This window comes from Ceratotherium simum, chromosome 13 (assembly GCF_057802395.1).
Source record: "Ceratotherium simum simum isolate JZ-2026a chromosome 13, ASM5780239v1, whole genome shotgun sequence".
Taxonomy (NCBI): Eukaryota; Metazoa; Chordata; class Mammalia; order Perissodactyla; family Rhinocerotidae; genus Ceratotherium; species Ceratotherium simum.
Genome location: NC_141912.1, coordinates 50,980,535 through 51,052,623, shown reverse-complemented (window position 1 = coordinate 51,052,623; position 72,089 = coordinate 50,980,535).

Sequence of the window (72,089 nt, the reverse complement as noted above, 5' to 3'; positions counted from 1 at the left end):
ACATATAGTTACTGTTTTTCAAATATATGTAGACACTATGATTAAAAAATGTAAATTTATTTAACTTATTACTTCATTCATAGAACTGTAGTTTTTAAAATTATGTTTTCCCAATCAATAGATACACTTCAAATATAATTACTGTCAGTTAAGAATCCACAATAATTTTTAACATTACAACTAGGTCTTCAATTTTTAGAAGATTGGGAATGTGGGGAACCTAACTTACTTTTTGAGTGTTGAGATTTTTAAGAGGGAAGGAATGTATTCATGTTGGTAATGATGAGGTTATATAACAAGCCACCAATTTGTCAAGCAGATAATGCCTCTCTCTTTGCAAATATTCATCCACACAGTCACACATTCATGAATAAGATGGGTACATTGGTTCAAGTTTATGCTGGAAAAAAACGTAATTATTATTTTTAAAAGCTTAGATAAGAGGCTTAGCTTGTCTTTCTGACTGCTGCAGAAAACTCTGTATGTGTGTTTGTATGCATGTATGCGTATACACTAATAAAGTAGAAATATACATAAAGCAAATTGAAGATATGTCAAATGAAGAGAAATCACTGCATTAAAGTATTGTCAGTATGCTTGTTTTCTTCTCCTTTCGGTGGGATGAAAATTGGTCTGATGCGGAGACTAGGTAAAAGAGTAATATTTCCTCTGTTTTTAATGACAACTCTGAAGTCTTAATTAAGCACAGTGTATAAGGAGATCATGAACAGATTTCAAAGTCTCTTTTCCTCTAGGCTTCAAAACACATGTATGCTATTGTAATTCCCCAAGAAGGCAGCTTTTTGCTCCATAAAAAAACAGCCAAATCACTCTGCTATTTTTCCTTCCCATAGATTGAGCACTGTTTCATAAACAGCATTGAATTAATCTTCAGATGTCTTCATCACATTTCTACCTATATCTAGTATAGTGCCTGGTATTAAATAGGTGCTAATTTTTAAAAAATAAATGAAAGACTATATTCTCAATTTCCAGATAAATTTCCCTGATTACCCCCTTCCATGGAACATGATGGAGGTACATTTTCCAATTTTCAATTTAACAAATTACAAGACACCTTGAATCAGTTAATGGGGTGCCATAGATAGAGACATGAAAACACCTCCAGATTGTTATGAAAATGATTACTGCCATAATAAACCAAATAACCAAGAAACGATAAAGTTAATAATTTATTAAATGTATGCATCAGCCACCACTTTTATTTCCTTAGTTTTGCCTTCATATTGTCTGGAGTTATTTCAACTGATTTGGATTTATTTGATCTAAAATTTTTGAGATGGAAATTAAAAAGGAAAAAGGACTCTCTCCCTACTTCGGCATTGAAAAATAATGTGATTTGGTATTTCTTTTCATATCTATAATTGTACATATATCTCTTCAGATGTGTCTCTATGCACATTTATGTAGACTTTCAATATTAATAAGCACCTGCTACACGTAATTTTGATGTGAGCTCTAGAGGCACAGAGCTTAATAAGACAAACTGCTTTCAGAATACTCACTATTATAAGAATGTACAAGAATGCTAGCATACAAATTTAAAATCATGGTTTCATTTGAAGTATGGTGTAGGCCAGTGATTCCCAACCGGGGGCAAGGGGGTGAGGGGGTTTTTGCCACCCAAGGGACATGGCAATGCCTGGAGACATTTTTGGCTGTTACAAGTCAGAGGTGGGGGGACAGGGTGCTCCTGGTATCTAGTGGGTTGAGGCCAGAGAGGCAGCTAAACATCCTACAGCTCACAGGATAGATCCCACAACAAAGAAATATGCAGTCCAAAATGTCAATGGCATAGAAGTTGAGAAACTCTAGACTAAGGGAAAGAGTACTAGACGCCCTAGATTAGAACTCAGATCATTTGACTCAGGTATGACAGTAAGATAAATTACATCATTGAGTCCATCTCCTTGCAGAACTCATGACAAGCCCATTTTGCCAAAATAGAGAAAATTATACCTACTTTAAAGAGTTCGCACAAGGATTAGATGAGATATATGGGGATATCCTAAAATATCCTGTTACTCTGCTACTCCAACAGGAGCTCCAGCCCTCTGTCACATTAAGGACGTACTCGCTGTGTTTTCTCATTTTTTCCAGTAATACAGGTAAGACACCTGGCTCCCTTTTTTAAGTTGCATTGTCTCTCAAGGATCTCCTCCACATGTCCTATAAATTGGTTTTCCAGAAATTCCTAAACTTACCTTAGCCCCAGCAGTGGATGTATCTTGGACTCAGTTTAAAAGTCTACTACAAGCGAACAAGTTTTTTAAAGTATAAAATAAATAAATTATCATTAACTTTTATGTCAGTTTAAGAAATAATAATAATATAAACACTATATACCCACCACTCAGCTTAAGAAATAAAATGTTGCCAGGCTGCTATGTGTCCCACCACAACCACCTTCTCCTCCCTAACCACGCGTGGACCTTCCCCAGGTAATGACAATACTGATTTGGGGTTAATCATTTACATTTTTGTAATTTACGTTTTTTACTATATTTATATGTATTCTTTGATAATCTATTATTTGGTTCTTTCTGCTTTGATCTTTATATAAACAGCATTATATGGTCTATATTTTTCTGTGACTTATTATTTTCTCACAACATCATATTTTTGTGACTTCTCCATGTTGAAACTTGTAATTGACGTCAATCATTTTCATTAATATATCATTTTATGAATAAGATTTTTATTGATATTACTTTTTGTGAATAAATATACCACAACGAACTTACTCATTTTACATTAACCATTATTTGGATTGTTTACAGTTTTTTGCTATCACAAATAATGTTGCCATAAACATTCACTCTATGCTTTTCTGGGTATACACCTAGAAGTACAGTTGCTAGGTGTCAGAAAGTATATTTATTCAACTTGATTAATTAATGTCACCAGCAGAAGATGAGAATTTTTATTGCATTAATCTTTGCTAAGGCATTCCTATGCTTTTTTATTTTTTTTCTAATTTAAAGGATATGAAATGCTAGTGCCTTTGGGCTTTAATTTGCACTTTATTTACAACTAATGAGATTGACCTTTCTTTGTGTTTATTGTTCAATTGTATTTCCTTATAAGTGAAATGTCTGCTCCTGGATATTATCCATTTTTTCTTATGATTTATAGGAATTCTTTATATATTCTGTATACTAATCCTTTTCTTATATGTATCCCAAGTATTTTGTTGCCTTCATGGTATCTTTTGTTAAACAGTAAATCTTAAATTTAATGAGACTAAATGTCTTTAATCCATCTGGAATTGATTTTTGTGATAAATGTGAGCTAGGGATTTAATTTAATTTTTTCCCAATGAATAATTGTTTTCTTCCCCACACCTTGTTTTAAATATCCCATCCCTTACCCACTGATATGCAACGCGAGCTTTGTCATATGGCAAGATCCCATAAGTGCATGAGCTTGTTTCGTGGCTCAAATTCTATTCCCTTGGTCCCTGTATTAGCTATCCAATACTACAATAGCTTTAGAATAAGTAGTCTCTAACTGTTAGTGCATGTCATGTACCCCTCACACCATACATTAGTTCTTTTTATTCTTCTTCAGGAATGTTTGGTGGTTTTTTTTTTTGATGCTTTGCTCTTCCGTTTAAGTTTTAGAATCATCTAATCTATTTTAATTTTTTTAAGAAAACCTCTAACATTTTCACTGAAATGTTATTGAATTTGTACATCAATTTGGGAAAATTTGACCTCATGGTATTGAGGCTTTGTATTCACCAACACAGTATGTGTCTCCATTTATTTAGTTTTAAAAATGTTTTTAAATAAAGCTTATAATATTGTCCCTAAAAATCTCACATATATTTTTATAGATTTGTTCCTAGACATGTTCTTTTTGTAATACCATTACAAATGATATCATTTTTAATTAATTTTTCCAACTGTTACTGATCTAGAGAAATGTAATCACTATGTGACATTTTCTATTTTGTGTGTGATAAAAATCAATGCATGGTTTATGATCTCTTGATTATAGAGAAGGTAACCAGCTTTCAACTTGTCGTAATTTTATATATTTATTATCTACCTTAAAATAATATTGAGTTTATTAGATTCTCTCCCATTCCATGGGCGATATTTATTGGGCTGATCATACTACTAATACTAGGTATCAGAATTTTGTTTTTTACCCAGAGTACGTTTCACCAATGCAACCCTTCACAAAGTATTCTCTTTTCATTTTGTGGGAACAATATCCCTACTTAGCACCAAATTCTTATATGTAGTAACATATAGGAACTCTTACTGATATATTTAAACAGCTATAGTGAATTAACTCATTGGAGTCATGTTTATAGTTTTATTGTAACCTATGTAACAACTTGTTTGTCAGTGTCTCATTTAATTACTTATTTAATTAATTATTTAATTAAATCATAGCCTTTCTTTAAGAGGCAGTATACTTGAATTTCACAAGAGTGTGATTTTTCTGGTTTAACTTTTTTATTGTACAGAATGAGTACAGACATAGAGGAACATGGTCATTTCCTTAAAATATTAAGCTCTTCCTTAACCTAAAATTTTTATGTTCCTCACGTTTTAAAAGAAGATTTTTCAAAGGATCCAACTAGTAAACTTTCTAGAGAATGTCAGCTGTTCTGTCTTAATTTACCATTTCCACTTTTACTTCCTGTTCTTCCCACCATACACTAGGAAAAGGAACCAGCTATCCTGGAAACTTTGTGTTGTCCCAACAAATATAGTTTTAGAAATAATATTTGGGGGAAATCTTGATGGTTTAGAGTCAAAGAATGTGTCCAAACTATCTTCTATTACTTATCGGCAGGCAACAAAAAAATCAAATAACCAATAAACCTGTCTTTTCCCAGAGCTGCAGGCATTTGACTTGCATTTGGGTCCAGAAGCTTTTCTTTAACTAATTCTGTTTTTATTGGCCAATTCTTCTTTCATTATTTTTATATAAACTAATCAATGTAAGCCCTAGTCTAGACAGCAAAATCAGCAAGAGTCCCTTCTATGCTCCTCTGTCTGACATCCATGAGTCTGTCATCGTGCAAGGATACACATTAAAACTTCCTATTACATTTATTAGAAATAGGAGTATGGATTAGTGAAATACTATATAGTTTCTGCATTTTCATACCATATTTATTTGCATCTATTATTATTTCTAGTTACTATTTTTATTTCTTGTTTCAAGCCTCCTTCATGTAACCTGTATAGTACAGTTGTAAACTGGAGGACTAATGATAGTTACATAATGACATTTAACTCATATTCTCAATCCATCAGAGGAAAAAAAAGTGCATCTGATATCCTCTCTCTGCCACCTAATGAAGTCTTTGTTAATACTCTCCTTGATCTGTGAAGACCTAATCCAGCAAAGGTAGAAGAACTCCAACATGTTTCCCTCTTTGCCACCCTTCTGGGTTTTATATCCCATTTCATCAGGCAGAGCAGGAGCGAGGGGAAGTGTTACTTACGCTATTTCTCCCAGGCCAGATGAAATAAACCTGGCAGGAGCAGATGTTAAATTGAAGCCTATGAAAAGTTAACACTGTCTTCCGTAATTGAAACCTTAGGGAGGCAGACTTGAGACAATTGCCAATGGACATGGAATACCAATGCAAAAGTTTATTCCCAGGGTCATTTCTTGCACCTTCTCATGCTTGACAGCAAAGTAACCAATAGCTGGGCAGTGGGAATGGGCAGGAAGTGATGGGCCCTAAGGAATAGAAAGCCTCAAAAGACACTCCAGCCTCAGTTCTAGTTCTATAGAACCCCACAGGCAGCCTTTCTCAATACACCTTTCCTAGGCATTTCAGGCAGGAAAACCACTGCTAACTTGCGTTCTTCTTTATAAAGTGGATTCCCTTCCAATTTTCCAATTCCAGGAATTTTGGGAGTGTGTCCTCCATTCCAATGTTTGCCTACACAATGAACACCCACAGCATCCATCCAGATCAGAGCTGCTGAAAATAACGTGATCTTTGACCCTTTTTGGTAGTTCTTTTTAGTCCCATTGTCACTGCTTTAGCACTCAGCTTCTCCAGACTCTTTATTATTATGTCCCTCGTGATTATATACATTGGGTTTGCTTTCTGTGACCCTTTCACTTGGACACACAATGTCATTGTGCTTAAATCAAAGTGCTGTGTATTTGTTGCCTGTGAGTTTGCGGTGTGTAAGCAAATATATCCCACTTATGATTTTTTGTTGAAAAAAATGCATTTGAAGTTATTAGGATTTAAGGACTATGAACTCAGGGGTTAGAATTATTGCTTCACGTCTTTCTAGTTGTGAAATCTTAGGGCAAACCACTTAACTGCTTTATGATTCAATCTTCACATCTGTAAAATGAGGATAATTATCACATCTACCTCCTAGCTTCATTTTGAACATTAAATGTGTTAACACATGAAAAGCACCTATAACAGTACCTGGCTCATAGTAAGATCTAAAAAAAATTACCTATTGTTTTTATAATCGTTTTACTTGACTTTCATAATATATACATAATATAATAATGATTCTAGTATTTTCAGATTCAGGATATAATGACTTACTATTGCAAGTCTCTCACCTACATGATGTCACACAGGGAACATGGGAGCAAGCTCAAGAGTTTGTCTTGTCTTTTAATTCAAGAAGACGTGGTCTACTTGGAGCGGAAAAGAAGACCCAGGTTCACTTTAAATGTGTAGGTCAACAAAGTAGTGGAAAGAAGTTCAGGAAAAAATCTGGGGACAGGATTATTCTTAACATGTCCCGTATTTGTGGGCAACGTGTTTCAATAAAAGGTATGATGATGTCCAACCACTAACAAGAATTGATAATTATGTAATGTGATAGAGGTGCTAACAATGCATTCATATTACACTATATAAATGTATCAAATTAACAGGTTGTACAACTTCAGTTTAGACAATGCCATGTGTTAAATGTATATCAATAAAAAAAAATGTATAGAGTATGATGGTGAACACTCTCCAGAGCATGAAAAACAACTGTGCAGAACTTTTCCTGGGAGAGTAATTGCTCTCACCATTTCCAGTACTGCGGATGCGAATTACATTCCGAAGTTTTGCAAATCTGTCTCAGGTCTTAAGCGTATATGAGAGAAGAAAGAGCAGCAGAAGGTGAGACTGGATCTACAGTGGGAGATGCAGAAGGCAACGATGTTGCCATGAAGGTCCCCATACCTTCTGGTGCAGGGAAATTGGCATGAGAAGCTGTTTCTTCATCTGCGTTTTTTGTATCTCCCTCAGGTGTGTTTCACCAGTGACTAAGAATCTCCTGACTCTCCCACTTCCTTCCCACCCACCCTCATTCTTACCAAGTCCGACTTCTTTAGTACCTTCAGTTACTGCCCGTTCTCATTCTTTGCTTCATTTTACCTCTTTCTTTAAACTTGAATTTTTGGCCTCTAGTTTTATAACAGGCCCCTTTGACTTCTTCTGTGTTCTCATGCTTCATGTTGATAGGAGAAAAAAGTTGTACAGAAATATTCTTAAAGATGTAAGCTAAGCCCCACTCCCTCATACATATTTTTCCCACAGGATCATAAACCTTATTGGAACTTAACTATGCAAGGTCAATTTTTAATTATGGTCCTATTAGTTTAGAACACAGAGCATTCTCCAGGCTTAAATATTGCATTCTGTTCTGTTCTTTCAGTCTCTTGCAGTCATGTTCTTTCTCTTTTCCTCCTTCATTTACTTAGATCTTGCTTTCCCCCCCGCAGAGAAAGCCTTCACAGAATTCACAGGGACCAGATCTCTCAAACAGCATGGTGTACTTTCACCTGGATCTGCCGGTGCCATCCCTCTGCCTGACAGGTAATTGTGAATTAAATGTACTCTAACTCCCCTGCTGCCACCACTGGGGCACCGGAAGCAAAGGGGTCGCTGCTCAGGCGGAGTTTGGCCTCGGCAGATCAAGGCAGCTGTAGGAATCCACGTGTTATTGCACACGCAGAGTAGGGAATGAATACACGGGGCCATGTTGTCCTGCAGTCAACTTTTCAGCTTGTTTCTCTCCGTCATGAAGCAGTGAACTAAGACTTTTTGCTTTAGGGGTCAGAACAGGCTTTCCCACTCTTTGTTTTCACTCGTGAAAGAGAGAAAATGCGTTTGAGCAAGAAGGACTCGGAACATTTATCAGCTTCCTTGAATTATAAATAGAAAACAAAGAATCAGTTGGACACTGTGGCAATTGTAGGAGCAGGAGAAATTATTTTTGTAATTCTCACAAAACTCCTGGTTTCTCTGGGGCTGGCACAGTACTTAGGAAAGGTGATTTTGAGGGATTTTTCACCTTTGGGATCTGTTTTTAAGATTGTAGGTGCTCTGTAAGGCCATCTCCATCCCAAGAACTCAGAGAGGTGTGTAACCTCAAAACTAGCCAATACTTTATTAGTGTAATTGCATTATTTATAACTAAATATTTATAACTAAATGAGTAATACTTATTACTCATTTTTTAAGAATTGGAAAAGGTCTAGGGATCTTGGCTAGGCATTCAAGAGCTCTTTAAATTATCTTTCCGGCTTCTTTTCCAAATACTTCTCAATATTAGCCAAACCAGTTGGCTTTCTTTTCCCATCAGCATTTTTTAATGCTACATCCTTATCTTTTCATTGTCTTCCCACCACTGCCAAAGTACTGCTCATTATTCAAAACCAACTCATGTCCTCAGTCACCCTTCCTGATCATCTCAACTAGATATAATCTCTCCTTTCCACTGCTTGCTTAGAGAATTCTAGTCTTTCATATTTTCTGGTAGTTTCATGTAATGCAAAAATTCACAAACCTTGAGGTGCCTGTCAAATGCAGCTTTCTAGGCCATATTCCCATGAATTTCTGACTCAGCAAATCTGGGATGGGACCTAGGCATATGCATTTCAACAAGCATACTAAATGTATTTGGTACAGAGCATGTGTAGACCATATTTTGAGAAGTTGCAACTTAATATTTTATATATTTGTTACTTTTACAAGTAACATGTTAGTGTATGTTTTATTTCCTCTGTTCGATTATACGCTATTAAAGGTCTTATACTGCTATTTATTTTACACAATGTCTTTTTTTTTCTTTTGCTGAGGAAGACTGGCCCTGGTCTAACATCCATGCCCATCTTCCTCCACTTTATATGGGATGCTGCCACAGCGTGGCTTGCCAAGTGGTGCGTCGGTGCACGCCCGAGATCTGAACCGGCAAACCCCGGGCCGCCGCAGTGGACTGCCCGCATTTAACCTCTGGCGCCAGCGGGCCGGCCCCCTTACACAATGTCTTAAATTTAAACAATATTTGTCTCACTAATTTATGTAGTTCTCCTTGGATGCACCGAAATCAATGTTCTTACACTAAGTACAATATTAGGAAGAAGGTTGATCTGTAAAGTTATTCAAAAGAGAAAAATAGAAGAGCAATATTGGGGGTCTTTTATCATAGAAAGTGGGCAAGAAGAAGGTTCAAACCAATGGTGATAATTAAATATTGATTTACTTGGGGTCAAATACTCTCCAAATATTTTGGTACACTTCTTTTTAGGGGACACCTAGGATTCTTTATTTTCTAAATGTCATCCCTTGTGGTAAAAGTGAGTACTGAAAACTGAAACCTAAAAATTATAAGGATGCCGTAGGACATCTTGTTGAACGGAAACCAATTTTCTTGGTGAGAAACTTGGTTTCATTTTTTGTTTTATAAATGTTGGCTTAATACTGATTATGTGTCATGGAAAAGCCCCACAACGTTCGCTACATCAAATGCTGTGGAAATTATCCAGCTCATATTATACCTCTAAGCACTTCACCAAAATGTAATAATTTCCTGAAACATAAAGAAACTTTTCCCCATCTTTATTTTTTGTCAAGTGAGAGTACTGTGTTTGTACTCACATCCAAAACTAGAGGCAATGAATCCACCTGATTTCGTTTCACTGGCAGTGAAGTTGGCAGGCTGGTGACGTGAAGCAGGAGCTCTGAAATTTCTGCCCGGCATCACTGGTTCCAGCCTCCTGGGTGTCAATGGAGGCAAACCATCTCCGTGATTCTCAGACAAGACGAGAATCCAAATCACTGACTTCAAGAACCAGAAAATCCAATTTCGGAAAGGTTCAGTGAATATATTTCTCTGATCTGGAAAGAATTGTGTGGATGCTCTGTAAAAATAGATGTAAACTCCCTTCCAAGAAAGATGGCTCCACAGCCTCCCGGAAGCCAGTGGAGAAGGCTTTTATGTCTATTCCAGGACCCAGACTCTTTCTCCCAGTGATTGCCACACGTGTAGTGCTTTCCTATTTAAACTTATCACAGTGCACTCCAGAGATATGGGCTAGTGGAAGGATTTGAAACAGATTATCATCCCCTCTGCAAATACGCTGCCACAAGAGGCATTTTACGAACCACATACTTGCCCAGGTCACTGATGTCCCATCTCTGGAGGTTAGCTGCTTTGACTTGATGTTCCTTGAGTTTTTTTTTTTTTTTTTAAGTTTAAGTCTCTAGAGTGATGATGCTCTTTGTTGAGAGGTCTGGCTGACTGCTACACCTTCCTGGTTTCCTGTCTCTTATCACTGCTGAGTTCACATTGCATCTTAAAAGAGTGGAGGTCCACCTACTATACTTTGTGTCAGATTAGACTTTGTATTGCCTTCCTTGGAGAGGGCCTCACTTTGGTTTTGTCATACTTTTTAGGCTTCACAGGAAAGTTCTAAGCTTTGCAGCCACCTTCCTAGCAGATTGCCTGAGCCCTTATATCCCTGATACCATCTATAGGTTGAAAGTATGGTGATAAAAGTCTTTGTTTTACATAGAAGGGGTTAGATACCAGGATTTCCTTTCCTAAGATTGATGCTCTGTAGAAGTGACTTTCTCTCTTTTTTTATTCTCATTCCTTTCTTTCTTCATCTCATTTTCTTTCATCTTTTCTCTCCTTTCTCCCTGCCTCCTTCTCATCCTCTTTCTGCTTCCCACCCTCTCTCTCTTTCTGTCTTTCTTTTTCCTTCCTTCCTTCCCTCCCTCCTTCCTTCCTTCCTTCCATCTTCCTTTCTTTTTTACTTCTTTCTTTCTTTCATTTGGGACAAAGATTATTTTTGGTATCTCACTTAAGAAAATAGAGTTATTCTCTTAATTCTTCAATTTTCTAAATATATGTAATTTCTATTTACCTTCTTATATACCATATCCCTTTCCCTTACCCCACATGTCTAGTATCTATTTCTCCCCTAAGAGTATCATTTGTTGGTCCTCATTCCTTTACACTCTTTAGTATTGCCTGATATCCACTGTCCAAAATGGTTGTTCTAAGTCAATCATGGTTATCCCCTTTTTCTTGCCAATGATTGGTTTAGAAATGAGCATGTGACCCAGTACTGGCCTATGAGATTCGAGAAGTCTAATGGGAGCTTCTGGGAAAGCACAACTTTGAGGAATTTGTTTTCACTTAGTTGTCTATCAAACAATTTCACATTGTTAAAGCCTTCATAATTTTTACTCACAAAAGAGTTTATTTGTGCAAGAAGAGTAGCTGATTTGCTTAATTATTAAATGTGGAGCAATAAGCTGCACCATGTAATTATTCCTACGTTTTCACTATTATTCATATTTTTAGAAATATAGTCACTTCCTTCTTTTAAAATATTATTTAAATTGTATTCCCAGAAATGGAATTACTAGGTAAAAACTAGACAACTTTTGTTTGTGTGTGCGTGAGGAGATCAGCCCTGAGCTGACATCTGTTGCCAATCTTCCTCTTTTTGCTGAGGAAGATTGACTCTGGGCTGACATCCGTGCCCATCTTCCTCTATTTAACATGTGAGACGCCGCCACAGCACGGCTTGATAAGCGGTGCACAGGTCTGTGCCCGGGACCCGAACCTGTGAACCCCAGGCCACCGAAGTGGAGCGTGTGAACCTAACCACTACGCCACCGGGCCGGCCCCGTAGACGACTTTTACGTTTCTTCATTTCCAAAAAGTTTATACTAACTTCAACTGCCATTAGCAGTTTGGAAATTCTCAGCCTGTCCACACCTTTGAAGCACTAGGCATTATCCATTTGTACTAATTTGTTCGAATTTGCTTTTCGTGGATTCTTGGCAAGTTTGAACATTTTTTTCCCCTCACACTTGTTAATTGTATTTCTCTTTGGACACTTCTCATCTATTTCCTTTCTGTCAATTATCTATGGGGTCTTATTTTTCTTAAATAAATATTTGGGAGCTTTTCATATAACATAATTATTGGCCCTTGCCTTATTGGCTGAAAACATTATTTGCTTTCCCATTTGGGACTACCTTAATTTGACTGCAGAAGTTTATAACTTTAATGTCATCAAATTTGTTTATTCTTCCTTTATGAGTTCTTTTACTGTTTTTCAGTGTAGAGAGTCTTCTCAAATCCTCCAAATCCAGTGAATATTAAATTCCTCATCTGGTTTTCCTGACATTTTATTTTCATATTTAATTATTTTATCCATCTAGAATTACTTCTGACCAATATTCGGAGTTACAAGTCTTGATTTATTTTTCTTTCCAAAATGCTAACCAGCCATTCAACTACCATTTACTGAATAATCCTTTGCTTCCCTGCTGCTTTGATAAAATAAATCTTATATATGATAAAGTCTATTTCAGAGGACTTTCTTCTGCTCCATTTAGCTTTGCTTTGTAGTTCGCAAGACCCTTTAACATACATTACCTCATTTCATCCTTCCCACTCCACACTGATTGCCTGGTTCACCCCCTGCTGCTCCTCCTGCAATGCAAACATCAAACAATCTGACTTGTCCCATCTCCCTCTTATGGATGGAAAACAAAACCCTGAAAGGTGAAGCCACTTATTAACCAGCCCTCCCAGCCATTTAGTACTGGGGAGAAATGGAAAAATTCAGTCCCTATGCCCTGGGACCGCTTATCCCCGCACTGGGGGAAACACTGGTTACCATTTGTTTTGGCTTCGGGGTCACCTGTGAGCCTCCTTTTGGGTTCCACCAAAGGATGAATCATTTCGTACAAACACATTCACCTTTCGGGATGCTTCAGGAGCTTCAGCTCCAGAAGCAGAAGGGAAACAAGCAGTGGGTGCAGAAGCAGCTGTCTGCATCTCTGCTCCCCAGCCTGCGTCTATTTGGCACTGACTGAGGACTCTGCTTTCTGTCAGTGCATTTGTGCGGTGACACATATTCTCCGGTGATTAGATTAACGCTGGCAAAGCCAATATGAAAAACCCACACAGATTACCACTGTCACCCGCAGTAATTACATTTATTCATTTCCATTTAGCCAAGTTTTTACAAGCCGTGCAAGGGGCCAAATAAGCAATAAACACAGAGGCAAGAAATTAAAATGCTGATCTGTTTGCCGTGAAAACAATCAAACTATCATCTTTCTTTAGGCACCTCATTCATCATCGGATAGGGCCACACTGGTGAAATGGAGGTGGGGAGCCTAATGTTATTACATGTAAATTCACTAACATGAAATTACTGCCCCTGATGTGATTTTACTAATAAATTAGTTCATTTCTACCTTTTCGCTAGAGACTTTAGGGACCGTGGAGAATTGTACATGTGTCTCGTAATCCTGCCTGCTTTGTTTCAGGCTGGCTAGCTGTTAAATTTCTATTTCTTTTCACTCCCTCCCATCTGATTCTTTGGTTTCCTTGCTATGCCTTATTGGATAAACATGCCATATAATTTGTTGTCTTCACATGTAGTTTGAAAATAAGTAGCTTAAGGACGAATTCTCTTTCGCAGGCTGCGAGAACAGCATCGGGCAGCGTTGTGAATATAATGGCTCTCGCAGCTAGTTGGCGGCTATTATTAATTCATTGTTGGTTGTGGTGGTTTTTCTCATTTCCGTATAAATTTTCAATTTGAAAACAGAATGGAGCCAAACTTTGCCATGTCAAGTAGCTACCGAAGCAAGGAAATCAATCTGCAAGCAGCTTCCTCGACTTGCTCACCCCTCTGCTGTGTCTTCAGACTAGCAAAAAGAACATATCGGAAGGGCAGCCAATGGCTCACAGAAGACGGATGCGTAGTCTCCTTGGATCCGCTCTCTCCTTGGGACTTGCACAGAGCTGCCCTTGCTTATTGTTAATGGCCCATATCTGGATGTAAAATATTTCATTTATTTTTTAAAATTTCATCTGCTCTGCTGTTTATCCCCAACCCAATATCACAATCCATTTTTGCAAGGTTACAAATGGTTTCTATGAAAATGACTTTGATGCCACCCATGAAGGAGTGGAGATGCTAAGAGAACTGGAGAGGAAGGGAGACAAGTGCTTGGCGGGAACGCTTCCCCCTCCCAATGCTCCTCCTTCTGCCCCCAAACGGAGATTCTGTGAGATATGGCTTGATTTCAAGCCTTAGGGAAGCATAAAATATGCACAATAGTATATTCATGCTTTGTACAGCAAAAATGTGTTAAAAAGAGTTTTTTTGATACGGTGCTTCAGTGAAAATCCAAGCCATGGAAATGGTAGACCTTACACATTACACCCACTTCACACGTGATCATTGAATAGAATTCCCTCATTCCTTCCATAAAAATCACATTAATTCAATTGACTTGATGCATTAAGGAATAAACCAACATAAACAGGAGCTTCCATACTCCTTGATATGAGTTTAACTTTACACCATGCAAAGTTATGTAAGGAGAGGAATTGTGCACCTAATTTATTTCTCTTTTTTTCAGAAAAAATAAGTGAGAGTAAGTACTTGTTTATCTGGAATTATTAGGTAATAGGGTATTCTGGCTAATTGGCTATTTTCATTAATAAGTGAAATATTTGAACTTTCAACTTGAAAATAACTCCATTCCATAAATATCCATTGATCAATTACTGTTTACAGGACCCTAAGCTAAATGTTACGCCAAAAGACAAATGTAAATAAATCTCACCTTTCAGGATTTAAGGTAATTCAGATTCTTTTAGTTTCTGGGATGGCTCACATCTCATGATTCACCCACAGAACCTTGTGCTTTTCTTGCAGATTTCTTACCACAGCTTGCCATTATATTTTATTTGCTTGATTGTTTCCTTAATATCTCTATTCCTAATTAGACTATATTCTCCATTGGAGCACGAACTGTTTCAGATTTTCTCACCCTTGTATCCTCATTGAGCATATACCAAGTGTTAAATAAATATCAGATAAACAATGAAAAATTAAATTATACAGTGCTGTAGAAACAGAGATAGTGTAGAAGATTGCTTTAAGTCAGCATTGTTACAAGACAAATCATTTAACCACTATGGTCAATTGATCATCTACTATGTGTTAGATATTCTTCTATGTGCTGAGGACACTGCGGTGAACAAGACAGATAAAAACTCTGACCCTTGCAGAGCTTACATTTTTAGTGAATGGAAACAATAAGAAAGATGTTTCAAATCCTGAGCAATATTGTTCATTAAATTTTTTATATATACCCCTCTGTTAGATGTCGATCTTGTATTTTGGAGCCAATAATTTTTTCCATTTCAGTTTTCTTAGCACAGCACTAGGTATAAGAAGTTATATATATGCTTATACATGAAATATATGCTTATATATAAACATATATAATAATATATTCTCCTTATTAACAAAAGGCCTTCAACTGTCACTACAGTATTGTCGTTGTCACTACAGTAAGTATTGTAGCACTATCTCCTTCCTTTACCCCCTCCCATTTTACCCTCCCACTCCATTTGATCCTGATTCTTATGTAGTGATGTTGAGAGTCCCTTCCTTTCTATTCTAGTTGACCCTATTTGTTCTCATGAGCTAATCATCTGAGATGTGGACAATTCCTGTGGTCTGCCTATGCATCTCCCTGAGGTCCACCCTGGCTAGAGAGGTGACTTTGCTGCCCACTGGACATCCTGCATCCATTCTCATCTCCTTACCTTAGTTCGTGCTCCTCCCTTCGCTGTTCCTCTTCTCATCTCGAAATTCACTCACATGTTGACACTCACCGTGTACACTGCCTTCTTTACAAAGCTGTCTCTGATCTGAGCACCAAATAACCTCTCATTGCTCTAGGTTTGTAGCTCATCTGACAAATAATCATGTTCTGCTTGGGACAAACCTACATTGCCATTTATATCATTAACTCATTTTTTTTCACACTTGTACTTGGTGTTTTCTCTCTTCAATCAGAATCTGATCTCCTCAGGTAAAATATGTTTTTGTTATCCACGGCGCCTGCTCTAGGACTATGCCCGGGATAACTACTCCATAATTTGTTATTAAATGAATGAACAGATGAATGAATGCAGTCCTGAAGTTTGGGTCCTCCTTCTGGAAATTTCTGCTGGAAACTATTGATTGAATTGACATCATTCTATCTGCACCAAGAATCTCTTAGCCCTGCCTTAACTTCTCTTTTCTACTTCAGAACCAAAAATGAAAGGAAGAATCAAGATACTTGCTAAGTTCTCTGAAGTACCCAAGATTGATGGAATAGGTGAATGGACACAGATATAACCACCTGAATTTTAAGCCTTCTCCAAGTAACAGGATTTTTTTTCATAAATTTTCTGCCCACGTTAAATTTCTAATCATTGAATGTTAATATATCAAAACTATTATATTAATGTAAAAGGCAAACATTGCTTTAGAAAGTATTACTTTCATATTGATGCAAAATGCACATAAGATAAAATTTACCATTTTAACCATTTTTAAATGTACAGTTCAGTGGCATTAAGTACATTCATATTGTGCAACCATCAACACTATTTTGGGAACTTTTTCATTCTCAAAATCTGAAATCCTGTACCTATTAAATAGTTAACTTCCCATTCCCCTCTCCCATTGGAAAGTATTAACTTGAATCATTGAAACATTGGTATCATTCCATTTAAATATCATGCTTCCATTCATATCAATGAAGAATCAATTTGATTTCTTTCAAAATTGTATGTTGTAATTCACAAAGGAATTACTGCATAATGAAAAATAAGAATCACCATATAGAAACAAAAACAGCTCACCTAAGAAAAGTGGAAGCTCCTTCCTATATTTAGTACATACGTCCTCCATCTATTTCAATGAGTTATAAGAAGGATTCAAAGGGCGGAAATCAGCAGCTGCGGTAAACCTGTGCATCCAAGTTTTATAGATTCTTGGGAAATAAAGAATTACAAAGTATGACATACTCCCAATTGTGGTATTTTATTCTGCTTTAATTCTTCTGGTAACAAATTTCTTATTAGAAGACATGTTTTCATCCTTTATCTTATCTTATTACTGAGAATCATTTTTTCAGAATGTGTATTTTAATTTTTTATAATCTGACAATTCCATTTTGAACCGACTCTTATCCACCTATAGTTCCTTACTAATTTTTCTAACTTTATGTTGTACAACTAAGGCTTTAAAAAAAGAATTGGAAAAGTAAAGCATTTGTCTGAAAAGATAGATTCTGCTGATGACTCAATCCTTGTCTTGGGGTTACTATGCCCACTGCCTTATTACTTGAGAACAAGAGAAGCGTGATGAAAAACAAATATTTTTTTCCTCAGAGGAGAATGATTGGAAATCTAAAGTCTATAGATGGCAAAAGTGGAATGCACAACTGCAAGAACCAGCATTTATTTCTCTATTACTCAGATGAGAAGTTGAGGGAGATAAGTGACTACTAGGAACAAAGGAGAACAAAAGGATGAAAATAAAAAATCTTAGCCAATATTGGGTTCTAAGTCAGTAAGAAAACTGACCAGTCTCAACCATTGAGAACTTGGTAAGGAACATCTGGCCACCAGGCCAGTAAGGATAGAGACACAATGTGATGTCCTGAATCAATTCTGGCTCCACTAAGAAAGACAGCTATGCTATGCAACCTTGAGCACCAAAAGTTCTAGAAGATTGGTCAATGGTGTTATTTAGAAAAGAAATTAAATGTGTGTGTGAACACACACACACGTAAATATATATATTATTCTGTAACTACATAAAGTACTACAGTGACATTTTCTCAAAAGTAGAAAGTTGCTGCTGCCCAACAAGACAATTTTAATAAATTAGATGACTTTATCTGGAAATTCCAGGGGTTAGTTGATTAAGCATCTGTGTTGATAAATTAAAAAGTGTTACTCTTGCTAAGTCATGATTTGTGAGAAAGTGCGATAGTATCAGATTAAAGGCATGAGAAAACGGAGAGCTGGGTACATGTTTTTGCTTGTGTGTTGGTCCTCAGATTCCATTCATTATCAGAAACATAGCATGTCCTCTGTTCTTCTGAAATGTGCTTTTAAGTATGAGTACCGCAATTCCCACAATTTCCCTCCTGAGCTATGGCTTTCTGGGTTAATCATAAAGATCCCTAAATGGATTCACAAACCTTCCATGTATACAGTAAGCAAAGGTGTGCTTTAGTGTTGGTTTAATAATATAGTCTTATCTTGCTCAACAACTGTAATTTCCATGTTCTTATTGATTGTAATTTATAACATCATTAGCTTTCTAAACTGCCATTAACTAATGATGGACTCTGTAGGCTAAACAGCTCTTTGAAATCAGTTACTGACAAGTTGGCCCCAGAAGCATTTATCAAAAGGGTAATGGATCCCTACTGGAGTGACAATAAATTAGGTTATGCTCTTATCGAATTAAACAATGGATGAAGGAAAATTAGCTATCAATAAACATCTATAAAGCCTTCTCAATTATTCCCAGTCAATTATATCAATTAGAGATCAAACAGGGAACCCCTGCCATACGTTAAATAGGACTAACCAGAGTCCAAAGAGGCCAAATTGTGTTACAAAATGCAACCCACCAGGGGCAGCTGCAAAAGAGGTAATCATTACCGCCATGACAAAAGGGCTGCTTTATTAGAACATGGGGTAGCGCCTGGAGGCTTGCTTCTGGGGAAAGGACATAGACTCCCTAATAAAGGCAAAAAAGAGGTAGAGGAAGAGACAGGAGACATGGGAGAGGAAGAACAGAAGAAAGAAAAGGGAGAGTTGTGTGAGGCCTAGCACACAGTAGGATGAGAAAGGGGACTGCAGAATTATTTGTATATATGCAGCCTATCTTTTTTCTGATACAATTAAATTAAACTTTTTCTTGTAAGGATGCTTCCCCAACTCTCTGCAAAACAAAGACTTTTATGGAGGCCATTATCATTTTTAATGAGTCTTAATTATGCATACGTTTACATATATATGTGTGTGTATAGCTAGACGGATACATAGATACATAGATAGACATAATTACATAGACAGATACGTGGAGGCATAGGTAGTTAGATATCTACGCTCCACTCCATTTCGTGGGAGAAGGGTCTTAACAAGCTTGTGCTGATTTTCATTAAATTTCTTCATTAAAAAAAATTAGAAACCCTAAGAAAAATGGAACAAAATATGCTTTCAAGTGATTTGAGATCATTGATGAGATTCAAGGGGACCTGGAAAACATGGTGGTTTTTTCCTAATGGTCATACTTTAATTTCCATACACCTTGCACACAGTAGCATCTCAGTAAACACCTGTTGTTCAGATTCGACAAAAAGCCTGAATTTTACATTTGGGTAGGAGGAAATCACAAAGCATAGAATAGTGTAGCAGTCACCTGAGGCTGTGAGTCCTAAGCTTTTCTGACGTACATTCCTTTCTGGTCTTGCTGACATTTTTTATAAGAGATGTATATCTTTTGCTCCATGCCTTTTAATTTTATAGATATTTATCGTGTTTCAGGCAGATTCCACTCTATTGTTCATGAGAAATTGCTCAGGAGCTGCTGCTGATTCTTTCATGTTTTTCCACCTTTTAGGAACCCAATTTGATATCCATCTAAGGACCTTAAATTACCTGTTCCCACTTATGATCCTTACAAATCTCTGTTGGCATTGGCTTAGGGTGCACAGAAGCTAAATAGACCATAAAGAGGGAAAGGAAAGGCCCAGGGAAGGCAGCATGTCATGATGCAATGGCCTTGGAGCCAGGCAGTGGCAGAGCTCAGATTGCATTTCCACCATTTACTAATTCCATTTTCTGTGAGTTTAATTAACTGCTCTCTCCTCATCAGTAAAACTGGGACAATAAATCCAACTGCTCAACATTGTCATGATGGTTGGAGGTGATGTTTGCATAGTGCCTACCAGCAGCACTGACTTGATGGGTTCACTTAACTTTGAGCTTTCTATCTCTTCATCTGATGATCACTGCTATCTCCCAGGGCTCTTGTGAAGCTCAAAAGTGATAATAATTGGATAAATACTATGTCAACTATAAAACACTAAACAACTGTTAGCTGCTATAAAAATCATCATAACCATTATTATCTCCCTTTGTTCCAATGAGAAGCATGTTGATTCTAACGTGATGCTTATCAGAAAAAAGCCATTTTATATGGAACTGAGATAGAATTTGCCCCTTTCCTATTCCATACTGACCAGCGCCCCTCGGTCACTATACCACCATTTATTCCCATCTCTTCAGTCTCCTGATGGTAAACACTTACACTGGAACCTTGACTCTGTGTGGAGCTCTGAGACATTTGAGGCCAATTCCATCCTTACGGACTTGTAGGGCTTCTAATCCCTAAGTCTCCACGATCTTCTAGTGTCATTCTCAATGCCCCAGTCCTGACAAGGAAGAGACCATGAATTCCTCCAACAGCACTGATCATTTATTTCAATCCTCTTTTCCACGTTATGATTTGGGGATATAGGAATGTCAGAATCACTACAGAGAATCAGAGGAAGATTTTTTTGTGTGTGAGGAAGATTAGCCCTGACCTAACATCTGTTGCCAATTCTCTTCTTTTTGCTAAGGAAGATTGGCCCTGGGCTAACATCTGTGCCCATCTTCCTCTACTTTATATGTGGGATGCCTGCCACAGCATGGCTTGATAAGCGATGTGTAGGTCCTCACCTGGGATCCAAACCGCGACCCCTAGGCCGCGAAAGCAGAGCATGCAAACTTAACCACTACTCCACCAGGCCAGCCCCTAGAACAAGATTTTATTTGGACAGGGACACCAAAAGTCATTATTGAGAGGGCATAGGGGTCTCTCAGACAGTCTTAGCCTAACATAAGAAGATAAGTGGTTCAATTCTCTAAGGCCAGGTATCTTACTCCTTTACTATTTAAAGAAAGACAAAGTTCATTGAAAATGTCCTTGACTGTAGAAAATGAACTTGCAAATGTAAGCAACTACCTGTGATCCAGATTCTCCAAAACAAGATGCACCTCATTTAGTTTTGATAGCTCAGGAAAATATGGAATTTATTTTGAAATATCTAAAAAGATGACTCAATGTGCAATTGCCCTTTGTAGTGTAAAGGGAACTTAAGGGTTTGGATTTGTACTGGGATTAAAAAATCAGGAACTGTAAATCTCAATGTTGGCACTGCGACAGAGCCCGGCAAATGCTCGGCTGCTGTGGCCTTTCCCAGGGAAGAGCATAGTGCTCACACGTGTGTGTTAGCCTCCTGAGCCTTGGTTTCTCCACCTGCCAAAAGGCGTGTGAGACTGGTGTGAGGATTAAATGAGACAACACTGATAAAGCACTCCTCACAGTGCTGGGAATATAGCAGAGGCTTCATCAACACAGCCCAGGTTTTTATTGTTTTCAGGGAGTTAACATTGTGAGGCCTCTACTGTTTGTTAAGCACTCTATTTACATATTTTTCTTTAGTAAACTCTCTGAACCTTTGTTTCCTCCTCTATAAAATGATTATGGTTGCCCCATTTCAAAGTCAGTGAGTGCTCGCTTACTGAAGATGACACACAGTTTGTGAGTGGTGGACCTCAGATTTAAACTCATGCCTCTCTTATGAAATGCAGTGCTCTTTCCATGACCCCTTGCTGTCTTCCAGCAAAGTCCATTGTGAACCATATCTTTTATTTATTTTTTCTTTTATATATTCATTACTTTTGTTAAAACTTGGACCAATTCCTTAAAAGTACTATATAGGTATTAACTCAAAGGAAATGCCAAGTATGCTTAAGAAAAGAGAGAAAGGGAATGTAACTCTTCATCCTTCTTGTGTTTTTAAAAATGAGAACTACACTTCCCTGCAAAGAACAGGGCCACTCTTTTCTGACGTTCATTCTAAGAGTCTTTTCTGTCTGTGGATGGTATAACACAAGCCCTTACTACTAATAAGCGTAAATGCACACATGCAGTCTCACAAATTGGGGGATACAAATTGTGAAAATATACGGCCCTTCCCTCAAGAAGTAGGTGGTTTAATAGTTGTAGAAGCGGCCTAAAAAATAACAGTTACCCTCCTCTCTGGGGGTTGGTAATCTTGTAGTGGTGTGACTATATCTACGTCTCTATACAGAGGCCAAGAGGAGGTGTGCACGTACATAAATATAACACTTTTTTCTGTTTTTGTAAACAATGATTTATTGAGATTTTTTTCTATATACATAGCTCTATGGAGCACTTATGCAGCCGAAGGCGTCAAGATGGGAAGGGACGATGTATCCAGGGGTAGTGGAAGGAGGCAAGAATCATAGACAAAGATCCAACCTGAATTTGAGAAGCTTGCAAGGAAGAAAGAATGAACATACATTGAACACAGGTGGAAATTCTGAAACATTTTATTAACATAGGTAGGATTTTAGGACAGTAGAGAGTAGAGAAATAGGAGTAGAGAAAGGGATTATAATACATATTAGCTCTTCAAAAATGCTTACACAACAGCTAAGTTGCATTGGCTTGAGTCCATTCGCCAATGGCATCTTTTTTTTTTTTTTGGCAACACAGCGCCTTTAATGCCCTCATCTTATTAGTCTGAGGAGTCACATGTAGACACCAACTGCAATATTTTCAGCATCCTTCCCCAAACCACATTTTCTCGCTATTCCAATAAGGACAGAGAAATGAAAGGAAGAGATGACTGAATTCCTACTGGGCCATCAGGTCTAGTCTCCTTCCTGACTGGTTCCATGCAGGCTTAAGCATGTGGAACTTTCCTGGTGGATACGTGATCTGACAGGACAGCCCCTAAAATGTACAAAAGAAAAAGAAATCTAGTTAACCCAAATGCTTCTTAAAGCATAAATATGTACTTAAAACATTTGTAGTTCCACATTACAAAAGGCATATTAATGTTGGCAGTCGACAAAATGATACACAATAAAACGCAGATTTTAATTCAACACAATGTCTAAAATTAGCGAGTTAAATTAGCTACAGTAGTTAAGGTTTATAAATTAGCCTCACTGAAGCTACACAAGATTTCCAAAAGAAGCGTTAGCTGTTGAACATGCATTTATCACTCTGAAATAGACACACTCTGCCACATTGCTTTTGAAATTATCTGAGCGGCCTTGAATGAGTTTGTGGTGGTTTCGTTAAAGGCTTGATGGCATAATTTGGTCTGTGATTTCAATTTGTTCAACTGGCCACTTTAAAGAAAGTTAATTTCTCTGCATGCTTAAAATTACTGCCTGGTGCTCCCACATTTACGCATCAGATTTCTACAGACAATTTCTGCCTTCGATCCCCAGGACTTTCGCCAAGATTCATTTAACGCATGTCTGTTGAGCACCTACTAAGTGCAGAATATTGTTCTAGGTCCTGAGGATACAGCAGCGAACAAAGCAATAATTCCTGACCTTATATGGTTTTATTCTACCTGAGGGATGCCAAGGAAAAACAAGAAAAAGACATGGAATATAAACAATATCATGTTTATAAGAATGCCAAGAAGAAAAATAAAGCAAAGTTAGGGGACGGGAAGCACGCAGGTTTGGAAAGGGAGAGGAGTGTTGAAAAATTAGATGAAAGCCAAGGAAAACCTCCCTCGGAGGTTGACACTAAAGTCAAGATCTGAAGGAAGTGAGAGAGAGCTATGTAGATATCTAGGGAAATGGAAGACAAAAGAAATGGCAAGTACAAAGGCCCTGAGGCAGGAGTTTTCTGATGTGCTTAAGGAACAGCAAGGAAGCCTGAGGGGGTGGATGACTGGGAGAGCATAGGAGCTGAGGTCAGAGGGGTAAGAGTGACAGCCAACTAAGCCATGTCAGCCATGGTAACAATTTTGGCTTTTACTCTATGTGAAGTGGAGCGTTTGGACAAAGAAGAGACACATATGTTATGAGATATCACCTCACGCCCGTCAGAATGGCTATAATTAACAAGACAGGAAACAACATGTGTTGGAGAGGATGTGGAGAGAAGGGAACTCTCATACACTGCTGGTGGGAGTGCAAACTGGTCCAGCCACTATGGAAAACAGTATGGAGATTCCTCAAAAAATCAACGATAGAACTACCATATGATCCAGCTATTCCACTGTTGGGTATTTATCCAAAGAACTTGTAAACACCAATTTGCAAAGGTACGTGCACCCCTGTGTTCATTGCAGCGTTATTCACAATAGCCAAGACTTGGAAGCAACCTAAGTGCCCATCAAGGGACGAATGGATAAAGAAGCTGTGGTATATATACACAATGGAATACTACTCAGCCATAAGAAATGATGAAATCCAGCCATTTGTGACAACATGGATGGACATTGAGGGTATAATGCAAAGTGAAATAAGTCAGAAGGAGAAGGTCAAACACCATATGATTTCCTTCATTAAGTAGTAGATAATAACAACAATAAACAAACACATAGGGACAGAGATTGGATTGGTGGTTACCAGAGGGGATGGGGGGAGGGAGGAGGGTGAAAGGGATAATTCGGTACATGTGTGTGGTGATGGGTTGTAATTAGTATTTTGGTGGTGAACATGATGTAATCTAAACAGAAATAGAAGTACAATGATGTACACCTGAAACTTTTACCATGTTATAAACCAATGTTACTGCAATAAACAAAAAATTAAAAAAAAAAAAAAAAAAGAGTGTCGTCTAGTCTTTTGAACCGGAGACCAGCACATACTCACAGTCAGATGAGTGAACCAACTGGTTGCTGCTACGACTGTGAAAACAAAGTGAGGGTCCTAAGTGCGGTGAGAGGCAGCGATAATGAGGGAGAATCATCCTGCTCCCTGCCGTCAACACTGAGGCCCAAGTATGACCGACAACACAGTTCCACTCTGTATCTCCTGACTCCCTCCCTACTTCACCCCAGAACTGCAGACGAAGTCAAGCAGCAAAAAGTCCTTTTAAACCTCCTCCACCGATTCCACTAATTCCTAATGTTTTATGGAAATAAAATTTTGTTTAAAAGAATGCAAAAAATGAAAACTAAAGAATACCCAAAAAGACCCTAGAAGGCTGCAAGTCCTAAAAATAAAAGTCTTTCTTTGCAAATCTCTTGGTTTTTCGGACTACATGTGTTCTTTCCTATCGCTAGCTGCTTTGCAGAAGGGCACGTATGACTAGTGCACGACAGTGTTTTAACTATCCATCTTGCTCCTCACCCAGGAGGCATTAACCGGGAAAAAGAGAGAAATACATATTTGTTAATATTCACCTGTATAAATTGTTGCTCTCTTAAGCAAGTGGCTGCCTATCTGTTTGTAGGAAAAGATAGCACACAGAAAGTCTGAGAGTAAATTCTCCTCTTAAATCATGGATTGTATAACTTGCAATATTCGTGAACCGAACAAGGTTCGGTTTACTGAAACTAAAAGAAACCTAGTGCCATTCAGATGAAAAGGGATTCTTTAGCTCTCTTATCCCTACTTGTTTGATGATGAAGCAGTCACCAGTTTTGAAGGGAATGGTTTTCAAAAATGTCTTTTTATCCCATAATTCAGGACTCTAAAGACATTGTCCCTGAGAAACAAGATTGTTGACGGTGTTTGGGTTCCCAGGTGAGCTCCCAAGCCTCCTTAACCCAGAACATAGCTGGGTTATAGCAAAGATGTGATGTCTGCGAACAGCAGGCCAAGCACACGGCAGGAGGGAGGAGGAAGAGAAGGGAGAGGAAGAGGAAGGGGTTTCTTCTATTGTTCAGAGTCATTGGGACAGACCCAGGCAACGTGTAGAGTGATGGTTTATCAGGTACCTGCCCTGTGCCTTCCAATAGACACACCTCTTTCCCTCTAACCAGTATCCCTCTTCCCCAGTCTCCAGGGGTCTGAAGTCCAGTACCATGTAACACGCTGCCTGCCTCTCCCCAAAGTGAGCCACAATTCCTCGTGACTCATCTCCCCTCCACCTCAAACAAGAGTCCACTGTCTCCAGGACATCTAGTGAGCTACAAGTCGAGAGGAAAATTGATCCAATGACTTCATTCAAATGAGCGAATGACTGATAAACTTGTCATGTATGAAGTCTAAAAAAAGGAATATAGTTTATGCTAAAAAAATTTAGAGTTAGTAGAATTTTTGTCAGTATGGCAATATGAATTGGAAAAAAAAATCATTAATAGAGAGCAGAAGAAGGGAGCCCACCAAGAAGCGTGCCTGGCAGTCAGCCCTCCTAACCATCAGCTCTCCTAATACTCTTCTCAGCATTTCCTCTTTCTCTAATTTTGAGCCTAGGTCTAGGGTTTAATTTTCCATGAAGATACAACAAAGGTGGCACTGTTTATGGTGACAGACATGGGTTCTGATGCACCCGGAAATGTAGGGGAAGAGTAACAGCGGGTAAGGAGGTGGAGTGGTAATTTTTAATTTCTGTGTCAACTCCAGAAGATAAGCACCCCTAAATCCCCGAGCCATTTATACTCACTCATGTGCATTTTACTTTGTTGTGATGTTTTTTTCAAATCCAATGAGTATAAGAGTTTTGAGCAAAATAATTTATTTTGAAGGATAACTTATTGTTATCCTCACCAAAACAAAGCATCACAATAACTTATCTGAAGACAATAAAGCATTTCTCAAGTCTTCTGTCATGTCTCGGTGTCTGCAAGCTAGTGATTTTATGACACTTCTTTTTTTACGTAGAATATTACCTTTCAGCTTAGAAATGAATAGTCAGCCCCAGAAGTTTTAGCTCCATGAAAATAAATAAGAATCATGCCTAAAATAAGAGCCTAGAATAGTTACCACTTCAGAAAGATAGCAATGAGCCACTACCAGAAAGCAAGATTAGAAGAATTCCAAAAGATGGTCAATGTAGACAGCTGTACTCGGTGGAATAGTTTAAATTCCACAGCCTCCAAGAATAGTTTTGCATGGAAACTTGGTTGTAGTTTCTCCTCCCCTCCTTTTCTACACATGTCATCCCATGTCCCCACCCCCGCCATAAACAAAATGCCTCCATCACACATGGAAGGGCTGTCCTACTGTCACAGTCCCTTGATGACTCCTGGGAACCCCCCGGGCGGAGGAACATCCATAGCAGGGAGCATAGTGAATGGACCGAAGGGGAAGACTTGGACATTTTATTGATGACTCTCTCTCTCCAATTTCCTATGTTCCTTTGCATAAATTGCTAACAACCAAATTAGCTAATGTTCAGGCGCTTGGAAATTGTGAAGTAATCATTCCTTTCTAAGTAGCACAGTGGGGATAATTCTTAGTTTTATTTGTTTTCTTTTACATTCACTGTCTTTCTTTTTTTTTTCTTCCGTAATTCATGCTCCTATGGCTTTCCCCTCTGTGTCTCAGCTATATATTGCTTTGAAAAATCAATAAATCCTTTGCACATAATAATGCTCACCTACTCTACCTCACAGGGGTGCTGAGATGCGTAATTAATTAATGTGTGTAAAGAGCTGGGGGATCATGCAACTTGAGACACCCTATAAGTGTGAAGAATCATTATTAATAAGCGTTATTACCCAAATGCCTCTAGATGTCAGCAAAACATCTTTTTAAAAATATAATTGGGCAGCCAGTTTTGAAAAGCCCAAGTTCAATCTTTCTCCGGTGCAAGGTAAACAGAGAGAGCGGCATTAGCATTTACTCCGGTGGAGACTTTTCTTTTGGCTGATTGAGGTCCGTTTAATCTGAGAGTATGAACTTTGAATAGAAGTAAGCATTGGCACAAAGCAGCACTCGAATGCCTTGAGGTCAGAATGGGTGGCAGGCTGGGTCATTTTCTGGACAGTTCATATAAAACATCAGTCTTTTCTCCAAAAATAGCATTTCATTTCCTCATCTCTGAAGCAATTGGTGTTGGTAGTGAATGGATGGAAGAGAATGTATTTAAATGTGTGCACATTTTCTCTCTCCATGTTTGAATATATTTAAGAGAAGTTCATAACAGAGAAATAGGTGTGAGCAATTCTAAGTATACTGAACTGAATGATGGCTGCTGTATTGGCTTCATTCCCTGATGGAAAGTTGAAAATGAACATTACAACAATTTTCCACTAACTGTAGGTGATGACACCTCAGATTGGTTTTCAAGAGAGAGCACCGAGTAACCTAAATAACCAGTTGTTGATGCTTATCTCAGTAACCAGGTATTTGCTTCTCTGCTTTGCTTCTCAGGTATGTGAGTGAGAGGTGGTGGTGCAGCATGAAGGAAGACAAAACCCAGTTGGGAAAGAGCATTCCATCAAACTTATTTGAATTCCACTCAACACATCTTGATTTTGTAGTTGGCTGCTAAATTGAGAAAATTTAGCTTAGTAAATACTTCTCAGGGAAGTAAAAGTTTTATTTCAAAAGTCCCCACAATTAAAAAAATAGTTCCTACATGTTATACTTAAGTCAAGTATAGTAAGTTTTGTATTATTTTTTCTCCATTATTCAGTACGACATAGACTTTATTTCTCAAGGGCGTTTCATCAAGAAGAGGTTGAACTGTTTATTCTGTTTTTGTTTTAGGTGATTAGAAAAGTCCTGTAAAGAGTCTGGCTTCCCAGAGCAGAGCAGACACCAGCCAGTGCCCCGGGCTGTGCACCTGTACACACATACGCACCTTTTGGGCAAGAACAGAACTGCCCTTGATGACTCTGGAATAGCTTTCTCCGGGCCAAACCTTGAGGCTCCCACCCCTGGGATATGATGGAATAGGATCTGGGCTTGGTGTTGACAATGAATGTGGTCATTTGCTTTACTTGATTGTGCCTCAGTCAGTCTTGTGGCTGACAAACTTGAGCCCCAGAGAGGTGGCCCAGATGGGGGAGAGGGCAGTGAGAGAGAGAGCAAATACAAACATTGTTTAATCAGCATTTTCTAACATCTAGAACATTGAATCACATAGAACGTTGCTATTATTTTGGAGTGACAAGTATAAAACTCCACATGAACATTCCAGAAGGATTCAGATATGAGAATTTCCTGCAGGTGCAAGGCTGGTGGCTGGTTAGAAAGGTTTTGATGCATATCTGTCATCAATCCCCCTTCTCTACTTAACCTGCCAGCCTGTCTCCTCCTGCACTATTGCCCTGCTCCTCCTGACAGGTCTCCTCACCTACACAGAGATTAAGCCAATCTTGCAGTTTCCCAGTTCCCCTCATGGGATTGTCATAAGGCTTAATTAAGCAATGTTCATAAAGCATTAGGCTGTTCAGGTGTCCCTGGATAAAATGCAAAGCACCATATTTTTGTGATTATTATTAATTAGAATGATCCTGTCTGAAGCAAGGGATGTTTCCTGTCAGTTTTGGAGAGTTCTACCCTGGCCTTTATCTCTGCAGAGAAGATTTGCAATTGAGATGGCTGAACTATAATTCTCAATCTTGGAGGAATCTTGGAGAGCAAGAGGGATGCCGGAAGAACTGATGACCTGGAGTTGCCAGGGTGATTTTTAAGAGGATAAGGAAAGATTTTGCAAACAACCTACTAAGGGCCTTAGTAATTCTAGTAATTCTCTTCCCAAAATAATCAAAACTTTTTATTAAAGGGCTGGCTTAAGAATCCCTGGTAAATGTAGAGGTGATTGTTAAGAACCAACTGGGGTCACCCAGAACAAGCAATTCCTTCAGTCTTCATTTCTTCCTTTGATAGAATCCTTAGACTAAGAATTAGGGAAATATAATAGACATAGAAGTGAGATTTTTGGAAAACATTTGAAAGAGGCTCTCCTGAGAGCCTTGTGGACAAGATTGAGGACCACTGACTATAGATGTGAAAACAGTCAGTGCACACAGCAGAAGCCACAGGGCACTGGTCTCTGGGGAGGAATAGTGCTGGGTGGCATGGCTCCATCTTGGTCTCGGCGTTGTCCAATATTTTTAATTGATGGCTCAAAACTCCATATCATTTGGAATGACAGTGAATACACTGAATATTTTTAAAATGTTGATAACTCGGGCTTGATAGACTAAATCTTAGAAGATAAAATTCAGCAGAAGCAAGCGTAAGCTTTACAAGTCAAACTGCCAAAGTCTGGGCAGAGACAGATGTGGCTAAGCATGGAATAAGTGCGTTTGGACACTCACTAAGCTTGGCAGTAGGCTGAGGCAATCAAGAAAGCTAAATACAATTCAGACCTCATCAACCAAGTATGTTGTTGAGTCTTAGGCAGAATATAAGGGAGATTCAACAAACTGGGGCATGCAACATATGGACTTTGAGGGCAGAAGCTGTACCTTATTCAAGTATTTGAAGGATTGCCATGTGACAGAGGGATGGGGTCCCTAACTGCCCAAGGGATTACACAGGGACTAGTGTGTTCAGGGCTGCCCAGCTGCCAATTCTGGTGGCAGCACTCACAGCTCAAGTGCCCTGGATATGTGCAGTATACAGCCTGCACAGCTGTACAAAACAGCCCTCTTTGAGAGGGTGTAAGCTTGAAAGGAATGGAAACTTTTTCCCTATATTGAGTCCAAATCAAATCAGGCTTTCCAAAGAGTCTATGAGCTGCCTTCAGATCTAGAGATATTGTTGGTCTGCTTTGCTGAATCATGGGGTTTGTAAAGATGTTCCAGGAAATTCCTGTTTTAAAAGGTGGCAATGATGTCAGTTTCAATTTCAATTAAAAAATAATTATCTAAATGTTTTCCCATAAAGAAGGAGGAGCTTGAACATATGCAAATAAGGACACAATTTGCATGCTGGCTGTTAGAATCTGTGAGCATACATGTGGTCTAACCACCAGGGGTTGGCCATCCAAGAGAAAAAAACCCATTGTAGTTTTAACAATTACACATTTTAAAATCACTTTTACTTTGAGACATCAGGATATAATTTATCCAAGTCATAGGCATAAAAAAATGGTGGTGTTTCAATTATAATACAAGTTAGTGAGGAGAATATACATGATTATTTAATAACTATATAGTATGTACTACATACTAGATATTATTCTAATTGCTTTAAGAATACTAATTCATTCAATCCTCCTAACAATCTCATGGCACTACTATTATCCCAATTTTACAGAGAAGGAAACTGAGGCACCGAGATAGAGGTTAAGTTGCTTGCTCAAGGTCACACAGCTAGAAAGTGGGGAAGGTAGGTTTAGATTCAGGTGCATGGCTCCAGGGTCCCCCTCTTAACGTCACACTGTGCTAGCTCTCTGCAAAGGTTCCCCAGAACCCGCACGGTGCGCTCATCTGATCAGAATTCTTATGTGAGTGTATCTCCAGTCCTTCAAAACAAATACTGGAAATGTAGCACTTAGGATGGCCAATTTGGCTGTTCATTTGTTGGGAATAAAGACCACCCTTCTCTAAGATCTATTATTTACAGAGACACAATGCAAGGAGCAGCCCAAAACCTTCTCTGTTATCTTGTCCTTTAGAAACAGAAAAGAAAAAATGTTTTAAAAATAATAGTTACTTTAATGTAAAGCGCAAAAATTCCAAGAGGCTATAATAGTATTTTTAAAAAATTTTGGTGCTTTAAAACATCGTTAATTTTCAATCTGTATTTTAGTAAAGATGCCCCTCCAAACCAAATTCAACATATGTTAAGAAAAATTTATTTGTACACAAATAATGCTTTTTCTTACATAATTAAACAGTAAATTAAACAGTACAGGTTTATTAAATGGGAAAAATTTACTTTTATATGTCATAAATATTATTAAGTGTTACATTGGAATGTACTTTATCAGATAATTTTGAATTATGTACTGTCCTTAAATGAAAAATATTTTATTTTTAAAATTTCTTTATTCTGGACCCTGCAATACTGATGAAATGACTTATAAATTTCCCAGGGCGTTCTCATTATTATGTTTCTGTGAAATGGATTCACCATTTTAAAATGTTACAAAACCCATGACAGACTAATCAAGAATAGAAATGAGGTTGAAGTTACAGAATGTTGAAGGCCTTTCTCATGCCGGTGTTACACGGTATGACATTGCCATTTTCACTCTGTTGGCTCAGAGGGTGAATTCAGAATACTCATTGGAGCCTATCAGGTTTATTCAAAAGACAAAACAGCCAGGATTTAGGGCATTTTCTGAAAGATGAAGCCAAGTTTAGCTCATAGTTTGTGGTTTTCGAAGGAGGGAGACATTCTAAAATGCTTTCCATCTATAATCTGTATCTAAATCCTACTCATTTTTCAATTCCCAATGATATTATTACTCCACCCAGGCCATCTCTGACTACCCCAGCCTCCTTGATCTTCTTTAGGAATTAATGTGGCTCTTAATTGCCTTGTGACTTGCATTGTTATTACAAGAGTCTCCTGCCTTTCTCTTGTAATCTCCTTAAGACCTTTGCCATCCTTTATCTTATGGTTTTAAATTCAGGTACCTGGCTCCAGAGTCTCCCTCCTTTTAAGAATTTTTTAAAAGTTTCCTTTGGGGCATGATGGTATATGCATCAATGCTGTACACGTGGGAGGTGCTCGAGGTCGTCTTGGTCTTAAATTGCTCTGTAGACTAGGTGAGGTTCCTTAACCTTACATTTCTTCACCTTGCTTTTAGTGCCCTTAACAAAAAACAAACAGATACTTAACAGTGAATATGGGAGGCTCTTTACCCTGGCTTTCTGCTCTACGGACTAAAAGGAAATAAAAAGGCAGCGATCGATGTGCCTGAAGGAGACAAGATTGGAGGGCAGAAACCCTCTCCTAATGACCAAGATTTCTTTGGGGTCCATTCTCAATTTGCAGTGCTCATTTACTGCCTGAAGTATTACCAGAGCCTTCTAATCTGTTTAATTTCACTAAGTTTCACTTCTTTTCCTTCCATAAATCTCCTCATTCCCAGTTTTATGCCAAGGATGACGCTCTGTGGCTGCATTAACTAAAAGAGTAATGGAAAGTTAGAAAGTAACTAATGACCCGAAGTTTCCTGGGAGAACTTTAAAAAATAGCCCCGAGGACTGAACTTCTGATCCTCATACTCTCAGTCTACTGCAAAAATCCTGCCCCCTACAAATGTCTTCCCTAGTTTAATATGTTTATATTGCCATTTGATTAAAAAAATATTTCTGATTATTGAAAAACAGCGGCAAAAATCAGCATATCCTTAAAAGAGAGGATGGAAGCTGGTGGTGGGAAGATAAGAACAGAGAAAAATGCAATCAAGCAGCTGCAAAAGTAGTACATCAAGAATCGATCTAGAAGACGCAACTTGTTCAATGATCTCTCTCGCAGAGTTTTTTAGTCTCTCTCTCTCTCTGTGTTTCTCAACAAAAGCCTAAACAGTTAAAAATGGAGACACCCTATGCCACTTAATAGCATCTCTGTTGATCTTTCTCCAGTAGGTGTAAGTATTGAGAGCAACAGCACCTCTTGTCACCAGCTGCGGATGGGGAGTGGCTGCCTCAGGGGGATCTGAGCCTAAAAAATCCACCACTGAGAAAAGGCAATAACAGAAGTCTGTTGCTGTCTAACCTGCCATATAAATGAAACAATCAAACAAGACAACAAAGGAAACTCCAGTAACCACCAGAGGCAAAAGCAGTTGGTGTAATATATCCTGGCTTCAGTGACTATTTTTAGTTTCTTCCCATCCTCCCTTAAAAAAAACAACTCTAATTTAGATTAACTGGGGAAAAACGTTAAATAATTCAAGCGAGTCAGACATAGAGAGGCAAGTAGCAGAGAGACAGGGAGGGCACGCACCTGAATGAAATAAAAAACACATTGATACCTTGAGATGTATGTGTGAACGTGCTTGCAATCGACGGATATTGGAGATTGTTTAAAAACCTAAGGAGAGGCTACTCATCAGAGTTTCATCCTCTGTTTCATTCTTCTTGCTCATGAATCTGTACTCTAAATACACTGAGTCCACTCAGAGAAAGGATTTTCATGAATGGAAGGAAGAAAAATAATCATTTATCCCAATCATTTTTATCAGCTGACTGCTTTAGGCTCCCTCTGGACACATTACTGCACATGTTGGACCAGCAGATCCAAAATTGTCTCCCAGAACTTCTGGGGGAAAAGTGTCTGCAAATGTTACTAAATTATGCCTTGCTGAGGCCCATGTTTCTAATACCACTTGACCCAGCACCCTGATTTCAGTGGGCAAGGCTGATAACTGACTTCTCAATGGAGCTGTGGACTTCCATGGACTCAAGAAAGATTCTAATACTTCAAACGCAAATCCATGGACTTTCGTATGTATAATTATTTTAGAGAACTCTGGAGATAATCTTGCTGGTATAATTAACATCTGAGCATAACAGACAGGATGGAGCTTTCTCAGAATCCCCTCTCGTTACGCCCCATTTATTGCAAAATGCAGCCTCCTGAGGATTGAGTCATGACAGGATGCCCACTTACCTTCTTGCATGACAAGGTGACATTTGTTTCAACAAGGACTTCCTCACACTGTACAATGTTGTTTCATACGGTCAAATCTTAAACACTTTAAGGTATTGGGTCCCCTTTCACTAACCTCCCTCTTATGTTCATTAATGGTTTAATTACTGATATTCCTTTGAGAGGCATTAGCATTAAGAAATGGTACATGACAGTGGAATTTCAGACACCAAGGCAGACCAATGGTGAGTAGAATAGATGGAGTGCTGTGCTCAACACAGGAAAGAATGAGGACATTGAGACATTTATGAAGTAGCGGGATTCTACCATCTTTCAAGACTGCAGTCTTCAACCTGATGGCCAGGAGCACAGGGCAAATGAACTAGGAATTTGGAGGAGGCTGTCTAAGCCCCCAAAGCAGAAGTCCTGGTGCTGGACTATGCTGAGACACAAGTGCACGTAGCAAAGAGCGGGAGAAAGCAAAGGCGGTCAGCTATCTGGAAAATCACAACCCAGGGAGACATCAAACACTCTCTCAATGTCTCAAAGGAGACTAGACAGAAGATCCTAGGAAAGAGGACCATGATTAAGAGCAGATGTGAGCAGCTGTGAAGATGGCCAGAATGGGAAATGGACCTGGAGCGATGGCTGGAATGGGCATTCCTAGGGCTGCAGGAAAAGGGCCACTGCAGGATTTTACAGAATCCTCGTGGTCTCTTGTGTGGCCAGGACGGGAACTGTTAAGGTCACAGCTCTGGCTTAGTGACTGAAAGCAAAAACCTCCAGAGAGAAGAGCGATGTCACTAAATGCAGGCATATAGAGATCTTTCTGGAGATCTAAGGTAAGTGCATTTCAATGCATTTCCATAATTTTATTGTGTTGCATAAAACTGTGTGCTTATTACCATGGGTTTGTTTATTTAAGGGCATGGCATGGTGTGATGGCTTATTCATCTGATGTGTAGAATTAGCCTCCATGCTCAAACATGTCAATTCTGTCCCTGCAGGTGGTCAGCACCTGACTTAGTCTGTAGTCTATGTTGGCTCTGATCTGTGACAAATAATCATTTCCTTGCAGTGATATCCCCCAAAATGCTTATTTTTTTTGAATAATATAGTCTACTCCTTTATCTTGCCAGGGCTGTTTCTTGCTAAGCCTGTCTCTTATTCTATGTCTTTGCTCTCTGGATCTCTGTCTGTCTGTCTGTCTGTATGTCCCTCTCTACCACTGTTCTCCCCACTCTCAAATGCTTCTGAGTTTGTTCCCTGATCATTTATCCCATGTCTCTGTATTTCCCTTACAGATGATGTAAATAAAGTTCCCAGAGGTAAAGTTACCCGCATTTAGCAGTAATCATAGCTGCTATTTATGGGTATTATGAACATTTATGGACAAGTAGTAATCACAGCTGACATTTATAAGGCATGTTTAGGCATGCCATGTACATTAATTTTTTCACTCCTCATGACAGCCCTGTCATGGTAGTAAGTAGGTCCTATTACAAATGAGGAAATTGAGTCAAATATGGTCAACCCAGGAAGCGGCAGCTCTAGGATTTGAATCCCAGCAATCTGCTCTGAGCCCATGCTCTTAACCTTTACACAGTACTGCCCCCATTATGAATAGCATGTGTTCAAAAATAGCCCCTTGGGGACCCAGACCTTAGGCATATCTTTAATGCTTTATAGCTCATAAAGTTCTTTTACATACACTATTGCATTTCATCTCTGCATCCAGGAAAATGGGTGTTATGAGAGAAGTGAAAAGACTTACTTTCAGGATTCTGCAGAACCAAGACTTGGATTCAGTTCTTATGATTTAAGTTGAGTGCTTGCCCCACTTCACCTGCTTTAACTGCAGAGTGGGCATTCTCCTGGCAGGATTCAGATGGCCAGAGGGCAGAATGCATGAGCTGGGCATACAGAAGGAGGTAGAGGGAGAGAGTGGTGAAACAGGAGATAAGGCGGAAGTGAGAAGAAATTTGGCAGAGGGCTGGCCCTGAGTCCAGGAAAGAGCTTTGAGTGTAGAAATTAATAATAATAACAAAATTGTCCCCTTCTCTTAAAAAGCATTCTTGCAGTCAGGCGTATTGACAGACCGGTACTTTTCAAATGTCAATGTGCACAGAAATCACTTGGGGATCTTATTAAAATGCCGATTCCGACTTAGAAGAGCTGGGATGGGGCCTGAGAGTCTGCATTTCTCATGAACTCCCCAGGGACGCTCATGCACAGACCACACTTTCAGTGGCAAATTTTCCTGCTCTCGTTCTCTGAATTCCATGAATGTTTTTTTGAATTCCCCACCAGTTTAGCATCTTCTTTAGTTCACAGGGTCAACCCTCCCACCTCCCTCTGATAGAAGCCTGCTGGGCTAAGGAGCCTAATTCTGAAACTCCAATTATAAAAACAAACTACTTCTTTTACCCAGGCAGTGTCTGGATCACTTCAGTAGCCACTAGTTTCAGCCACTGAGGAAGAGCTTAGATCTTGGTATGAGTTAATGAGGCAAGGGCATTTCTTAACAAGACCTCTCTCACCTATCCACTCCCCAAAGAAATTTCTAGAAGTTTTCTTATATGCGTCAGGACACAACCTGTCCTGAGTGACCTACCTTGAGAGAGCTAGGTAAGTTAGGAGTGGACACCCAACCGTAGTGCAAACCCTTCCTCTCCATTGGGAGCCCAGAGTTTTCACTCACAGATAACACAGGGCCGAGCGGCGCTCCTAGGGTGCCCTCCCCACTTTGACACAAGCCCTTTGAAATGATATTAGCACTGGCTAATGGTCTGTAAATGTGTCAGAATGATGCCACCTAGTGCCACGGATGCCATTTTCTCTTGTGAAGTTACACTGGCTGCACCACAGCAAGCCAGAAGATAATTAGCGTTAATTTGGTTTTCACTGAATGACTACTGCACAGCACTCATGGTCTCCACTCCGTGCTCATTTGGGAGACCTTTTTCCTTGTTTGTAACGAGCTGAGGGGTTGGGACAGGAATGTTAGGGTGGACACGGCACATTTGGCTCCTTTTTTGGCTGATATCTTGGAGGCACTTGATTAATATATGTTAATGGAATGTGTGCAATTTGATATTTTTATTTTGCTTTCATTTTGAATTTTATGGCTTCATATAGGCCTGGAAAGAATATCAGGGAGACAGATATTCTAAGTCCATCCACTTGGGCAAGATAGCACCCCAAACTTTCCAGCTAGACCAATACTCATTCGCTTTATAACCTAGTTCAAAAAGCTTTTGAGACAATAAACATGCTTACCAACAACAGAGTCTGGTGCATCTAATAGTACCACTAACTTGAAGTACAATTCTAGTGCACTGAGGCCCACGTCACATTTTTTTTAAATTAACATTTATATTGTTCTACTGCCTGACTTCTTTAAGACTGGACTGGTTTCTTTCAGGTTCAGATGCTATGGCTTCAAAATAGTTTCATGGATAGTCTAACTTATATATAAAAAGTTCTTCTGTAGCCCTGTGAGGTATAACACCCTCCATAAGGAAGCTGATTTGAAAGCGCAGCCTGCATTTTTGCTGTGACCTGGTTAGCCCACTTCTTCTTGTTTAGGTCTCAGGAGAAATAGAGAGTATCCAGGCCCGTCACTCTGATTTCTCCTACCTAGTGGTTGGCCTACCTGAGGATAGGACATACGTGGGTCTTCCACAGGTTAACATGTGATTGCTTGTGGAAATTTCCCAGAAGTATATGTCTAACATGTTCAAAGGCTTACAAAGGGAAACTCTCCAGATACTTTGCCACATTTGGTGGGATGCCACTCTCTGGGGACCGTTGATCGTCCCAAATAGCAGAAGGCAGAAGTATGCCTAGAATATGATCTTCCATAGCTGGAGGTGACTACTTTGAAATATGGCATTGAGAGTCCCAAATATTTTGCGTATGACTCTCAATAACTAACAGAAAATAAAACTATCTGGGAACAAATCTTTTGACTTTCTGCACTCTGGATTTTATAGCTTAGTATGATGAAAGGGATATTCTTTCTCACTATGTGGATCTTTGACCAATGTTAGGGCTAAATTGGGTCAGACATGGTTTACTCTTTCTGAGGAAGGTCTGTGATCCTATAACAGCAGATTTAAGATGGTGGGTTGAACTCTAGGCTGGGAGTGGCCTTTGTGAAGGTACAAATCACTTTCTCCTGTGCTGGGTCACTGCACTATGAAAACACAGAATTACCTCCCGGGGAGGGACCCTACTGGTGCTGGAGCTGCCGTAACCTTTCCAAAGGACTATTTCACTGTTAATGGCGAAGGCAAGTTCCAGGCACTGTAGTTTCTCTTAGTCACTAAAGGTATCATGGGCCAGAAGTTCAAAACTTCATTGACCAGGAGAATGACAACAGAAAATCCAGATGATGAAGAAACCTGTGGACTTGAGACCTGAAGAGAAGTTTAATGAGGGAAATGTTTTGGTGAACAAAATTCCTGAAGAGGAATCACTAGACCAAGATCTCCAAATGAATGATCTCCTGCAGGATGATGGAAAAGAAGAAAACCCACTGGGAGAGTAGACACCTCAAATCACACCCATGCTTTCTCTGTCCTCTATTATGGCATCATGGGTTCTCAGGGTTTGAATCTATCTGAGAAGACAATTTAGTCTAGTTCCTATGAATCCAAAACTTGGACTTTCCTATGGCATTCCCTATAGGTAGCCATCAGCTTCCAGGTGAATTATCTGAGGGATAAGAGATTCTCTCTCAAGGTAGTCCATTTCCTCCTCACCTCCTAAGATAGTTGTGAAGCTGAAATTAGGCAACAAGTATAATAGAAAATTTCAAGCTCTGACTCAACAATGGCCAGCTCTGCAATCTTGGGCAAGTCGCTTACTCCCTCTGGGTCCTAGCATCCTTTTAGTTGAAGTAAAGATATAATAAAGACTTACTTCTGTTAGTTAGGCTCTTGCAAGGTGTAAGGAACAGAGATCCATTCAGGCTAACTCGGTTAATGAGGAAGTAAAGAAGAGCAGGAAACCATCTCAGAAGCTGCAGGGAGGGGCTCCCAGCAAACCAAATGACATTCCAGGCTCTGCAGCACTTTGGCAATCTGGTCATTCTGCTGCCTCCTTGGCAGCCCATTTCCATTCCCTTCCACTCTAATGGGCCACCAGTACGGTGACTCATTGCTTCTGTCTCTGCCTCTACCTCCCCTGATGCTACTGACTGCCTCACTCTCGTGTCTCCAGTTCAGAATGAGCCAATGTGATTGATAGGTCTAGCCCCTCACAATAGAGTGACAATGATCCTGGCCAGGCAGACCTCTCACTGGGGTCTCTCTCTCTCACACCTCTCACTGTGGACCTCTCTCACAACCAATTGCCTTTGGTTCAGGCATTCACTAGGTAATCTGCAAATATTTATCAGGCCCTTGCTTTGTGTCATGCTCTGTCCTAGGCACTAGGGATTCAGGGGTGAGCAAACCAAGGTCCCTGTTCTCCCTGCAATGGGGAGAGAGACAATAAATGAGTAGACAAATAAACCAACAAGATAATTTCAGAGAGCAATACAATTTATAAGGAAAATAGAAAAGGGCCACAGATAGAGGGGAGAGTGGGTTTGATGGTGACCACTGAGCCTCAGATGGTCAGAGAAAAGCTCTCTGGGGAGGGGGTATTTGAGCTGAAAGCTGAAGGTGGAGAGGCAGTATCCCGGGGTCTTGGGGAAGGGCATATTAAGCAGAGGAACAGTGAATGTGGAGGCCCTGAACTGAAAAGGGCTTGGTGTGATTAAAGGACAGAAGGAAGGTCAGAGGGTTTGGGATGTTAGAAACCGCGAGGAGAGTAAAGGCAACGAGGCAGAGAGGTAGGAAGGGGCTTGTAGGCTGTGAAAAGAAGTTTGGATTTTATTGTCACTGCAATGTTAGGCCATTGAGTAGTTTAAGAAAGAATAAATTTTATTAGATTTTGCTTTGAAACGACGAATACAATATGAGAAAAGATCCTAAGGATCAAGAATGAAACATGTTAGAAACAATTGCAGTGGTTCAAAGAAGAGACAGTGGTTCTTCAACTAGAGCTTTAGACGTTGAGATGGTAAGAAGCAACTAAAATGAAGATTTATTCAGGAGGTAAGGCAAGAGAAATTGTTTTGGGTTTGGATGTGGAATATAAGGGAAAGAGGGAAATCAAGATGACTCCTAGATTTTTTAATCTAAGCAACTAAGTGGTTAGTGGTTCTATTTATTGATATGGCAAGACTTGGAGAAGCACAGATTGGAGAGTGAAATGCAATAAACAATTCTGTCTTAGCCATGTTAAGCCTGAGGTCTGAGTAGAGATGTGAAGTCCATAGCAGGGCATATGAACGTGGAATTCAGGAGAGGGGTCAGCTGGAAACATAGACTTAGAATTCATCAACCTAAAGATAGCTTTAAAGGGTAGGGCTCTGCATGAGATCACCTAGGGAGGAGATGAAGACAGAGGAGAGGGCTTGAACAGATACGTGGGGACACCCTAACCCTGAGCAGGGCATGGAGAAGCAGCAGTCCACAAAGCAGACAAGACGGCGAATCTCACAGAGGGGGTAGACCTGCAAAGAGGGGTGCTGTAGAGGTCAAGAGAAGAGAGAGTTTCAAGGAGAGTGAGACAGGCTGTTCCAAATACTGCGGAGAGGCCGAGCAGTTTGCAAAGGCCCTTTACAATATAATGTATGCAGCAAGTACACAATACAATGAGCGCTAGTTGATACAAAGCCATTCTCATCCTCCTGGCCTTCCCCTCTGCTCACCCTCTTGCCCTCCTGCTAGGGGCTCCCTGGCATCTTTACCAGGATTCTTTCTATTTCTTCTTCAAATCTCAGCTCAGGAAAGCTTCCCTGAATCCCCTCCCCACCCCGCAGCATATTTGGTGATGACCCTCCAAGGCGGTTCCCTGTTGGTAACCTCTCCGATAGCACTTGGCGCACAGCATCATAATTATGCATGCATCTATTACATCACTGCACTGGGAGCTTCTGAAATATAAGGAGTGTGCTTTTTATCTCTGCATTTCCAGTGTCTAGCCTGGCCCGAAGTTGCTTGATAAATGTTTTGTTGAGTTCAAGTGCTCTCCCTTGTACTGAACTGAATTTGCCCCCTCTTGACTCCCTAGGTGGCTCCAGGTCCTTCCCCTGGGCTCCCATTATTAAGGCATCCTCACCGGGTCTAAGTGCATCATCTAAGGTCCTCAGCCTCCGGCCCAGGGCTGCCCAGGAAGGAAAGAGGCTCAGGAGCTGATGGAGGCTCAAGCATTAGATCTGTTTTATCCATACAAAAAAGTCTTTTTTGTTTAGTTTCATTTTGCTTGTTTCTGAGTGATACAGGCTGAATCTTCCACCCAAGCCATTATATCATCAGAGCAGCCAGGGAGGCCATGGCCAATTAGAAGCCTGGAACTTGTTTATCAGTCACTCAACAACCGTTAGCGGGACCCACTGGGTTGCAGGCCGCTGTGCGCTGTGTGCAGCAGCAGTTATATTGGAGTTAGGCTGAATTAGTTTCATTTTCACAAACATATAAAGTCCCTAAGAATCCTCACAAACTGTTAATTCTACTCTTGTTTTACGAGTGGACTCATGGGGCAAACAGATGTAAACTACACCGGACTCTAAAGAAAAAAAAATAATATAAAGTGATTGTGAATTGAGCACAAATACTTCTGCAGAGGGTGCCTGGGGTGCTCTTGTAAACTCACTCTCAGAAGGCAGCCTTCAAACACCACCACCTGTCAAGTATTAACCAGGCTAGTTTAAAAACAGGGAGCTCAGTTACGATTTTAACTAATGTAATATTGGGGATTCCTAGCTGCCCAGTGCTGTGAAAAGAACCTAGAGTCCCAGGAGAACAATAGCAAACATTGGAATAAAATGTTGCCTCCTGTAGTTGTCCAGGGTAGAACACGCGGGGCTGTTTGCAGCCACCCTATATCATATATACACACAATTGCAGCTGATCTACTCCAGTGAGTCAGTTTTCCTAGATGTAGAGGGAAAGCTGGGAGAGTCTGGCCCTTGTGTTTAAATGTCAAGACTTGTATTCTTCCACTTATTTATCACCAGTTATTGACTATAAAGAAGAAAGAGATGAAATGTCGTCCTATAGAAGGTGTTGTGTCCATGGGCCTGATAATTCAAAATCTTTTGCCAGAGTTGTTGGCTTTTGGATTCTTAGATGATCTTTTCTCTTAGAGCTCTGACAAAATTATTACGTGGAATATGCCATGTCTCCTCCCCATTTTTATCCTCACCTGACTTGGTGGGTCTTGAGATGAAGAATTTGGGGGATTGTACATGCCTTTCCCTTCTTTTCCTCCCTCTCAATTGTCACCAGTGCCTCTTGGTGCCATAAGTTAAATGTTCCAAGAGGATACCCTAAGTTCCAGATGCTGCAGGAAACACTAGCATGTGTTTGGAAAGTTGTTTGCCAACGACGTAAAGGAGATCCCACTTGTCACTATGAAAATCAACAAGAGGGATATTAATGGAAATAAAGCATACAATGTTGATGACTGACAAGCAATGCTGGCTTCAGAGAAAGTGTCTTGGGCAAAGTTCAATTCTGCCCAACACGTATTAGAACAGGTGCTGTGAACAGTGCTGGGTCTTGGATGTGCAAAGATGGATAGGACATGTGTCCTGTCTTTGAGGAGTTAATGTCTAGTAAACATTGACTTTTAGAGTTCTGATGTCTACTCTAATACTGGTATTCTCCATGGCCCTTAGCTTTCTCCTAAACACATGCTGTTTGTCAAAGACAAAGTAAAGAAGCTCACTGTGCAATCTTGGGCACAACTAGATACATTTCTTAGAAGTCTGTCAACTCCTAGGGATTGTGGCTTCAGGAGTTAAGTGTCCGACTCTCCCCTCTAGCCTTGGGTAATCAGTTGTTCTTGCAGCTTCGCCTGGGATGGAGTGTCAGGAGGTATCCTGGGTTTGGGGTGGGCAAGGATAGCTGTGGGAAGGCAACTTCAAGGGGCTTCATGGAGGTGGACCCCTTGGAATCACTGGAGGCTGAAAGTCTTTGAAGAGGACTTCTGATACTAGGGTGAGATATCTATATACCTTCCAGAAACAGTGGAGCTGGTGGTTTCCCTATATCATATGCAAGTGGTAACCAGAGAGATAAAATTACTATAGCTCCATTTTTATCCCTGGGCTGGCATGTCCTGGAGAATATGTGTTACATTCAATGAGATTCAGTGAGTGAACCCCCAAAGTCACTTCTAGGTTTAAACATCCAATTGTTTTCCTAAATTTAATCATGACTCTCTCCTCCTATTGTTTCCCATTTCTCTCTAACACCATTATCTATCTTTCAGGCAAACCCCCATCTTTTGAATTCTGACTGAGAAAAGAATTCAGACATTACATAATGCTAACTCCTAACAAATACACTTTTATGGAAGGAGTTAAAACATGACTGCTCCACAGCCTGTTCTCTTAAAGGTTCTCTCTAATGATCCCGAGTTTTGTGGATTAGGGTTCAAAGTTATTACTTCCTCAGTGGTTCTTCCTGACCATTATTACAAACAATCTATCCTCAGAACTATGAGAATGAAGAGGAGACTCTAGCTTCTGGAGCCTGCTCACCCTTTCTTAGCTGTGTGACCTTGGACCTGGCATCTTAATTTCTTGAGCTTTCATCTCCTTATTTGTAAATAAGAAGTAAGAATGGAAAAATAATATCAATTTCATAATACTGAAGTGAGGCTCAGCTACACAGAGAGGACCTATCACCATGCCTAACCCATGGTAGTTTTTCTATATCTGTCAGTTCCCTTGCTTCCCATTAAAAACAAGCTAAAATGTATACTGAGTGTTGAGTAACTTCTGCAAAAGAACAGATCATTAGGTTTTCCCTCCCTGAGAATTCCCATAAATCAAAGGTCTCAGTATCTCACGTTAGCTGTCATAGTTCCATGCATATGGTGTACTCTCAGTACATATTTTGTGAATGAGTGGATGAATAAAGCATAAAACGTGTTGCAATATTAAAAGACACAGTAAAACCAGCGGTTCATAACATGAGCTTGCCTTACTGTTAGACTGTTTTTAACTTTTAAGAAGTTACAAAAAACCCCATAACCTTATTAGGAGTGAACTCTCTTGCTGGAACTGTTATCTCACCACAATAAACCACGGGATGGCAGGAGGGCAAGAGGCTCAGGATGTTACCTGGGATTGGCAGGTGTGGGGCTTTTGGCCTGCTAGGTGAAAATTTAGGGCATAGGAGTGATAATACCCCAAATTGCCCTAATCGACTAAAAATCATTCAGCTCCACAAGCACCTGGTTTATTCTCATGGAAGAGCTTAAGAGGCAAGCTAACCTGATTCACTATGTCATTATCCTCCCTGTGAGGGACCGCTTCTATCTGTGGCCATTTTACAGAGCAGGATACTCACCTAATGATATCTGGAGTCACCCCATAAGTTAGCGACGGCCTGGCCGAAGAGCTCTGTAGCAGGGTGTCAGCCCATAAAAATTTCCAAAACTGTACAGTGATTTACATCCAAGCTTGTATATATGGGTCATCATGGTGAGTTTTCAACTGCACAACCAGCGGTCATGAAATATTAAATAGAGGTCATATAGTATAGTAATTAAGAATATGAGCTGTAGAGTCAGACTTCCTGGGTCTGCAGCCAAGCACGCCGTGTACCAGCTGTGTGACCTTGCATTGTGCTAAAACTCCTCGTGCCTCAATTTCTTTAGTTGTAAAATCACTGTGAGGAAAGTATGAACCTCACATGATTGCTGTGACAACTAAATAGGATAAAGCATCAGGGGCAGGTAGCTTGTAGAGATGATCTATTATCACATATACCCAAGTGTGTTCTTTCCCACTCTCCACTAGTTCCATGCAATAGTAACCTGTGTTATGGAAAAACAATTCAGGACTCAAATAAATTTGACGAACAGTACATTAAATAAATATCAGTAAACCATAGAAATGTTAGTAGTTCTACAAGCACTGATTTCAGGTACAGTTTCCAAACTCCTTGTCTGATCATTACACTTGTCAGAACAGATTCCCAAGTAGGTGTTTAGCAAATATAGTTACTATGTTTACAGCCACAGAGTTCCAGGAAGAGGCACCCTTTTACTGGACCAGAAGGAATAGCATCATCCTCATAAGAACGGACCCCCAAATTACCTTGTGCCAGATGGAAACTGCTTTTAATGAACAGCTGAGTCAGAAAGCAGGAGAAAGAGATGGGCCCATAAAACTCTGGTGTCCTCAACAGTCCCTGGAAAAGGTGGACTCTTTAGCTCAAGTCAGTGTCCTGACTCACAAGGGTTCCTGTGAATGCCCCTGGGACTCCCCTTGTTAATAAATGTCATTTCATTACCTAAGTCAGAAAAATATATAGCCCACTGTTTCATAGGTGGTGGATATCAACTTTATCAAGATCACATGTGATATTCTTCATTTTCTGTATAGTTTACCATACATTTTAGGTCTAATAAAGGTAATCTTTAATTTAAAAGGCTATCCTTAGAAAGATGGAAGGATCAGTTAAAGATTTGCTCAAAAATTATACAAGAAATAATAGACGAGTTTTCAAAATACTTATACTTGGATAATCCAGCAAAATTCATCAGGTGGAAAACTTATATCTGCAAGTAACTTTTCATTCAAAGGATTCATAATCTAGATCATAATATCCATATAATCCTCACATCTTCATGGTTTAATCTAAGCTAATATATAATAGTCCTGTGACTTACTGAAATAAAATACTTCAAGTCAACCCTGTCACTGATATGTTGGTTATTTGTACACTTCGAAAGAATGCCTCATTCTATGTGGTAATTCCCTTTTGGATCACATTGTATTAGCCAAGACTAGTTAGTTTCAAGTGACAGAAACTCACTTCACTCTCCTTAAACAAAAAATGAAAGGCGTTTATGAGTTGGTATAACTGAGAAATTCAAGGCCTTTTCTAACCAGAGCTTTAGCATCTCTCCATCCTTTGGCTTGTCTTCTTACTGTGTGTTGGCTTTGTTCTCAGGCAAGCACTCTGCACTGGCTGGAATGATGGCTATCTGGCAACAGCAGGAACTCATAACCCGAGAAGAAGAGTTAACTACTCTCTCCTATACAAATTTTTGAAATTTCTGGGCAAGGACTCCCATTTGCTGAGCTTGGATTCCCTTCCCATCCTTCAGACCAGTCACTGCATCCTGGGAAATAAAGTATTATAATTAGTCCAGCATTGGCCAATTGTGGGAGTAGAGGTTGGAGAAAGGGGATGATGGATGGTGATTGACAAATTCACCCAGGCCACATGGAGAAGAGACGGGTTCCCGCAAGAAAAGTGTGCAAGGTGAGGAGTCCAGCTCCTGGCTAAAAACTTACGTGTGATATTTCAGGCCTGACCAAAGGCAATTACAAAGGCTTTACCTGGCAGACCTCATGGGGCAAGCCATCCTCCCCACAATAGACTTGGTGCATAGCCAATGTACTGCAGCCTGTAGGGAGTTGCAGTCAAGATCTCAGGCTCCCGAGGCTGGCCAAGCTCTTAGGCATATCTGCATTCCTTCATTCTGTCCCAGGTCCATAAAACTACAGGAGGCCTTTGTTTGAGGCTCCCGGTGCCATTTGATGGCTGCAAACAGAGTAAGACGAGTTGGCACTTTCTCTGGTTTAGCCTCTTGCTCATGATATCGTAGAAAGTGATTAAAGCCTTCACCATTATTTTCATTTGGCTTTTTGTATTAATCCGCTACTCTGACACCTGGCAGCTCAGCTCTCTCCAGCTAAACTGAGCTCCTGACAAACTGGCATAGTGAGCAGGATAGTTGATTAAGCACAATGACATTCTGGAAAAACAAAACGCCTGAAGAGCCCAAGGGTGTGTCAGTGGAGTCCCTGGGGCATCTAGAGGGGTGTAGCTGATCATTTTCAAGAGCCTGAGGTCCTGTGAGGTGCACACCAATAGGTCTGAGGAAGTGCTAGTGGATCCTGCAGGAAGTTCGCTAGCCATGCCAGTGGCTCTCAGGAAGTGCTGGTGGAAGCTGCAAGGCATTCTCGGTGGGTGCTAGTGTGTTGCATAAATACGCTTTTTAGTTCTGAGAAACACTATCGGTCCTTCCTTTTGGCCCCTGACTCTTCACCTGAGCTTATTTGGTATGTCAGATTAGAGATCCAACAGAGGAGTTTGGAGGAAGCTAGAGAAGCAGTTTCCTAGCCACTGCTTAAGACCTGCTGACAATGGGACCAGAAATGGTCGGCAGGGCTCCTGTGAGATGAGTAACTCTAAGCCAGTCTGAAGAACCGATAAACACCCTGTGGCGCAGCAAGTTGTTGGAACATTACAGAAAAAAGACAAGAAAAAAAAATCAATCATTCGGGATCACGTTACCCAGAAGCGTCAAGGAAACCTTAGAGATTTAACTAGATCCCCTTCAAGGGTAATCTCTCTAATAACTTAAAGAGAGAGAAGAACCAAGACATTTCTATTGAAGCCTCCAGAGCAGATTCTCTTGACCTCAAACTCAACTGAATATTTTGGGACTGACTATATGTTAGAAGACTGCTAATTGAATGTAGAATGAAGAATAAGAACCTCAAAATATTCTGTAAGAGATTCAGCTGAGAGAAGTGCCTACTCTCTCTTTAAAAAGAGAATCCTTAAAATCCACAGGATCGTTTCTAGGATCTGCAGGTTTAGGTTTGTATCAGGTCAGTGGAAGCTGCTCGGGGGTGGGAAAATGTCCAAGAACCAGACAGTCTTATGTCTTAAGTAAGCTCTACTATACATTTTTACAGCACATGGAGACACTTATCAGAGGAAATAAACACGTTAATCCCAAAGAGTTAATAGTGATTAGTTCTATGGATCCAACACAAGTGTTTCCAAGGTTTCAACTGTTTTAATTAATTAAACCATTTAAGTTTCTTGAAAAATATAGGGTCTATTAAAATATAAATAATTTTTAAAATTTTTCTCTCCTTAACTTGATATATCCAACATACAGATAGTTCATGTAATGGAATGTAATTCCTGTCAAATGGATGGCAGCTTCATAATTGATTAATCAATCATTCAAGGGTAATGATTTACTTTTTTTTCCCTGAAATGTGCTAGACACTCGAGGGGGATGTAATAGCTATAAAATGTAATTCCTTACCTCAAGAAGCTTACAGTTGACTTGGGGCTAACAAGATGACAGTATGTATGGAAATAAAAACAAGAGCCTATAATTACCTGCTATGTGGGTGATTAAGATCCTAAAGGATAGGAATCTGAAGAGGAGAGATCAAAGAGTGGAGGAATACTCAAGGAAGCTTTCCTATGCCTGTGTCTCAGCTCCTCCTGCTGCCTCTGACACCTTGCTCCATCCACATTCCCTCCTCTACCCCAACCATTCGCCCTATTGTGAATCGGTCTCTCAGCATCTAAATGCTGAAGTCAGTGCTTCTGTTCTGTATCTCCCTCCTACTACTGCCCTATACAGCAAGACTTGTCTTCAGTCAGTCGCCTCCTGATTTGCCTCCTACTGGCATTTTCACAAGCATAAAAAATGGTTATTTTTCTAATAATTACATTTAGTACTATGCCCCATCAATTTCTCTGCTCATCTTTGTCTTCTGTTGGGGCAGTGTGTGTAGTAGTTAAGCTTGTTTCTCTCAGAGCCAGTCTGCTGCAAACCAGTCAGAACCTAGGTTTGCAGTTCCTAGCTGTGGGAAAGCTGCATATCTTTCTTGTAAATCAGTTTTCTCGATTATAAAATGGGAATAATAATAGTACCTATCTTACTAGATTTTTATAAGGATTAATTGAATTAATAATGTAGTCACTCAGAACTGTGCTCGGTAGGGAGTCAATACTCAGTAATTATCAGCTGTTATTTTTATTATCCCTTGCCTTCCACCTGAATTCACTTTTCTTCTTGTTTAAGAACATCATTTAATGGTGGTTTCAGTGAGTTTTGGGTAAACTCTCCTAGTTTTGTTTGTTTAAAAAATTTTGTTTTCTGTCCTCAAGCTTACATGATAATATACCTGGATATAGAATACTGGGTTGGTAATTATTTTCCCTCAGAGCTTTGCAGGTATTATTTCATTGGCTTTTGTGTTTATAATTACTCATAGGAAGTCTTTAGTCAACCTAATTTTTATTTATTTTAAAGCAATATATTTTTTCTTCTGACAGCTTTTGAGTTTTTCTTGTCTTTGATGAACAACACTTTCACTATAATATGCCTAGATGTAGTTTACTATTGTTTATCCTACTTATCCTACTTTATCCTACTTATTTATCTTACTTGATAGTTGGAATAAACTTTTAATTTTGATTTATCTTTAATTTCAGAATATTCTGTGGTATTTGTTACTTCTCTGCCATTCTCAGCATTTTCTTCTATGGGAAGTCTTATTAGATACTTGTTGGAGCTGTTCAATCTTTCCTCAGTAAGCAGTAACTGCTATTTCATTTTTTTATCTCCTTATCTCTTGGTGCTGGGTTCTGTGTAATACTTCTGTATAGTTACCTTTCCTTTAACTATTCCAATCCAGAGTTCATTTTATTTATTGAATTTTATTTTTTATTTCAGTGATGGTATTTTTCATTTGTAAGATTTCCAATTGGTCTCTTTTTATATCTGTTTTTTATTTAATTTCTACCTATGTCTGGTTCATTTCTTGTTTTTTTTTTTTCTCAATGGAAGTTTTACTTTCATTTATCTCTTTGAAAAGCCCAGAATTATGTATTTTGAAGCCTTTGTCAGAATGCCGTATCAAATGCATTTATCTGGGTTTAATTTTTCCACTTATTAGTACTTGATTTTTCATGTTTTGAACTTTGGTTTGCAGACTTATTCTGAGTGGTGGATATTGTGTTGTTTCCTCTCTTATCCCTCTAAACTTATTTCTTATGCTAGGATTTTTTTTCAGGAGCATTTTTTTCTCCTCATTTAGAGGAAGTTTTATGCCTCCTATATAAAATAAGATCTTACAAATATGTTCAGAGCTCCTATGCTCTTAGTTCTTTCCCTCATCAATTATTACCTGGATTGTTACCCAAGTTGGTGTAATATCCCAATTGTTTTCTTGCCTTCAATTTTATCCTTTCCCACCAATGTCTCTTCCTCCAAGTCTGACCCTTTCTGGCGCTCTTCATGCTTCTATCAAAGTGAATTTTCTGAAAAAAGCAAATGTGATCACAATACTCACCTCCTTAATATCCTTCAATGGCTCCTTTGCTTTCATATCTCCAGAATTTTTTTTGCATGACTCACCAAGTATTTCACAGTAGGTTCTCTTCCACTTTTACTAGCTTCATCATTCACCATCTTCCTCCTTAATACCATAACTGTCATACTGACCTTCTTGCCATACCTTGAATGTGTTGTATTTTCTCAGAATCTCTATGTATTTTCCCATGTTAATTCTTCTGATTACAGAACTGTTCCCACATCTCCCCTTGCTCTACCCCTATTCTCTGTCCAGTTGATGCCTATTCATGCATCAAGTACTACTCAGGTATGATATCTTCCAGGAAACTTTATAGCTTTATCCTTCCACCTATCACCTGTCCCTTAGAATTGCCTTTCATAGAAACTTGTTCCCAGCTTACCTCCATCACAATGTTTATTTGCTTGCTGTCTTTCTCATTATCCTTTGAGTTTCTCGAGGTCAGAAGCTATTTCTTTCTTTTATCTTTCTACCTCTGTATTCCCAGCACCTAGCATAGCACCTATCCTGGAGAAAGTGCTCAATATTTGCTGAATTAATACATGAATGAATGAATGAATAGAAGCCAGAGGCATCCTGGGTAACTGCTACATTAAGGATAGGAAAGCAAGGGGAAACCAGGTAGGGTCTGAGAAAAAATCCCAAAACTTATTCACAAAAAGGCCCTTTTAGAGTTCCCAGACACCAAAATTACTGACAACGGGCTTACTTGTGAGAAAGGGTGACTCAGCTTATCACATGGAGACCCAAACATATCCTGACAGATAGTATGTGCCTGGCTCCACACTAAATGTTGAAACATAGGCATGAATGAGACAAGACTTGTCTCTGAGGGAACCACAGTCTAGAGGGAGATGTAGAAGAGTAAAATGATAATGCCAATACAATGTGGTTAACTGCTAAAATGGAGGAATGCAGAAAGAGTACAGAAGGAAAAATGAATGACTGCTTAAAGAAATCAGAAAAGGCTTCCTGGAGGAGGTGACATTTCATCAGAGTTTTCAAGGATGAGCAGGAGATTGGACAGAGAAGTAGATGAAGTCCTTAGAGATGAGGGAGATGAGAGGGACCATATACAAGAGCTCAGTGTGTTAAATTGTGTAGTTTAGGCTATAAATGAATGAGAAAATTTTGAATTATGAGATACAGGGTGACATGCCACAGAGTCCCAGCCTTAGTTTTTGAAGACCTGGGTTCAAGTCCTGGCTCCCTCCTTGACCCAGGTGTGCTACCTTATGATAGTTCTGGTGAGCATGATGTCAACTTAGGCAAGGCTCTTAATATCTCTGAGCTCCAGCCTCCTCATCTTCAAGGAGAGAACAGCCACAAACTACCCTCTAGAGTGATTAAGAGCATCAAATTACTTAATGACCGTAAGAGCTTTTTATAAACTATGATGTTTTCACTTACTTTGAGTAGCATAACAAATATTTAAGATTAACTAAACAAATGATGAGGCCTTTATCGTTAGCCAGGATGCCTGATGATTAAATAAGCCACGTACATTTCAATGTGCTACAACCTGGAACCAAAATAAAAACCAAAATAGTCCAAAAGCAAAATCCCTCAGACCCTTTTCCTTCTCCCTGACAGCTGAGCAGCCATCTGTCTGACGTGTTCTGATCATCCATAGAACTGGCAGTGCTTCCAGGTCTAATGCAGGTGCTTCTGAGTTCAAAAGTCTCAATAGTTCTAAAAAAGGATGAAATTTCCATTTTACAAGTACCATTGTGCCACAAGGGGGTAGGGGTGCTCTTTGTAAGTCTTTGCCTTGTGCTCTTCCTAACCAAACCTTTTGACTAAAAAATAAGATTAAAAAATATTGAATTTTAATAAATATCTTCTATACCATATACATTTCTACAATCATTTTTCTTATAATTAACATCTGTTCAGAGACATCAGCAAAGACGTCAAAGTCCAACACAGTTAAGGTCTGTCTTTCTGTCTAATGTTCAGCAGGACAGTTCTAGAGGGCCAGAGAGGGTGACCCTAGGGTTGGAAGATCTGGTTACAAAGGCCACCTTTCATTAATCTGAACAGATAGCCACAGGGCAATGTGAATCCTTCACAACTGGATTTTATCACATCAAGTTCCCTTCGATGTACACCCATTAAAAAGAATGCAAGAAAAAAAAATTGTTTCTTTTTCTTTTGTTCATTACTCATTTCTTGAATGAAGAAAAAACCAAAATGACTAGATGAAAGAGGAACCGACTAATCCCTTAAAGCATGCCTTAAAAAAAATTGATCGCAATGTGTGTGCCTCTTAAGCAACATGTCTTTAAAAAAAAATAACCAGTTGAAGCATGCAGTAGTAAGCCTATGACATCATTTCTGGATAAGGTGTCCTTCCCAGTGCTGAGGTTGTCCCGGGCATAAATCTGCAGAGGTACACTGTGTGGTACAGAAAAACACAGCTGGGACACCGGGGAATTCCTCCCAGGATCCACAGAGCAAGTCCAATTATTCACCTACAGTGTAACCGAGCTAATAGTCTCCACCTGCAGCAGGCTGGCTCCAGCACCCCCTCTTCTTCCAGGCTCCTGAAACGTTGAACCCCTAGCTCCCACCCTTTCTTTGTATTTTCTTAGTATTAACCCATCTGCATCCTGGGTTCAGATGGTTTCATTTGTTTGGTGGACTTCAACATGATGTCATTAGGAATTCACATCACTACTTTTTAAGGGCTCAGAGAGAGAAAACAAAGCTCTGTGTACAGGATGGCTTGGGTGGAGGTGCAGGCGGTGTTGGTGCTTCCCCATCCCCTCAGTGGCGCACAGCCGTTCTGGGCCCACAAGCAATCTGTCTGTAATAAGTGACAGATTCCGCCTCGTGTAAAGGGAAGGGCCAGAGGAGAGCAGCCCACATCCAGCACAATAGTGAGGCAGGTGCTCCGGTCAGACTCCGCTCTACCAGGAAACGCTTCTGGAATGCATGACCAATTTGGTTTCAGAACAGAATACTCCCTTTAATGGACAGAAAACACTAACCTTTTATTTTTCCTTTTGCCTTCCCTCATACCCCCACCCTACCGACTCCCCAGTTTCAACAAGCCCCCTTTTGACTTTAACCCTTTCCAAGGAGAAAGGGCCAGGCTCCAATCTGCACACACGTATCCATCTATATGTTGCTCTGCTAACAACCCAGGAAGAGGAGTAAAAATTCATTAGCCGGGGGGAACAAATACACTCTCAGCTGAGGAACATAGTGGAATGACGGGGGAGTGGGAAATTTACTAACTGGTAAATTCAAATGACAAAAACTACAAGTTTTACTTTTTCTTTTAGATTCTCGATTGTAAACAACTTCAAGAAGCATACTTTTGAAGATAGGGCTAGAGGATAGATTTCTAGAAATAAGAAGGGTTCTGAAAGTAAGAAATATACCATTAAATCTGAAATAGTGAAAATCACATTAAAACCACATATTTTTTAGAGATCGTGTAGCAATTGAGTGAAATAAAAAAAAACTAACTTCAAGGGGTCTCTGAGTTGGGTCAAGGCTGCATAAGACTGATTGAATCAGACCGTACGTAATACTGTTATCATCTTGACTTTGAGTTTTGCTCACACATATGTATAGGTGGTGCCATTAGATTGTATATTATTCAACGTACTGTTTCCTCACACATAAAGAAAATAGCTATGGGAGGGAGAAATAATTATCCAATATTTCAATTAAATTCTACATATGCATGCCCTGACTCTATTGACAAAGGAAGATGTAAACAGTCTTGTATGGTTTCTTTTCCATGCAACACTATTTGAAATACAGTGATAGAGAGTAACGTATATTAACAGTAATAAGGGTTTCCCCTCCGAGAGTTGTTGTAACTTATCTTTGAAGTTAAGTTCATTTATCATGGGGAGAATAGACCCCAAAAAGTACAGCAGCCGTGGCATCTTGCCTGAGGCAGAGTTAGAGATTTCCAATAGCTGCTGTAAAGAAACATTTTGAAAACGCGTTCACTGCTGCACCAATAAATCTTAAGGCAGAAGAGTTTTAATTAAAGACGATGGCAAAGCCAAGATTTTTCAAATGAACCCAAAAGTATAACTTGAGAGAGCTTCCCCCCATCCTATACAACCTTTGATAAATTTATGTTTTCTTCATCTGGAAACAATAATCTGCTGTTTTAGCAGTACTCCTAGAGGATATCTTCACTTGTAACACAGAAGCAGGAGAAACAATGGGGTGAAATATAGTAAACCAATCTATATGCATGGATGAGGAGCAAAGAACATGCTAGGTGTACTGTGAATTCTTCGGGGGCATATTGCAGATTGTGTCTATAGGAGAACGTGTTATGCATGCATATGCAGCTTCCTTGAATGTATATATGGACATGTGCTCCTATATAGCTTGATCCTCAATAGCCTGCTTCTTTAAGGAAAGAAAAAAATATTAGTGTCATTTGTGTTCTAGTACCAAAAATGAACTCTTTTATTTCTTGAAAAAAAAAAAATTAAGGCTAATGAAATTAGGGGTTGTTTAAATCAGAGGCAATTAAAATGCACACATTTCTTTTCCTGGAATCTGCAATTGTATTCAACGTTTGTAGTACAACGCCTGCCTGTAGGATAAATAATTTAATGGGTTTTGTGATTTGGTACTAAAAGCATAACAAAATCCTACAGCTGTAGCCTCATTTTTCTCCACACTCAAACCGTTCCCTTCTTAAATTGCATATTTTGTACAGTTTTTTTTATAAGAACACAAAGTAGGTTCTACATCTTTGAGAACCAATTTCCGACATAATAGGTAATTGCACATAATTACAGGAGTTTCAGAAACTGAAACAAGAAAAAAAAGCAAAAACAAAATTTCTCTTCACTCCAACCCTTATTTCTACTTAAAGATTGGAATTAAATCACCATCTGATTCTATTCAGCTTTGTCTGCCCTTTATTACAACAAACGATATGTACTAAGAATAACCAAAAGTGAAAACCACTCTAAATGCTTCTGTTGTCTAGTCATCCAGTATGAATTTAGCATTTTCGATTATACAAACATGAGGACAGGTTTTTATAAATTTCCTTCATTTTTACATTTTACCACATGTGCCGCACTATAAGAGAAGGGGGTCAGTGTAAGGCTTTGAAATACTGTGAGCTGCATTTTGAATTACCTTGCTCTTTTCCGCATCCATACTCTTCGAAGTGTTTCCCGATATTTGTTGACCCTCACACGCTCAGAATAAGACGAAGAACCAAAAAAACAGTGGGGTTGGGACCTCAGGCAGAGGTAAGGTCTTTTCCCAAGGCCTTTGTGGGAGTGAGTTTCACAGCTGGAAATCAGAGCTATTGGGTTTTCTCCCTGTTTATGGTAGACTGGTGGCAATCCTTTCTTTCTGCTCCCTCTCCCTGACGGGCAACTATAGATCAGAGGTTGGAAGAGGGTTTTTAGAACTTCGTAGCATCTTTTCCTACCTTTCCAACCAAAAAATAAACACATTTCCTTCAATAGGTAGGTAAAATTAGCCAGATTGTCTTTTCGTTTGTATCGTGACTACGAGGGCCACCAAGCAGCTTACAAACTGGCCACTGCTCAGGTTCCAGGAGGAAGGAATGGGGAGGGGATTTAGTCTTCGAACCCAGAAAGTGGGCTGATTGTTATTTATGTGGTGCATCTTTTATGCCTGACTCCAACTTATTTCTTTTTCTTTTATGGCACTAAAGTGTCACCCAGGGGTACTAAAAATGAATAAGGTGCAAATCAGAAGTGTGAAGATATAGTTTTTCTTAAACCACAGGCTTAAAATCAAAGTAAATGTGTGAAGCAAACATATATGAAGGGTAATTTTTTTATAGAGTTCAAGTCACTCTTTCTCCAGCCAATCCAGGGACATTATGAATATTGGCAATTCAATATTCATCTCGTTATGTGGTGTTAGAAGTGAGGAAACAGATCTGTGGGCTTGATCAGGAGGACAGTTTGGAGATTCTGATGCCCATCGAGTAGTAAATAATTTCACAATTTAAAAAGCCCAGCCAACAAAACAAAACAAAACATGTATAGTAAAGGGGTCAGCATCTCCAGAACAAACACCTTCCAGTTTCAAAATGCACGTAGGTAAAGACTAAGTGTCATTACTCCGATTTTGCAGGTCTGAATGATGACAGCACAGATGAGAGCAGGTCAGAGCGGGGCTAAGAAGATAACACTCCAGAGAGGCAGTATGGGGGAAAGAGAATTGACTTACTCTTGAAGAATCTAGAGTAACTTCCTTAAATAGGTGACTTTGGAAAAGTCTCTGAACCGCACGTCCCTCAACTGCAAAATGGGAATAATAATAGAAATAATGAGTCTATAGAAAGGCAGAGACTGGACTACATAATGCCTTCACAATTTATCATGGGGTGCTTTGATTGTTGGCATGTCTATGATCTGCTACACTGTGAGGTTTTCATCCATGTCTCCCTAAACCTTCCAGAATGTCTGGCATGCAAGCATTTCACAGTATTTGATAAATGGCTAAATGACTGGAGGATTAACTCACTTGAGGTGCCCAACCATTTTTTAGGTCTGTGATCTTATGACAGTCTATTTAAGAAAAGCATAAATAATTTTTTTGTTTTGCATATGATCTTACAGTTGCTTCTTGCCTGATTCTTCGCCAAAGACATCCCCCTCCAAAATTTTTAAATTATTGAATGTGGGGGGCCAGCCCAGTGGCATAGTGGTTAAGTTTGTGCACTCTGCTTCAGCGGCCCAGGGTTCCCGGGTTTGGATCCCAGGTGAGGACCCACACACTGCTCATCAAGCCATGCTGTGGTGGTGTCCCACATACAAAATGGGAGAAGATTGATACAGATGTTAGCTCAGGGTCACTCTTCCTCAAGCAAAAAGAGGAAGATTGGCAACAAGCGTTAGCCTGTTCCTCATCAAAAAAAAAAAGGCAGCTAAGCAAGGAGATAGCAACCATGGTTTGTGGAGACGGCAGAAAATTAAAAAAATATATGTTGAATGTGGTAAAGTTGTCTTATATTTCTTTCTTATATTCCATATAGTGCCTTGTAAAATTTAGGAACTTATTAAATCCATGTTGAAACGAATAGAGAACATATACCTTAAGGCAAGGTCAGCAAACTAGCCCAAGAGGGCCTATCACTTATGTTTGTAAAGAAAGTTCTGTTGGAACACAACCACACTCATTCACCTTGGATTGTCTATGGCTGTTTTTGCACTACAATGGCAGAGTTGAGTAGTTGCAGCAGAGACCATCTGGCCTGCAGATACTAAAATATTTACTATCTGGCCCATTACAGAAAACATTTACCAACTCCTAACTTAGAGGGTTACCTCTTTTCTCCACTCACACGTTGACTCACAGAGACTGCGAATTCTGGTCTTCCATCTTTAATCAGAGAACTAGGATCAATTTTATTAATAGTAATATGATTAACAGGAGTTACTCACAGTGTCCCTGCACAGACTCTTAACCAAAAGTGAAGTAGTGTTATCACATGTTCCTCTGGCCTCTGGGATAACGTGCATCCTTTTTCCCTCCTTCATCAAATAATTTTTAGGAAAAACCTAATTGTCTCATACTTAATTCTGTGACATAGCAAGTTGCGTTGCGAGATGCCAGTACACAAACTATTATATACTGTAAGGTCGAATAACAGATATTTGCCTTTAGGACATCTTAGCCTAGATATGGATGACTCTGGGTGATGTGAGGAAAGGTTAGTTTTGGGAACACAAATAAAGGAGTTAATGATATCTGCATATTGTATGCTGATAGAATGAAGTTACGTTTCCTCATACTGACATCATATTTTTTCTCTAAATAATGTTTACTTTTCTCAGACTTTTGCAAAGTGATATATGGAGATTTCAAAATGGAGAGTTACACCACATATGATTTTGTTTATTACTCTACAAAGGCATTCACAGCATAATTTTAGACTCTGTAGATTGTGCTTTATGTATGTAGGTAAAGCTGGATATGTCTTTGGAAGAAACACATAAGCTATGCTTATACTCTGTGGATTAGGGTTAATAAGAATGACATTTTAGCTAGTATTATACAAAAGCTCTTATATCTGTAATATGCTGTTGTGAACCCATAAAATACAGCCATTGGGTTAGAAAAGAAGTAGGTGCCAGTTTTTCAGAATCCTCTATAAGATTAAACACACACAGTCAATATCTGGGGTTAACGAACACAGATCTGTGTAGATTTACATAAAGGGGGTTGATAAGTGAAAGAAACCATTGTAGCATGGCTTCTGAATGGAGAGGTCACGAGCGTGGGATTAGTATTCATACATTCAGACCCTGACCTTCAATCCTGGCTCCATCCATTAGACCATGTGTGACTTTTCACAAGTTACTTAACTCTTCCGTTCCTTAGTTTCTTCATCTACAAAATGGGGATAATAGTGCCTCCTGGTAACATTGTCTTAAAGAGTATGTGAATTCACACAGGTTAAGCTCTTAGAACAACACTTGGCTCAATAAAGGACAGTTACTACTTTTGGTCCCCAACCCAGCCCTAGCTTGTCCTTTCTGAGCATCATTTATTTTTTGTAAAAAGGAGTTTGTGGGAGAATGGTCTATCTACTTTACAGCTTTAATTTTTTGTTATAATTTAATGGGGGTTATGGGAAGACGTTTAAAGAATAAGAGAAGGTGACAGTCAAAAGCAGAGATGACAAAGATAGTTAAGTTATAGCCATAGGTCTGCACAGGGGCCTGAGTGTTAATACACACACATATACACACATGGACACACACACCACACTCACACCTATACCTTCACAAACACACAACTCACACACCACACTTACACGTATACCCTCACAAACACACAACACATATACACACACACTCACGCATACAGTCCATATTTGCCATCAACATTTAACATCTACTGAAGAAACCTTAATGTTATGGTCATCAGACACCAGCATCCAAGGAGCTGCTGCTCACAGTAAACTGAGGTTTATTTTATTTTCTTAAATTCACTTAAAAAACAAAACAAAACAGAAGCCGGCCCTGCAGCGTAGCAGTTAAGTGCGCGTGCTCCGCTGCAGCGGCCCGGGGTTTGCAGGTTCAGATCCCGGGTGTGCACCGACGCACCGCTTGCCAAGCCATGCTGTGGCGGCGTCCCATGTGAAGTGGAGGAAGATGGGCATGGATGTTAGCACAGGGCCAATCTTCCTCAGCAAAAAGAGGAGGATTGTTGATAGATGTTAGCTCAGGGCTAATCTTCCTCACCAAAAAAAAAAAAAAAATTGTTTTCTGGAAATATAACAACCACAATTTTCCATGCCAGTAGCTTTTAGGAAATGGTGCTTTTAGGAAAGTACTTCAGTGCAGAGGTTGGTAAAAAGAAGTAGATTCCAGCACATCTACCTTTGTCTGAACACACAGAGAATTTAAGTCTCTTTTGTTCTGGGTATATATAAAATTAAACCATACAGAAGAATCTCAAGAGTTACCAAAAAAGGAATCAAGATTTTGGGCTGAGTTTTCGGGGTTAAAAAGATTAAATATGGGATAAAACTCTAGAAAACATTTTGCAGTGAGCTGCATTTATTGTCAATTAGATTCATCCACCAGAGGTCATTGGATGATCAGGTGACATATTTCCCACCACTTTTTGAGATAAAAGGTTACCACACCCTCTGGGCTTTTAAGGAAATTGCAGTTTAGCCCCCAAAATGCATTTAATGGAGATGAAGACTTTTGGGGACCATAAAACTTTGCACTATGATAGTTTGTCTTAAGATGAATTATTTCAATCCTGTTGGGTCACCGGAGTCATGACTGACCACACAATAACATAAAATCAGGAAACGACTTTGCTACAAATGTACATTTTATAACCATGCTACCTACTCCTAGTTATGTTACACACAGCCTTGTGTTAGAGAGCAAAGTCATATTTTTGGTTAATATCTCAGCTCTACCCCTTACTCACTATGTAATCCTAGGCAATCATTTAATACCTGTACACCTCAGTTTTCTCACCTATGAAGTAGTACCTACTACATAGTGTTATCATGAAGATTAACCAGAATACTCCACGTGTATTAGTTATCTATGTCCGTGTAGCAAATTATCCCTTCCCCCAAAACTTAGTGTCTTAAAAATAACATTTATTATATCACAGTTTCTGTGGGTCAGGAAACCAGGCATGGCTTAGCTATGTTCCCTCACTCACAATCTCCAGCAAGTCTATAATAGTGTTGGCTAAGGTGGTAGTTATCTCAAGGCTTAACTGGGGAAGGATCTACTCCTAAACTCACTCACATGGCTGTTGCCATGTAGGTCTCTCCAGAGGGCTGTCCACAACATAGCAGCTCACTTCATCAGAGAGAGCAAGAAAGAGGCCAGGGAGAGAGTGCAAGCAAGACAGAAGTCACAATCTTCTTTAACTAAATCTCAGAAATGCCATCCCATCACTTTTGCCCTATTGTATCCATTAGAAGTGGATCGCTAGAGCCAGTCCATTCTCAAGCAGGAGAGAATTAAACATGGGCCTTAATACCAGGAGGTGGACATCGTTGCAAGCTGTCTATCATACCATGTGAAGTACTTAGCACAGTAGTTAGTACAGAGGAAGTGCTCAATATTTTTTTGTCTGGGTTAGAATATATTTCTAAGAATTTTTCTCTAATGGTAGGTCCAGAAGCAAAGAGGTATGGGTTCAAGTTTAAAACTGGGCTTTGCAGTTCTTATAAAGGGATGCAGCTTCTCTGTGACTGAATTTCTTTGTGTCTGAGTTTCTCCTTTATATTCACGGAAAATATAAAGTAATCATGTGAGCTAAAATGGTAGAGTAGGACACTCAGAGTTGAACGATGAAGAACAATATAAATATGGGTGCTGTTATTCTTTCCAATCCTCCCAATTCTGTAGTAGGATACATAGGCTGAAACTAGAAAAAGGAAAGGTCCACATGTCCAAATTGCTTCCCACACCTACCCTAATGCCCGCTCCAAGCAAAAATAAGAGACTCCCTGGCTTGTTGAGTGCAAGAGTACTGTCTAATGTACATCCCTAAATGGCTCATGTAGATGTTTATCACATCACTTCTATTGCCTTGACTTCAGTTTTTCAATTCAGTGACCTCATGTCTACTCTGTTTCAGCAGATGCCTGTGAATGTCTGTGTGTTAGACGTCATCACTTTTCAACTGCTGCACCAAGCTGCTCTTAAACTCTGAAATAGCTCTCTCTGAATATATCTGTTCCACTCTTCACTCCTATTACACTCATTCTTCACTCCTATGGAAAGGTCTAACCACAGCACACATTCTCTCCTTTTTGTTATCTCACCCTTTCTTGCTGTTCTTCCATTTTCCAGCCTAGGATCAGCCATTTAAACCAATTCCACCACTAGATTTCTCAGTTTCTGAACTTAAGCAATTTCCCAATCCTGGGTAAATCCCCTAACTCCTTCCTTTGCTCTAGCTTCCAGGCTACCAAGAGTTATTGAAGAAAGTTAAAAAAAAAAATACTGACTTGGTTTTCTGCAGTTTTGGCTGGTTAACTTCAGCATGATCCTCAATGTTACTTAAAGGTCCACACTTTATAGGCAAATAGACATGTTTGAATTCCAGATCTGCCATTCTCTGGAAATATGAACCTAAGCAAGTTATTTAAACTCTTATGTCTCAGTTTCCTCATCTGTAGAAGGGGGATGGAGTATCACTCAAAAAAAAAAAAAATCTTTCCTTGTTTTCCTTCACTTTAAATTCTCTGAAGCATATAATTCCTTTGGTCACAGGCTTCTTTATTGACTCTTCTTTTACTTTTTGTAATTCTGCACCATCTTGATCCTTCTCTTACCTATATATCAAGTCCTTGTAAAGTTTTTGCATAATTTCTCGTAATTTGCCGTACAATAACAGTTGATATGTTTCACTTGGTCTCTACTAATCACAAGTGCCCCAGAACACAACTATATTGACCCAGACTTGCCTGTATTACCGTCAGCACAGTGCCTTGCATATGGTAGGCACTCAATAATGGGGGTTGAACAGGGATGGATTTAATATTTAAGATGCTAGTCTGCATGCTTTTTAAATGTTGGCTGCATTCATTGTGTGTGTAAACCAGAAGATCGATTCTCCTCTTCAGTCTACAAAATGCCATTCTCCAACCTGAAAAATCTGAAGAGAAGGCTTATTTTAACGTACATCTCTGTTTGGTAGCTGTTATTTTACATGTGAAGAATGTATCAAAAACTAGAGTGTAACACCGGGGAATGAGCTTAATATCCTGGTACTGTTTGTCCAAACTGTCGTACTGGTTGATAATCTCGGGTCACAAGATCATAAAATACAAAAAGATGTAAAAAAATAAAAACAATACAGCATTTTGGGCCCCCCCAATGAGATTAAAGTAGCTCTTATTTAAAATGGGGAAGTGACACAAAAGCAAAACTAGGAAAAAATGACTGAAAATGTTACATTATTTAATATCAAGATATTACCTTGTTTGTAGATAAATAGAGAACACTCTAGCAAGCGAACTAGATATCTCCTTTTGATATCTCACATTGTTGAAATTCCTTGCAGCCAGAGCTTAAAAAACTAACATTTGATCATTTTAATTTTCAAATGGTCTGATACCTCTCTGCACCTTTGGAGTCAGCTGTAAACTAATGAATCTGGAAATGATCAATTCATATTTCTTTCCTTGGTAACTTCTTATCAGAGCTTGCCTGGAGCAATGTATCTTCCTTGTGCACGTCCAGGAAGTCCGCAGCATTTTCTCCTCTGTGACCCAGATTCTCTGATCTATGTGTCTGTACCCAGCTTCCAATTATGCAGAGCATCTCTTTGTACATGCTGTGTAGCCCTTATTAGTAACTTAGAAAAACAAGTAGCTAAACTCTGATAGGTTGTATTCTCCAAAGGACACTTGAAGGAAACATTTGATTTATGATGTGTTTTTTGCCATTTAATACTTATATATGAAAGATGAGTAACCAATATTTCTCTCACCATTCCATGTAGAACACCAGAACATTTCAAAGTTCCAGTTTTAAAGTCAACTTGGGAGTTTTCAGAGGATGTTTCAAACATGCTCTTGAACATGCAATCATCGATCATCCACAGCTCCTGCCGGGTACCACTGCCTCTTCTTCTAGGCACCACCTTGGCCACTATGCACTGTTGTCTTCCTCTGGATACCACAGATTCCTACTTGGTGTTGCTGCTTAAGCACGGGAATGCTCATGGTGCCAAAACTACATGAGCACCTGGGGGGATGTTGGGGAATATGCCTCTTATATCCTCTCTACGGCATGCTTTGCTAAAAGGATGCCAGGGCACTGCTGCTTTGCATAGAGTTTGAGTTAAATTAACGCTTTTTGCTCGCTGTTATTCTTCCTGCTTCCTCCCATAACCACTGTGGCTTTATAGGATTCAAATATGACTCAGTTGCTATTTTTGCCAAAAGGCAAGGCTGAAGGATGATAATGTTGTACTCAGATGACTAACGCTTTGTTCTTCAGTCAAGTTTGTCTTGACAAACTCCCTCTTTACTAGGACTGTGTTCTTTTCCAGATATTTTCCCAACCTTTCATGTAAATAAACATCTGGTGGTTAGCCCTGCAATCCAGCATGCCCGGGCACATCCGAACTTATGCATTCAGGCTCGCGCTGCAGCCCCTGCCATAGACAGAACTGAAACGAAGTGACCTGGCGCATATGAAGATGCTTTGCCCAGAGCGGATGCTCTCGCTGGTGCAAATACTATAATCACAAGGAATATCAACCTCCTCAGAAAGCAAAATTATTAAATGTGGATTGGTTTTGTTCCCATTTGTAGAATCTTAGTAGAAGCGAGAACACTTGATTTTGTCATGAGTCAGTGTGAGTAAAGTACATGTGATTAAATAGTTCGGTCATTAAGTTTAGGGGGCATCAGGGTACCATTTGTTGAGTAAAGTCAAAGAGAGTACAAAATTGTACCCTGAGGTCCCATAGGAGCATGTCACTCACCTGGGGGCCTGTTTTTATGTCATGATTCCCTGGGAACATTTTATTTACCCCAGAGCTGTGTCTTTCAAACATTTTTGAGTGAGACTTTTCAGTAATAAACTGATTTTTAAAGAATGACCCAGTACACCCCACACACACACATCTTCACGTGTGTGTGTGTATGTCTATAGAACTAAAACAAGTTTCATTAAACAATACTCACCCTCTTTACATGTAATATATTTTGATATCTTTTCTGTACTGTGCTTTTCTTCTTCTCTTCCTCCTCCTTTCTCTCTCTCTCTCTCTCTCTCTCTCTATTTTACTGCTACTCAGGACCCATCAATGGGTTGCCACTGCTATTTCAAAAGCACTGCCCAAGAAAACGTCATGAGATTTCAAAATACCTCAGAGCAGGTTAAGTCTATATGGGAATTGTGAGAAACTAATAGTGACTTCCAGAAGTTTCTCTTCAAGAACCCAGATGAAGTAACCCACAGAAGAGATGCCTTCAGTCTGACTCCAGCCTGATTTCAGAAGCTCGAGCGTCAGGCCAAGTGGTACTGTGGCTTAGTAAAAGAATCTCTTCATTTGGCAAAACATTGTTGAGGGAAAACACAGGGGCCGTTCGGTGGAAGCTGAGATTGTGGTAAATGCAACCCGACCTCTCAACCTTGTTTGACGTACCTGCTAGTCCTCACCTCTGAATGCACTGATGGTATCAACAACGAGGCCTTCTCTCTGTCTGAAAATTTAACAAAAAAGGCTTATTAGTTGAGTGTTTCTCTTTCTGGTGTTGTGGGTTGGTGGGGGAAAAGAGATGGGAGAGGAAAGAAGGCCAATAAAGAAGATCTCTAAATGACTGTTCCATCTGTGAATTCTGGGACCCTATAGTTCTCTTTGTTGGTCCAGACTTGAGATGGAGGCAGTTGAGGGAATCTCATCATTGTGAAGCTTGTATAATATAATTCTTTCCATCCTTCACCCCTCGTCTTCTTCCCAATAACCTGAACCAAGATTTACACATTCTAAAATCTGTGCGTGTGTTGGGGGTGGGGTTCTCAGCATCAGCCCACTGAATCTCCTGGGGCACCTTGGAATGAGTGCTATTGTCCCCCAGAGTCCAGGAGGCAGGGAAGAGGCAGGGATGCTTCTGCCCGGAGGCCAGCATGATGTGTGCCTGCCCTTCCAGGACCACTGGTGGAGAAATTGGGCTCCATTACCTTGCAGTTGCCTAATGCCTATTTGAAATGTTCTCTGCAGCTCTGTACAGATACTTCATTCTTTCAGTTGTTCCTATGGAGAACTCCCTCTGTAAACTCACATTTCCCAGACCTAAAGGTAAAGAAGAGAGACTGTTACTCTGTGTGCAGGCACCGATATGTAGACTTACAGGAAAGCTGCTGAAGCAATACACACACATCCAGGAGACAAGAACGAAAATGGCTGCCCAGGTCTACTGAAAACTGAGCTTTTATTCCCATTAAAACCTTTAAAACTGTGATGCTTCTTGGAATAAGATGGGATGATAATGTGGAGGAAATGACCTTATAAAACACATTTTAAGATGTGTTTCTTTTTAAAAGATAAAGGCAAATGTGTATGATTGGGTTGCTTTGGTTTCAATGCTCAGATGAGCCTATGGCCTCACACTCAACATATAGCAAGACAGACAGTGTAGATATGTGCAGTCGTCTCAAAAATAACATCTGCACCTCCTTTTCTTGAAGCATGAGTCTTCACACCGGCAATGTGGCACTAGGAGGAGTCAAAATTGAAGTCCATGTTTGGTGGCCGAAGGAAGAAGAATTTGGCACATTGACTCCACGTCGTGAGGGTTCCCTGTGCCAGGGGGACCCCAGCACTGAGATCTCTGGATTCCCAGCAATGTGCCCCCATTCACATGCTCACTGTCTCTTCCGTGAAACATAAAAGGCTGTGTTAAGCATTGTGCTCTGTTCAGCAACTCACATATTGTGCATGCTGATTGTAACTGTTGACACAGCCCTTTCCCTGGGAGCCAAATGGACACCTCCTAGAGAACAGGACCTGCTCAGGCCGCTGGGGGACCATTCCTGAAGTTGCTGCTTCAGTGTGCTAAATGGTAGCCTAAGGCCTAGAGAAATTTCATGCTGCTTCCTAAACTGCCTGGTGAATATCCAGGGAGCAGCTTAGGTGAGAAGCTGTTTCATTAAACAGAGAAGGCTCAGTTTGAAATAATGAGGCAACATCTTTCTTATTCCGAATGGGCAGCCTATTTCTAAGTGCTTTACAAACAACATCTCCGTTACCCACACAACATCCTCATGAGAGACTAGAGGGAAGTGTTCCTATCTCATCATAGAAATAGCAGATAGCTGGCAAATGACTCTTTATCCAACAGCAGTCACAGAAGAAAATAAAAGTCTCTTGAATCTCTCCCCCTCCCACTCAGCTTCCCAGATTTGCCACCAACTCACCACAACCCTCGGCCCAGTCACCTCAGCATGGTTGCTACCCAATTACCACTCCCTGTGTTTCCTTACTTTCCTGCCTTGCTAGTCAGACCATCGGCCCTCTCTGCACTCTATTTGTGTAAACCTTGCCAATCCTTTAAGGCTCAAATAAAATCCCACTGCATCATTCAAAATTTTCATGAGGCTTTCAGCTTGCAAATGCACCTTCCCTCCTCTTACGGTGTTAAACGTTCAGTCAAGATTCATACTTTACTTGCTCTTCGTGTGGTCATGTTTCATCTTCCCAAGTAGAAGGACAGCTTCTTTAAGGCAAAAACTAACGCTGTGGAGTCTCTTTAACGGCAGCTTCTTGAAGACAAGGGTGAGCTGTGAAATGCCGCCTTCTCTTTATCATCACCAGGCACCTGGCAGAGCTTTGCTCGTGGCAGCCTGCCAAAGGATACACGTCCACTCCTTCCAAAGTTACTACTTCGTGACATTTCACATAGCCCAGATCCAGATAGGAGCTTCCGTTTAGCGAGGTCCGATCTATCTAACTCTCAGATACTATTAGACAGCCCTGCCCTCCTGAATTGTACTTACTGCTCACAAGAACTGATTCCACTGAATATTATGCTCCTGGGGGGTAGGCCAGGCCAGCCAAAAGGCTGAGGACTGTCTGAACAGGCAGATTAATGAGCAATCAGAGGGCGGTTGTGGATCCCCATTCAAGTTCTTGGAAAGTGTCTGTCTGTGTTGTGATGAAAGGGCCTGGATTTGGGGCCAGAGGGTGAGAGTGGCTCCACATGTCCCCTACCTCCTGCTGCTGGAGGCCTGAAGGACAATGAGGAGCCAACACGGCAGCGGCACGTGGGAGGCAGCTGACTCCAGCTGATTGAAAATAGGCCATTTGCCCTGTTCAATGCTAATGCGTACAGGGGCCCGCGCAGTAGAGGCTGCAAAGTGGGCCAGGGAGCCGCTTGCATTTGTGTGTGCATGTGTGAGTGAGATGAACTCCTCTTTCTTTGCTTTTTAATCAGCTTTCTCTACTCAATAAATTACCAATAAGAATAGCCTATGATCTCACCAGTTTTCTAGCTGGTAAAGACATAAGTGCTCTAGGGGAAAAACCTGGGATTTGAATTCTAGAGATAGGTAGGGCCTCACCAAATATTTCTTAACCTAAGGGTGGATCATAGGGACTCCACAGCTCAAATGCTATTAAAGACATAGACGGATATTCTAATTTACTGGATGTTTGTTCTAAAAACTATTGCTTTATTAAGTAGGCGTTCACAGGGCTTAGAAATCTCTGGGCTATCTCGAGATTGATATTTGCAACTGGCTGTGATAACGTGATCAGTATCAACCTTTAGGGGCCACTTTAGTGGGGACACAGTATACGTTCAGACTACTACCTGGGGAGATGCAGTATACAATCAGACTACTAGAGGAAGATTTAGTGAACTGGGATTTTTTTTTTAAAGATTCCTTGTACAAATGATGCCAGGGCAAGTGTGTGTATGTGTGTGTGTGCTTGCACACACACATACATGTATTTAATGGTAGACAGTAAGGGAGTTACAGTATCTTCTCTCTGTCTTTCACATGGATATTATGAAGGGGCATAAGCTTTCACTCTGGCACCATCAAAAGTCATCCAGATGAAAACGAATGTAGTCCAACCCCCTCATTTCTCATTCAGAGAGAAGGGAGGCCCAGAGAAGTTAAATGGCTTGTCCAGAGCTAGCCGGTGGCATTTGTCCCTTCAGTCTGTGTCAGACTCTCTGCTAGGTCAAGGACAGAGCTCAGATCTCCTGGCCTCCAGACTGGAACTTTGTTCCCCAGTGCCGTTATCAGTGTTGATATAACCTATCTGAGCCTCCAAAGAGAAGAGAACCCTCCCTTTACAGGCAGGTGTCTCTATCTCTGAAACAAGGCTGGGGATTCTGACCCAAATGGCCAATTATCTACTGGCTGCATTTAAACGAACCATTGATCCCTGTCATTGGTCGGGAAGTTGAGAGGTGGCTCGTGTGTATTGGACTATAAAGCCCCAGCCGCTGCGGAAGCGTGCTGCAGAGTTGGAAAAGGATGACTTGAAACTGCTTCCCAGAGTTTTGAGGCCGTCAGCGCTATTCCCAGAATCCCTGCAGCAAGGTTCCTTAGCTTTTCCTTTTGTTTCACCTTTTAAAGAAATCTCACAGAAGTTATTTTGAAAATATCCCCATGTCCTACTTTAAAAATCACCCTCGATAATTTCCTTAAATTAAGGAGAGCAATTTTTCATACAGAGTTGCCTCTCCCACCAAATACTATGTGCTATTCTTCTCTGACATCCCTTCAAGAAAGCCTAAAATTTAAAGGGCAGGAGAAATGTCCAGTTTGTTCCATTTTCCATTGTTCTTCATGCTTTCCACTCAAGGTTGCTACCAGGAGGAGATTTGGGAATGGAAAAATTAGTAAGACATGGATTCATGCTTCAAGAAGCTTCTATTTTAGTACGTGAGATCACAAAAGCATACACATAACTGCAGTTCAAGGCAGAAGAATATGAATAATACAGAAGGCACTGAGAAGGAACTCATAATTTCCTCATGGGGCCCTCAGCTAAGGCTTTGGGAAAGAGGTAACATTTGAGTTGATCTTGAAAAAATTGATAATGTACAAATGTTCAGCCAGGTCAGGGCAATCTTTTTAGACAAAGACGTTATTGCAGCTTCTCGGTGGCCTTTGCCATTATGAAACTCCTTTTCGGAAGACTGAAGGGCCACTGTCTGCATAATTTTTCCAAAAAATATTCCCGCATCTAATCCTTGGTTTCAGATACCCAGCCTAAATTATTCTCAATAAAGCCCACACTCAGATAGGATTCCAACTTAACACAAGAAAATATGGGTGTGAGCTACAGGAAGCACACACTCTGGGTCTTAAGTGAAGTAGTGATACTAGAACACTGTCTGGCACCTAGAACTACTGAAGACAGGATGATATTCCTGACTTCTCGCCTTGGCCAGGCCCTGTTTTAAGAGCATGACATCTATTAACTCCTTAACTCCCACAATAATGGAGGGGGATAACTTCAAGATAGGTTTCTGTTTTTATCCTCATTTCACAAATAAAGAACCGAGACATGGAGAGTTTAAGTAACTTGGCCAAAATCAGTCATTAAATGTTTGAGGCAGGATTTGAACCCAGGCAGTCTGACTGGAGAGTTCATGCACATAAACACTCTATCAGACAGACCCTTCTCAGCATAAAAACAATTGCTTTTGGAATTGATTTATCAAATTTTTATTGATCAACTACTATCTTACAGGTACTATGTTATGAGCTAAGAATAAGAAGAAAAAGAAGGAGTGATATCTCACCTTAGACAGACTATCTAAAATCTTGAAAAGGGAAGCTTTTATTTAAAATGAAGTCTTATAGACTTTAAGTAATATGCCAAATATTACATAGGCATAAATGGCAAAGCCAGGATTCAAAATCCGTTATGTCTAACCCCACAATTTTTATTCACCCTTGGAGTGATTGAATTTACTCAGTCTGAACAGGCAATACCGATAATTCAATGGGGGGAATAACTCAAAACCTTTTTAATTTACAAACCGGAAGTATCCAAGTAATTTCTACCACTCTGACTAACTCTATCCAGACAGACAATAAATGTTTATGATGCAGTCATCTGCAAGTAAAGGAATCACGGTAACCCTGTGTCTCAGGAGGCATTTCATCACAGACTGTTCTCATTAATTCTATCAACACCTGTTGAGTATGTATTATATGCTAGTCACTCCCAGGCTATATGGTGATGATAAAAGCCATCCTTTCACCCTCAAACAGACCGCCTCCACAAAGGCAGGCTTTTCTTTCCTCCCAAGAGCAGATCTATACTTACTCTATTGTTAGACCTATTGCATGTGCTTTTGTAACTACTGTTTTATTTGACTATATGCTACATTCTATGAATTCATGGATTTCGTGCTTTACTCATGATCTCTCCAACACCTCGCCTCCTTTATGCACATGGGTGTTCAGAAAATGCACTCTGCAATAAATAAATAGGTAGCTGGATATATTTCAGGAGAAAATAATCAGTAAGAGCCAAGGCATTAAGGCGTGAATTGCTACAGTGAAGTCAAGGGACTAGTAGAAATTCAGTAAGTGAAGTCAAGGTAGGGAGTAGAAAAATAAGATAAGACAAAAGAGGAGCCAGTTCAGAGCTAAGAATTGTGAGCTTAATTCAAATAAATACGCCACTGGAGGAAGGAGTTTTTAATGTGCTTGATTGATGAAGGTGATGGTTGAAGTGCCAATTTGGTTGAAGATATTGATCACTTAAAAAGAGGGACATTTCTTCCCATTTTTTAAGCACAGACCCCTGTAGTTTCCATCAGAGGTCATAGTTAAAGGCCAAAAGAAGGCTTAGGCTTTCTTTTGTGGGCCTGGGACAAAGATGAATTATTTGAAAACAAAATCTTTCCGGTAAAGAGTTCCAGTGAATTTGCTAACCATTTGAGGGTGGATTAGGATCTGTCATAAAGTAAACATTCATAATGAACAAAAAATATAATATATGATTGTTTAGCTCTTCATTATTGGTATTGCCTGGAGCACTATTGGGTAAACACTTGAGGGATATATTTTGAGTGTGTTTCCTGTTCAGATGTAAATCAGAGTTTACATACGATGGGGAGTGAGGGAGGAGGCAGGAGGAAAATCAAGTTAATGGTAGTAGTTTAAGAGAATAAGTACTGGGCTGGAATTTCAGGATTAAGGAAATCAGGCTATCCTCAGAGTTCTGGGGAAAACAAGCAATTTATTCCACCAGGTCTTCTAAGACTTTATCCATAAGAGCAAACTCACGTTAAATGAAGGCCAGAAAAATACTTCACACTCAGAATCAGGAGAATTTGTTGTAGATCTGGCCCTGCCACCAACTAGATGTGAGATCTTTGTCAAGTAACTTATTGTCTCTGAAAGATAAGGGTTTGAAACGAGACCATTAGACCAGATTATCTAAGAAATCCTTTCCAG